We start from the raw sequence: 72,089 nt of genomic DNA, 5'->3' as shown, positions 1-72,089 counted from the left end.
AACATCTAAACCTCTGCTAATCTCAATAAGAACTTCTGTACACATATGACAAATACATCTGGTTAGTATAGTAATAAGTGAAGCTTGTAATGCTGTTTGTGGAGTTGTTTAATGAAGTTGGAGCCTGACATCAGATGTTTAGATGTCAACCCAAATTTAATTTTCAACCCAAATTTGAAGTCTGAGCGATGTTGGAGTCCATGTCCAATAACATTTCTAGCTGAGGTGACTCACATTTTGGCCATATTATGAGGACACCGTGAGTGCGCTGTGCGGTTACACTTTTAGCTCACAGTGGTCATATGGAGAGAAAAATGTCAGTTTTGTTGAGTATCCTCATAAGAGCAGTCTTAAACAACTAAGAGAATCACAACCTGGCCCTCTGTTCACGCAACCGTAATCGATAAACCATGCAAACGTTTATGATATGCTACGTTTTAACTTACAATTACTTTTAAAAAGTGTTCAGCTGTTGTTGTACAGGCATACTTACATACAAAACAGTTCTTCACGCAGCACACCCTATGAGCACACCTCGCTTCAGTCGCTTGCTGACCGCATGACGTGCACACAATGCACATTGGGCCTGCGTGGATTAAGTCATAATTACGAGAAAGTTTCTCATTATTACGAGAAGTTAAGTCATTATTACGAGAAAGTTTCTCATTATTACGAGATGTTAAGTCATTATTATGAGAAAGTTTCTCATTATTATGGAAGCCCATTCCTATGGAAGCCCATTCCCGCCACATAAAAAAAAATAATTGAGCATTCTTAAGTCATAATTATGACATAAAAAGTCGAATTTATGACTTACTAAATCGAAATTATGACTTTAAAAGTCATAATTATGAGATACAAAGTCGAAATTTTGACATACTAAATCGAAATTATGACATACTAAATCGAAATTATGATTTACTAAATCGAAATTATGACATACTAAATCGAAATTATGACATACTAAATCGAAATTATGACTTTAAAAGTCAAAATTATGAGATAACTAAATCGAAATTATGACTTTAAAAATCGAAATTATGACTTTCCGATGGGCACCCTCGTTGTTCTGACGCGACCCGACACATGATGAATTGTGAACAGATTAAGGAGTATTTCGATCGTGGTTTTACAAATGATGAAATTCTTGCCGTACTAGCGGAAACGGCATGGAATAGCTTTGAGCAAACGCACTCTTGAAAGGACTTTGAGCAAGAACAAACTTTGGCGCAGAAAGAACAAAACGGATGTGGCGGAGGTGGCAGCTTTCATAGAACAACAACTTCAAACATCTGGGCAATGCCATGGCTATAGATGGATGCACCACAAATGTTGGATGAATGGGATTGTAATTGATAGGGAAACAGTGAGAGTTCTGCTACGGCTTTTAGATGGTGAAGGGGTTGATTTGAGGTCACGAAATCGACTGAGGCGGCGTGTGTATCATGGCCGTGGTCCTAACTTTGTGTGGCATATAGATGGATAAACTGAAGCCCTTTGAAATTGGAATAAGTGGATGTATAGATGGATTTTCCAGGAGCATGATATGGCTTGAGGCATACAAGACCAATAATGATCCAAGACTTATTGCTGGATACTTCATGGATGCCGTAATTAAAGCTGGGGGTTGTCCTGATAGAGTGAGGCTAGATTTAGGATCAGAAAATGGTCATGTGGCTGAGATGCAAAGATTTTTGACTTTTTCTGAGGATCGACCTGAAACAGACCATGTTACTTTTGGCCCAAGCATTGGAAACCAGCGCATCGAAAGATGGTGGCTCACTTTGCGAAGTGAATGTGTACAATTTTGGATAGACCTCTTTGACAAGCTGAGAGAGGACGGACACTTCGCTAACACTTTTTTGGACAAATCCTTGGTGCAGTTCTGTTTACTTGACAAAATTCAGGTGAGTTTATCTCGTTTATCTCAATTGCCTTGAATGCCTAGCATTCATTAACATATTTTAATTCATAGAGGAGATTGTAGTCACTAATTTTAAATTCTCTGTGGAGTTCTGTAGGCTTAATACTACCTACAATTATGTCGTGATACTGTTTTCAAAATTATTTGGCTTATGCATTAAACGGTACAAAAGATTTCTTAATAGAAATGAAAAGGGAATACTGTGTGGTTTAAAAAAAGTAATAATTTAGAAGTTTTGTGCCATTAATTATGAAAAATAAAAACACAATAGATGACTGACATGAGAAAATTTGGCAACAAAAGAGTTTATCTAAAAACATTATTTAATTTCATCTGATTGGAGTAAGGCTCTGTGATTTTGTCCACAAGTGGCCTCACACAAAAAAAACTGAATATTTTAAATACATGTTATTACATTTATTTAACTTTAACTAACTATAGTTTTATTATATTATAGTGTATTCCGTCACTTCCCAAAGTGTCCATGAAAATGCGTCTCTATACACGCATTGTGTTTGTCGTGCAATTTATACGCCAAAATTAGTTTTTACGTGCATATATACGCAGTTTTCGCGTGCATTAATTTGTACGCATCCACATCACTAATCCTAACCAAACGTAGGCCTATAATAGGCTACATACCCCAACCTTCCCAAGCGTATCATGCAGGAAAAAAATAATTTTCGCGTATAAATTGCACGATAAACACAATACTATAGAAACGCACTTAGGGCCCTATCTTGCACCCAGCGCAATTGACTTTGTACACCGAAGCATGTATCATTCCTATTTTGCACCCGACGCGCAGCGGACTTTTCCCTACAGACGCACGTCGGTAAATTAGGGAATTAACTTGCGCTCCCGGTAGCGGTTCAGCGAAAAGAGTGTTCCAGCGCAAACGTTCCCTGGTGCTATTTTGCAGTTCCAGAAAACAATTCCGCCACTGACCACGAAAAACATAAAGTCAGTGGCGCGATACTCCGATGCTATTTTAAGGGCGCATGCAATGGTGATACTGATAGTCTACCCCGAAAACATGAAAATTCTGTCATAATTTACTCACTCTCGTGTTGTTCCAAACCTGAGTTTCTTTCTTCTGTTGAACACCAAATTAGATATTTTAAATAATGTCGGTAACCAAATAGTTGATGGTAGCCATTGAGTTCTATATTTTCTTTCCTACTATGGAAGTCACTGGTGTCCATCAACTATTTGGTTACAGACTTTCTTTAAAATATCTTCTTTAATGTTAATCTGAAGAAAGAAACTCGTGCAGGTTTGGAACAACATGAGGATGGATGAGTAAATTATGACATAATACATTTTTTTTGGGTGAACTAACCCTGTAACTTAAGTAAAAAATTGTAACTTGATTCAACTAATGTCCATTAACGTCCTCAATGTAGTGTATTTTTAATGTTATAAATCATATTGTAAAGCCTATATGGTGCACATTAAATTTACAATATTAATAATCTATTATGCAAACCAAAAATGTAAAATATCTTAAAAACCTCTTCATTGCACATTTTCTGTAATTTGAGTACCTGGTTCCATGACTCATGCTCTGTGTGATTCTCCTGCTACACACACAGCTTGCCAGACAGGTAACACTATTTCAAAACATGTTTCCTTACAGGAAGAGCTTGATGAGATTGTCTTCGCTTGGAACAACCACAGAATACGGCCAGTACACAACTCACGGTCACCACATGGCCGACCATGTATGCAGTGTCTCATCTGTATGGAGCCACAGACCATCTGCATCCAGTGTGTCTGGAGAAGGTTCAAGTCTGTTTAGAAGAGTGTGTTTTCAAGGACTTTCCATGCGATGAAGACACTTTTAACGTATGTGTTGATCTCATGACAGAGCATGATTTGAACCATACAAATGATGTGTTTGCAGCAGTGGACTTGTATATAACTCTTAGAGAACTAATTAAAAGTGAGTTGGAGCCTCATAACTAAAATTTTTTTAGTTTTGTATTATAAGATTTGTATTATAAGAGTCAATAGGGAGGACAAACAGGTTATGTTTTAACCAGGGAATGGTTTAATGGACTCAAAATGAAACATTCCAAAATTGCAGAACAAAAAAAAACTGTACATTAAACTGCACTTGTGTTATAGGCATGCTAGAACAAGGATGCTAGAAATTAATAGAAAACTTTATTGTATAATAAAGTTAATTCAAATAAAAACATTATTTTGATCAATTAACATTGCAAAAGAAATGATGGTTGTACCTTTGTAACTGACCCTTTCAAACCTTGTGCCTCGGAGAGAATACTAACAGGAACTTTGGAAAAGTGTACATGTAAAACACATCTTGAAAAAAAAACATCCAGAAATAAAGCCTGTTGTGACCTCAATTATGTTGTTTGAGCTTAACTTCAATTGAAGCTTAAAGGGATAGTTCACCCCGAAATTAAAATTCTGTCAGTAATTACTCTCCCTCATGTTGTTCCAACCCGTAAGACTTTCGTTCATTTTCGGAACACGAATTAAGATATTTGTGATTAAATCTGAGAGCTGGATCACTCCTCTATAGGCTTCTAAGGGATTGAAACTTGCCGGCCTCGAAAAGTTATTAAAGAAATCGTTAAAATAGTCCAAGTGACTACAGTGGCTCAATCTTAAGTTTATCAAGCGACGAGAATACTTTTTGTGCGCAAAAAACAAACAAAAATAACGACTTTATTAAAGTATTGATTTCCTCCTCTCTTGCCTCGAGATTGTTCACGTAGTGTAATTGCGCAGCGCTTCTGTGTTGTACGTCACACGTAGGCTCACTATTGGCCGTCGCTGGTCATGTCTGTGATGCGTGTGACGTTCAACCAGAAGCTTTACGCAATTACACTACGTGAAAAATCTCGAGGCAAGAGAGGAGGAAATGAATACTTTAATAAAGTCGTTATTTTTGTTTGTTTTTGCGCACAAAAAGTATTCTCGTCGCTTGATAAACTTAAGATTGAGCCACTGTAGTCAGTTGGACAATTTTAACGATTTCTTTAATAACTTTTCGGGGCTGTCAAGTTTCAGTCCCTTAGAAGCCTATGGAGGAGTGATCCAGCTCTCAGATTTAATCACAAATATCTTAATTTGTGTTCCGAAGATGAACGAAGGTCTCACGGGTTGGAACAACATGAGGGAGAGTTGACAGAATTTTCATTTTGTGGTGAACTATCCCTGTAATCTTCCTAATAGTAAGTCTGTACTAAGTGTACTAGACTATATCCATGACCCATATGTTGCTCTCTAACACTTTGTTCATTTCATGGCGAAACTCAGGGTAGTTATCATAATTCACAGGCAGCTCCAGGTAACAGCCACATGTGTGTGCAATGGGTCGTCTCTGAAAGCCTTCCAACTGTGTGAAGCTAACGTTGATGTTCTTTCCCAGGAACAAATCTGGCCCGGTACAAAACCGAAGGAAGAGGGACAGGTGTTGTTTATCTGATTCTCTAAGAAATGTACTTAGATACCGAACAGTGTGTTTTTGTTGTAAATTCATTGTAGCAGGGTAGGCTATTGATTTCATGACCTTTCTTGATGTCGGTTGTAGTTCATCATAGACAGCTGCGATGTCCTAGAGCTCAATTCTCAGAGGTGCAAGCACATAATGCCACTGCTCTATCACAAACGCAGGTTCTTGAATCAACTTCTGATGTGCCATCTCCTCCAATAGCTGCTCGATATTATCTGCTGTTGGGACTCTTCGAGAGTTATGATAATCCATGACCTCAAAGAGCTCTTCTTTGTCCACATCTTCAAAATGTGAACGGCATGATTCTAGGATCATTCTGTCTGATTCTGTGACATATCTGAGAAAGCAGTCCACAAGACTTGTTGTGACACATCCATGGGCCGCCTGTTCCAGCATTACAGGTGCTATTTTTACAGGCAGGTACTTCTCTCTTTGCCAACCAAATGCAACGATTCGGCCGATGCTTTCCCATTGTTGTTGACCAAAGTCGTGTCGTAGATAAGGGACCTTAAAGCTATTTCCCAAAGTGCATTGCTCATAAAAGTCATGCCAAAACTCTGAAAGGACATCCCTCAAAACCCCCCCTTCATCAACAGCATTTTCCAGCCGTCCATCGGGAAGAATGACTTTCATAGATATGTCATCCGTCAAGACACTTTCGTCTCAAAAATGTTCAATAAGCTGTCGAAACGCCTGACCACGATGAATAACAAGAATTTTCTTCACCCTTTCACTCTGAACAAAGGGCTCTAGTGAGTTATCAATTGGAGAAGGTAAAGAATACGCTTCCTCTAAAATAGGTAATGTGTCATCAAGCGCAGTGTCGTCCAGCCCAGAGATAAGTCCTGTTGAGATTGTTACAGTGCCACTATCCTCCAAATTGTCCACCTCTGGCTGCCTGGCTGCATCAATCTCAAACACACTTGATGCATCAGTCATGCTAATTATGGAGTCTGACAATAAAACATCATCACTGCCTGTTTCAATTAAAGTGCTACTCCCTACATAAATTACTTCTGACTCTACACTCTCAGTCAACAGAGGGGATTGGCTGGTACGTGTGGGAGATCTGGAATCTTGCCTATTTCCCCCTCCCTGCGCAATAGTTTTGTCGTTGAAGTTCAAATGTGTGTCTAACTGTGTGTCACTAGCGATGGCTTTCTTCTTGGTTGTCAAGTAAAAACGCAAGACTGGTAATTTGGTCAGCTCATAAAGTTCTCCAACTGTTATCTGGTCATCTATTGTTTGCTCTTGAAAGTCTGTTACATCGACCACAAAATCTGTGAAGCTTCCCACAGAAGATTTTTCACCAGGAAAAAACAACTCGGCAGCCTTTTCAAGTAGATCCTTTTTTGTACAGTCCTTTGACACGTAGATTTTACGTGTACCCCCACCTTTTTTTGTTCTGACCTGCATAAACTTCCCTTCTCTAAAATGCATCCATCCCATTTCAATATTTCGCATACTTTTTTGAGCATTTTTTGACCTTTTTTTTCCGGATACATTGTCAGATTCACCTCTGCTTCTTGCTAGCCTGGTTCTCAGCCGATCAAAAAGTTTTGATTTTCGGCCTCTGGGATCTTGTTCTTTTCGCCTGCAGTATCCATGAATAGCCAGTCGGTCACCATAGGCAGGCAGATATTCCTTCAGCTGGTCATCTGTCATAAGCTGTATGACACTACAATCAATCTGCAAAAAGAATACAATTTAAAACACAAACACTTTAGATATAAGTTATCTGTAAGGTATAATTCAGAAATATTATATATTTGACTGAACTGTAACTTATTGTATGAGATCTGAACTGAGCTGGACGATGACATTACAGTTTTATGCAGAGCTGCTTGCTAGCTGAATTGAACTAATTTCATAATTGATCTTACAGAGTTATTGAACAGAACTTAACTGACTTAAGCTGAACAATGCTTTTTTTTTACAACCATTATTTTGTCGTTTCTTACTGTAAAGTTGCTTTGAAACAATCATGGTTTCACTGACAAATTAAGACCCAGACTAAAATGCATTATTGAGCTGTTTTAACTGAAAGCAACTTGCACTGATGTATCTTAAAATACGCCATATGTTAAAATTAATCTATTAATGTATTGTATTTAGCACAATATAAATAAAGGTGACTTATTGTCCGTGTATCTTCAGATAATTTGTTTTCTCGTTTTGTCTCCTAAATGGAAAAATGAAGAAAACTCACTTATCACATATTCAACCCTTCTCATTAACATACTGTAACAAATCTCGAGATGTGTTTGTCATATTTTTATTTTTGGACTGCAATTGTGATGCATATTTATCCGTTTCATGATTACCTTATCCTGTTGCATTTGCTGTATGATGTCATCAGAGACGTTTCTTGACTTCAAAAAGTCCCAAAGGTCATCCATCCTAGAAGAACAGACATATATAAAAAATACACTAACATAAACTCTGTCTGGAGTTAGCTGAAATAAGATCGGTCCATTCGTGTTGCCATCTAGTGGAAGGTACGGCACAAATTTGAACGAACAATAGAAATCACACTGAAAAAGTCCGTCCTATTATTTGGTTAAATCCAAGTCTTTTTCAATACACAAAACTGAATTAATAGTTTCTAAATATATAGTCAAAATTCTGACTTTTTAAAAATTAAAAACTACATAGGCCTATATGCACATCACAACACAACATGGATAATAGGCAACCCTATTACCATTAAACATATGATAAACACATATTATAAAACTACAATTTTATAACGGAAGCCACATGTTTAAGCAGTAAAATTGACCCAATATATTATGGCATTACAGTACTCAAGACTGGCCCAAGCCTTTATGGGTCCCTAAGCAGAATTTTATTTGGAGGCCCCTCGGTGCCAATATGATTGACTATTGTCGATCCTTGATTATTCTCAGACTATAAATCTAACACACCCATTATACATGTTTTTAGTTGTAGCTGTTGCTTACAACAATGTCTGCCTGGCCTTTTTTCCCCTTCTACGGTTTTTAATCATAACAGCTAACCCACAAGAGGTGTTAATTTGCACTTTAATATTCAAAGTTTTTTAATGTGCACTGAATGTAGTTAAATAAACCAGCAGACAACTTACTGTAAACAAGTTAAGCGCTTTAATTGCTTTTGGTTAAAAAAAAGTGTAAAAGTGCTGAACAACTAGGCCTACTACAAAAATAACTTTAGATAAACAGTACATAACAAATAAATGTAATTGTACAAAACGGACAATATTAAATTAAATACTTAAATAAGACATGTAAAAAGATAACAATAATACATTTAATGCTGTCCTCATTTACTCTTTCTCAAGTTGGTTGAAACGTGAATGAGTTTCTTTCTTCTTATTATTTTAGATTTTAGTTATTTTGAAGAATGTGGGTAACCAAACAGTTCCATGCCACCAGTGACTTCCATGTTGTTCCTGTATACTGTTTATAGTATACCCATATTCTTCGAAATATCTTATTTTGTGTTCAGCAGAAGAAAGAAATTGATACAGTTTTGGAATAACATGAGAGTGAGTGAGTAAATGACAGAATTTTCATTTTTTTATGAACTATCCCTTTAAGAACAAGCGGCAGGATGTTTACTACCCTGCATTCCCTTTAAGACCTGGCATGCTTCTAACACACAGACGCAACTGCTTTCACTTTAAACATAACCAACTGTGTTTATGTAAACATTGTGTGTATTTAACAGTATTAGCACAACCAGATGTAAAAGATAAAGTCCAATAATCTGGCGCTGTTTGACAGGCTTTTAGTGTGCGCGCGCTCCGGGTGTAGCCTCGTTCAGGAAAAAAAAGCATTTAAAGCAAATGCAAATAATTAACTTTTGTTATTGCGAATAAGTGTAGTGTCTCGTCAGTGTAACTCTACTGCTGCGTTAACATGTGATGCAAATGTACATCCAGTTGTACGGTCGGGGTCTATATGGTCGGACCCATGCTCTGTTCGGACCATAGTTTTGGGGCCCCCTAGTGTAGAGCTTAGATCGGGCCCAAAATATCAAGTAGCCTATCAATATCCGAGCCGAGCCCGTGCACGTTGTGTCCAATTATGAGCCCGAGCCCGATTTAAACCCGACCATTTTGTAATACGTGGGTCGTTATAACTGACGTACTTTGAACTATGTTACTTTCTCCCGCCCACAACAATTATGTTTTGTCCCGCTCCCGCCCGCAAAAATACTTTTTTCTAGGCTACCTCCAAATACTTTCAAGTGAGCCTATGTGTCGCCAACATACATAATGCATAATGCAACATAATGCTCCTGATAAATTATTTTTTATTAAAGCATTAACACACAAACCACTGTTATAACATAAAAGCAAGCAGGCTACTGCGTGCATGCAAAGTGTGCTCACATAATAATTCCTAAAAAGCTGACATCAGTTCATCGCGATCTCACACATCTCTGTTATTATCAATGAAGCTGACTGCACAATGCATCTTTCATAATATATAGCCTACACCTGTTATAATTAGAGGATTTGCCAGCATACAGAATTCAGCACTGAACAAAAAGTCCATTTGAGCGGTGAGGGAGTCTATTTTAAATGCTTCTGATTGGCCATTGCGTTCAAGAAATAAACACATATGTCTGTGATTGGATACATCGCTCAACGCTGCAAAAATGTTATGAATAGAAACACTGGCCTGTAAATCGTTTCTATTTTATTTTAGTTGTTCTTGTTGTTTTTCTGCGCCAGATTATTAAAAATGTATTCGTTTTTATATGTTTTATTCATAGATATTTCTAGTTTGTGAAAGTCCCGCGAATTGTTTTATTCTCCCGCAACCCGCACACACAGAGTGAGTGCATTACCGCCCGCGCTCGCACTCGGCCATCAAATCTAGTCCCGCGCCGCACTCTTTTGCGTCGGGAGTGCCCGTCTCTAGATCAAGGCCCGGACTGGTCCGATGATAGTGGCGGGAAATATCGGGTCAAGTTCGGTCTTGGGCTCGGGCAGAGAATCTGCTCTTGAGGCGGCGGGTCCATAAGCAGCCGCTTCGTTCATATAGGGAGTATAGTCGCCTATATAAAGTTAAATGGTATATTGGGTCCCCCATAAAATGGCATGCCATCATTTATTAGGCCTATAGGCCTACATCTGAAACATGAGTTCTAATTTTCCTGTAGCCTATATTCTTAGAGTGTTTTAGGCGCCCAAGCCATGTTCTAAATGTGATGTAATTAGCTACAAATATGACGCGGGATCATTCATAAGAACATAGGCTATGCGAATTATAATATTCATTTTGTGATTCATAACTTGTGCAATAGCCCTGTGTAGCCTACTTTTATGACTTACCTGGGTAATGCAATTCTTTGCTTAAATCCTTTCAGAAGTGAGTTTGCTCGATCCGTTCAAGTAAAGGCAAGAATTCCATCCAACTGGATTCAAATAGCCTTAATGTGTTCACAATTCAATGGACGGGTACATGTTATCCTGTGTCATGTTGTGTGATCCTGTCCAGTGAAGCCTGTAGATCAATCGACAAGTCATAATTTCGATTTAGTTATCTCATAATTTTGACTTTTAAAGTGATAATTTCGATTTAGTATGTCATAATTTCGATTTAGTAAGTCATAATTTCGACTTAGTATGTCATAATTTAGATTTAGTAAGTCATAATTTCGACTTAGTATGTCAAAATTTCGACTTTGTATCTCATAATTATGACTTTTAAAGTCATAATTTCAATTTAGTAAGTCATAAATTCGACTTTTTATGTCATAATTATGACTTAAGAATGCTCAATTATTTTTTTTATGTGGCGGGAATGGGCTTCCATATGAAGCAACTTCTTTTTTGATTGAATGATAAAGACACAAATGTCCTACCTATTATATGGTCCAATCAAAAAACAATGTTACTTCAATTAAAAAGGTTGCTTTAAACAAAACAAAACTGACTTCTATCAAAGAAAATATTTTCAATCAAAGAAATTTTTTTGAGTCTCAAATATATTTTTGGATTCAAATACTTTTTTTCTTTGATTGAAAAGTTTTTCTTTTATTGAAGTGAAGGTTTTTTTAATTGAAAATATATTTTTTGATTGAATAATAAAGAAACAAAACTACCTTCATACATTTATAGATAGGGCCTATTCAAAAGCCGTTGCAATGAGAGTTAAAAGACGCGCCAGATGATAGACTCTTTATTCCTAAACTATCAGTATCTATCTGCCTATCTATCTATCTATCTATATATAGGCCTATCTTTCTTTCTTTTTTCTTTCTTTTTATGTAATATTTCTTTCTTTTTTTCTTTCTTTTTATGTAATATTTCTTTCTTTCATTCATTCTTTCTAACATATCTATCTATCTATCTATCTATCTCTGTTTCTTTTTATCTAATCTTTATTTCTTTCTTTCTATCTAATATTTCTTTCTTTCTATCTAATATTTCTTTCTATCTTTCTATCTATCAATCTATCTATATCTCTGCGAGAGACGATATAAGATGCCATACTTCGAGAGTTTTTGTAGGGGAGAGCGGGGGCGAAAGTACCATTTTTCAGAAAAACATCTTTTTAAAATATATTGTTTTAGACAGAGCTATATTTTTGCTGTGGTCAATAACTCACAAGTATGGTCTATCAATACCAGGTGGTATTTTGTACAAATGTCGACTGACTTAAGTATAATTTCACTTAGAACATAAGTTGCATATTGTTACTTTCGACCCCGTAAGTAGGGACGAAAGTAACACACAGGTGGGTCAAAAGTAACAGAACAATACAAGCTAGATTTTTTTGTGTTACTCTTGTTTTCATCAAATATACCTGACTTTGTTAATATGTAACTGCAAACATATTTTGTCCTTTAGCTTTGCAAAAAAAAAAATTAAATTACATTTTCATTTTAAATTTCAGTTTCATCAAATGTTTAAAAAATAAGACAGTACACACTTGATTTGATTAGAATATCTTTTTATTGGCAATTTCAAACCATTTTATAAAACATTCAACCGTATGAACAATATGAAAATTTAACGAAATTAGCATAAAATAATCAAAATTCAAACTGTGCATAAAAACATATGGATGGAAACACTGCATTTCATTGGTGGAGGTGGAAAAGATTTGGTCTGTATGTAAGGTATGTATGGCTAACCTAAATGTGAGAGATAAAATGTGAGGGTGACATACCGAAATCAGCTGTTCCTCAACGTTCCTCTAGTGAAACCTAGAAACAAAACCAGCAAAGAAATAACACCATAACTAACCAAGCAAAAAAGAACATAAAAAAGGCATTAGCCTTAGTTGTGACAGATATAATGTTCTGCACCCTCAGTGCATGCTTCATGTGACCAGAGCTGAATTAGACCTCTGTCTGTCTTTCTGACCCTCACTCATGGCATATTCTGTTGGTATAATATGACATAAACATTTTTTAATACACTCTGCAACACAGAGAAAATCACCTCATTAGCATACTTTCGTCCCGACTGGAACTCCTGACATTTAAACCCGAATTACTTGTATACTGAAAAACTCTGACAAGGCAAACTTGTCTGTGTGTGTTGCAGCACTAAATAACCCGTGGATTGATCATTAATGCGACACATGAAAAGAGAAAAACAACTTGTAAATAGAAAAGAAGGACCGCTTCAGTACTTACCGTACTCGAAAACAGCTTTCCGGACCTATCGGTGGGAAACAATGATGAAATGAAATCACGTGATATTTGGCGGCTTCGTCACTGGCTGCGTGCTGAATCTGCTGTCATAGCTTGAAACGCAAATGTAGTCAGGGCTCAGAGAAAATCGCTTTGTTACTTTCGTCCCGTGTTACTTTCGCCCCGGTTCTCCCCTACTTTACTCTGTTATCCTTTTAATTTACTCGTTGTCTTTGCAAGTTGTGTATTTCTTTGACTAATGTTTTTTTTTCTCTTTATAGGTCACATCTCAATCATTTTTATGTAGAGGTTTACAGCATAATTATTTGCAAAAAGCAGTAAAATAAAGTATACACTCTTTCTAAATACCTCTTTTGTTTTTTTTCATATATTTTTTTTACAATATTAAAAGTTTCTAGAATTCAATGTCCCAAACAGTAAGCACACCTCATTTGAAACCCTTTTACTGCAGCTTTTTGGAGATACATCACTTTAGTCGACTTCAGAGGCCTATAAAGACCACATTTCTTATAAGTAGAAAAAACTAATGGCCATTTCTTATAGGGGACGTCCCACAGTATAATCAGCTCATATCAAACCATTTTACTGCAGCTTTTTGGAGATATGTCACATTATTCCGATTTGTACACCCATAAAGACCTCATTTCTAATAAGTAGAAAAAACTAAGTCAGTTTCAATACGGGACGTCCCATACAGTAGCACAACTCATATCAAACCATTTTATGGGACATCCCCTATAAAAACTGACCATTAGTTTTTTCTACTTACTTTTTCTAACATTGTATCTGTTCACATTTGAAAGTATAATCAGAAGTAATGATGTATCCTTTTCTTTTCTTTCTTTTTCTTTTTCTCTTTAAGGTTATCAACCTTACCCAGATAGTAAAATTTGTCTGGCCCACCTCTGGGTCTCATCCTTGCTTCAATTTTGGCCCAGTTCTGGCTGGGTCCCCGGCCCAAAACTGTTCCAACACACTGACAACGGACTCAAACAACTTCCTCTGGCCCAGATGTGGATGGTAAATATACACACAGCTACACCGATGGACCTGACACCAGTACAACTGCTTTCAGCCGATACTGGCCCATACAGAAAAAGCCGTCAGTCAGCCAGATGTGTTATGCACAGTCGGCAAGGATCTGGCCCATTAACTGTTCACCGATGCCGACAGTGAGCCAACACTGATGCATTTCAGCCGGAATCGGCCCAACTGTGCTTGCTATCTGGGTAATGAATCCATTTGAGGCAAACTGTGCGATTACTGTCTAACCTGCCAGAATTTACAAATGCAAGAGCTGGAAGAGATTTGAGTTGTTTATTTATTTGTTTATTTGAAAAGGTACAATGTACAGTGATCAACATTCAGAACAAATGTAAGCGTACCCGAGTTAGCCACAGGCTAGTTTTCATCGGCAGTCCCCTTGCCAGATGTTATTCGGCATCCTAAAACTGTTATAGTACAATACAATTATTTATACAATAAATACAAAGTAAAAATTTAGACTGTGTTAAAATCACAAATAATCGAGTAAACAAGATGAGCAGATAAAAGATAAAATAAATAAATAAATAAATAGAAAAAATCATTTGATAATAGATGATACAGTTATTGTTGATAGATGGGACCAGCGTCAGTGATAACAGTGTTGATTTTCAATAAGCCATTTCTTAACATTAATCTTAAAAGAGTAATAAGATGGGGACTCTCTAATTAATGGAGGTACTGAGTTCCATTGATGTGATGCTGTAAATGAAAAGACGGCCTGACTGTATGTGGGTTTTTTTGAGCGGAATTGTGCAGTCCCTCCTAGTTGCACCTCTTGTAACTCTGTTTGCATTCGATTTAAAATTAATAAGGCCAAACAAAGGAGGAGGAGCTAAACTGTGCATGATCTTATAAACTAAGCAGACATTTCTGTATTTTATGAGGTTTTCCCAACTAAGCAGATTATACTTTTTTAGGATATGGCAATGATGGTAACGAAATGGCATTTTATCTAGAATTTTAAGTGCTTGTTTGTATAAGGATTTCAGTGGTGTTAAGGCTGTAGAGTGTGCGTTGGACCAACTTATCAAACAGTAGGTGATGTGGGAAAGAACCAATGAGTGGAAATATACCTTAGCTGCCTCAGTTGATAGGAGGTTTCTGATATACCTGAAATTAGCCAAACTAAACTTTACTTTATTACAGACCCTCTTTATTTAGGGTTTTAGACACAGATTAGAGTCTAAGTGCAGTCCTAAATACTTGTATTCTGAGACAATTTTTAATCTGTGTCCTGAAATGGAAATGTCTTGTTCTGCGTCTATGTGGGAGCCTTTGGAAAGAAACATACAAACTGTTTTTGAAACATTCAGTTGCAAACAACATTGATTAAGCCAAGATGTGACCTTCACTAAAACTTCTGTTAGTTTGATAGCAACATCTGCAGCAGTCTTACCATGAGTAAAAATAACTGTATCATCGGCATACATTATAATATCACAATTTTCACATACAACGGGTAGATCATTGATGTATATGCTAAAGAGGGTTGGACCAAGTATGGAGCCCTGTGGGACCCCGGTTGAAAGACATAGGGGGTTCGATTTATAGTTACCAATTTTAACATATTGAGAGCGGAGTGAGAGATAGGATTTGATAAGATTGAAAATTTAATTTCAGTAATTTATACAATAGGATGCTATGATTAACCGTGTCAAATGCTTTCTTTAAGTCAAGGAACACTGCCCCTACAACCCCGCCTTTATCCAGTGATGCCTTAACTTTTTCTATGAAGTAACGTGTAGCTGTTTCTGTCGAGTAATTAGCCCTGAATCCAAATTGCATTGGATGCAGTGGAAAGGAACTATTGTTGAGATAGTCAATGATTTGTTTGTTAATCAGTTTTTCAGATATTTTCAATACTATAGGTACAACACTGATGGGCCTGTAGTTGGAAGTCAGTAGAGGGTCACCGCCTTTGAATATAGGGGTCAAGACAGCAGGCTTCCATGAAACCTTCCTTGAGCCAGTGAAATATTGATTATATGTGTTAGTGGGGTAACTATTGAAGAATTAATCTCTTTCAGCAGAAGTGTATCCATACCATAGACATCCTTAGCCCTTGAGGATTTGAGAGATGTGACTACTTTTACAACCTCATCCTCTGGTCTTAGTGTTAATGCTGGCTCCCTAATATTCGCTGGAAGTGCATTATTTTGTTGTACTGCAAAACATTGGGCAATACTATCTACTGACTCAACAAAGTATTGATTAAAGGCCTGTGCCACATCAGTCGGACTCTTCAAGATTGTGTCATTTTCTTTTAGTACAAGTGGCTTAGTTATACTAATGTTTTGACCGGTTAATATTTTAATCTGACTCCATATGGCTTTTGAGTTACCATATGAATTTTCAGCAATTATAATGAAAAAGTCCGCCTTTGCTTTTCTCAGTTCTCTAGTTACTGTGTTTCTTAGGCTAACGAAGTTATACCTATCAATGGACATCTTTGATTTTATGGATATTTTTAAAGCATTGTCCCGCTCCTTCATTAATTTTAGAACTTTCTCATTCATCCATGGAAGACCCTTTTTCTTGTTTTTACATTTAATTCTAATTGAAAATTCGTGGATTGTAGATTGCAATTTTTCTGTAAAGATTTGACTGGTCATTTCTAAATCATTTTCAGGAAGTAACTCCTCCCATTTTATATTTTTTATGGCTGCCTTGAAGTCATCTTGTTTGTTTTTCGGTATGCCAAAAAATTCCTTATTGCCAGCGTCCGTAACCCGCCTGCAAGTGAGTTTTCTTGATATAAGCACCATATTATGATCTGATAGCCCAGTTATCATATTAAATAATTTTGTGATCCTTTCCGGTCTATTACTGAATATAAGGTCAATTTGAGTACTGGTGCTGTTTGTTATTCTTGTTGGACCTTTAACCAGTTGAACCACATTAAAACCATCAGAAATTTGCTTCATTCTTGAGGACTTATCTTCCCAGTTTAAGTTGAAGTCACCCATTATGATTATTTCTTTCTTAAAATCAAATTGACATAATAAAGTCTTAAGGTTTTTATAAAAGCTAATGTTTGAGGAAGGTGGTCGATAAATTATCACAATGGTGTAGGACATCTGAGGCGAGATAATCATATTCATGGCTACACATTCTAGACCACTTGGATTTTGCAATTGAATCTCATTGCAATGGATGGTATTTCTTACATATATCATAACTCCACCCCCTTTTGCAACAGTTCGGTCCCTCCGGTAAATATCATAACCCGGAACTATTAGAACAGCGGACGGAGAGTTATCGTGAAGCCAAGTTTCCGTTAAACAGAGGAAGTCTAAATTAGACTCTAGTAATATATGATTTATTTGATCACTTTTGGATTTTAAGCTCCGTATGTTTTGGTGGCCGCCTAATATGCCCTTTGGCTTAGCTTTCGGATCTCAGATAATCCTTGAGTTGTTTACAGGTGAAAAAACTTTCCACTTCCGGTTCTTACGGATGGCTCTGTTTACTTCCCCACGCTTGTTTTTCTTGTACACATGTTTGTCTGATGAATTCCTGCGGTGCTTGTCACTCGGTTGGACATTGAATGTACTCACGAGCGTATAGTCACCGCCGGTGTTGCTCCTGGGGAGAGCTGGAGATGTACTCAGTACAGCAAGTCTCCCCGGTGATGATGGCTTTACCGCTGGTGAGTTAAATGGTGCACGATCCTCCATCAGGAACCGGATGGCTGTCATGTCCTCAGGTGTGTTCAGAGGGCCAGGATTGGAATACTGGAAGAGGGTAGCGCTGAGTTCACCGTCGACTACAGCAGAAGAGGCCTCTTGTGGTGTGGGTGGCTTTCCCCGGGCTTTCCCCGTGGTCAACTGCAGACGCCCGCCAGGACCGGTCTCCCCAGGGTGCGTCAAGCTGTTAATAGGACGCCGCTGAAAACCCTCAGGATCCTCCATGGAGCTCGGGGAGAGTGCACATCGGAAAAGGTAAGTTTGCTGTGTGAATTTGGGGCATGAGTAGTCTCTGACAATACTACATACCTGAGCTGAGGTAGAGTTGCGTGTAGAAACGTCAGAGATACTTGCTCCATTTGTGGTTGGACCAGGACACTGATGAATGTCCCCCGACAAAAGCAAACATATGGCTATTATCACACCATGACTGGTTTTTCGTTTACATGTTGTTTTTATTCTTTTCACCCTGCGGTTGTATCGATTTGGGGTTATAAAAAGGATGGCCAAGGTGTACTCCCCGTACCCGAAGGCGCCGTGGATCTTGTTTGTTTGTTTATCCCGATAAATCCTGTGAGCAATTAATTCGTCATTGATGTGAAAAATATTCGCATATTTGTTGTTGAGAGATTGTTTAGGTGGATTGATATTTGTCGGTAGGTATAAACTTCAGAAGTAGTGTGTAAAGTAACAGAGCGACTACCGCACCAGACCAACCTCCCGCCATAACTCGTTCCCCGTGTCCTCTGTGGTTGGCTGATGCTCTTTTCCAGTTAAAAGCAGAAACTGATGCACAAAATCCCCAGATAACTCGACACTTAGTGCAGCGGCCGTACGGGAGAAGGAGAGGAGACACTCCTGTGCAGCGGCCGTACGGGAGAGCGAGAGGAGACGCTCCTGTGCAGCGGCCGTACGGGAGAGCGAGAGGAGACGCTCCTGTACAGCGGCCGTACGGGAGAGCGAGAGGAGACGCTCCTGTGCAGCGGCCGTATGGGAGAGTGAGACGAGACGCTCCTGTGCAGCGGCCGTACGGGAGACCGAGAGGAGACGCTCCTGTGCAGCGGCCGTACTGGAGGCCGAGAGGAGACGCTCCTGTGAAGCGGCCGTACGGGAGACCGAGAGGAGACGCTCCTGTGCAGCGGCCGTACGGGAGAGCGAGAGGAGACGCTCCTGTGCAGCGGCCGTATAGGAGAGCGAGAGGAGAGGCTCCTGTGCAGCGGCCGTACGGGAGAGCGAGAGGAGACACTCCTGTGCAGCGGCCGTACTGGAGACCTAGAGGAGACGCTCCTGTGCAGCGGCCGTACGGGAGAGCGAGAGGAGACGCTCCTGTGCAGCGGCCGTACGGGAGACCAAGAGGAGACGCTCCTGTACAGCGGCCGTACGGGAGAGCGAGAGGAGACGCTCCTGTGCAGCGGCCGTATGGGAGAGTGAGACGAGACGCTCCTGTGCAGCGGCCGTACGGGAGACCGAGAGGAGACGCTCCTGTGCAGCGGCCGTACTGGAGGCCGAGAGGAGACGCTCCTGTGAAGCGGCCGTACGGGAGACCGAGAGGAGACGCTCCTGTGCAGCGGCCGTACGGGAGAGCGAGAGGAGACGCTCCTGTGCAGCGGCCGTATGGGAGAGCGAGAGGAGAGGCTCCTGTGCAGCGGCCGTACGGGAGAGCGAGAGGAGACACTCCTGTGCAGCGGCCGTACGGGAGACCAAGAGGAGACGCTCCTGTGCAGCGGCCGTACGGGAGAGCGAGAGGAGACGCTCCTGTGCAGCGGCCGTACGGGAGAACGAGAGGAGACGCTCCTGTGCAGCGGCCGTACGGGAGAGCGAGAGGAGACGCTCCTGTGCAACGGCCGTACAGGAGACCGAGAGGAGACGCTCCTGTACAGTGGCCGTACAGGAGACCGAGAGGAGACGCTCCTGTGCAGCGGCCGTACGGAAGAGCGAGAGGAGACGCTCCTGTGCAGCGGCCGTACAGGAGACTGAGAGGAGACGCTCCTGTGCAGCGGCCGTACAGGAGACTGAGAGGAGACGCTCCTGTGCAGCGGCCGTACAGGAGACTGAGAGGAGACGCTCCTGTGCAGCGGCCGTACGGGAGAACGAGAGGAGATGCTCCTGTAAAGCGGCCGTACAGGAGACTGAGAGGAGACGCTCCTGTGCAGCGGCCGTACAGGAGACTGAGAGGAGACGCTCCTGTGCAGTGGCCGTACGGGAGAGCGAGAGGAGACGCTCCTGTGCAGCGGCCGTACGGGAGAGCGAGAGGAGACGCTCCTGTGAAGCGGCCGTACGGGAGACCGAGAGGAGACACTCCTGTGCAGCGGCCTTACGGGAGAGCGAGAGGAGACGCTTCTGTGCAGCGGCCGTACGGGAGAGCGAGAGGAGACGCTCCTGTGCAGCGGCCGTACGGGAGAGCGAGAGGAGACGCTCCTGTGCAGCGGCCGTACGGGAGACTGAGAGGAGACGCTCCTGTGCAGCGGCCGTACGGGAGAGCGAGAGGAGACGCTCCTGTGCAGTGGCCGTACGGGAGAGCGAGAGGAGACGCTCCTGTGCAGCGGCCGAACGGGAGACTGAGAGGAGACGCTCCTGTGCAGCGGCCGTACGGGAGAGCGAGAGGAGACGCTCCTGTGCAGCGGCCGTACGGGAGACTGAGAGGAGACGCTCCTGTGCAGCGGCCGTACGGGAGCGAGAGGAGACGCTCCTGTGCAGTGGCCGTACGGGAGAGCGAGAGGAGACGCTCCTGTGCAGCGGCCGTACGGGAGACTGAGAGGAGACGCTCCTGTGCAGCGGCCGTACGGGAGAGCGAGAGGAGACGCTCCTGTGCAGTGGCCGTACGGGAGAGCGAGACGAGACGCTCCTGTGCAGCGGCCGTACGGGAGACCGAGAGGAGACACTCCTGTGCAGCGGCCTTACGGGAGAGCGAGAGGAGACGCTTCTGTGCAGCGGCCGTACGGGAGAGCGAGAGGAGACGCTCCTGTGCAGCGGCCGTACGGGAGAGCGAGAGGAGACGCTCCTGTGCAGCGGCCGTACGGGAGACTGAGAGGAGACGCTCCTGTGCAGCGGCCGTACGGGAGAGCGAGAGGAGACGCTCCTGTGCAGTGGCCGTACGGGAGAGCGAGAGGAGACGCTCCTGTGCAGCGGCCGAACGGGAGACTGAGAGGAGACGCTCCTGTGCAGCGGCCGTACGGGAGAGCGAGAGGAGACGCTCCTGTGCAGCGGCCGTACGGGAGACTGAGAGGAGACGCTCCTGTGCAGCGGCCGTACGGGAGAGCGAGAGGAGACGCTCCTGTGCAGTGGCCGTACGGGAGAGCGAGAGGAGACGCTCCTGTGCAGCGGCCGTACGGGAGACTGAGAGGAGACGCTCCTGTGCAGCGGCCGTACGGGAGACCGAGAGGAGACGCTCCTGTGCAGCGGCCGTATGGGAGAGCGAGAGGAGAGGCTCCTGTGCAGCGGCCGTACGGGAGAGCGAGAGGAGACGCTTCTGTGCAGCGGCCGTACGGGAGAGCGAGAGGAGACGCTCCTGTGCAGCGGCCGTACGGGAGACCAAGAGGAGACGCTCCTGTACAGCGGCCGTACGGGAGAGCGAGAGGAGACGCTCCTGTGCAGCGGCCGTATGGGAGAGTGAGACGAGACGCTCCTGTGCAGCGGCCGTACGGGAGACCGAGAGGAGACGCTCCTGTGCAGCGGCCGTACTGGAGGCAGAGAGGAGACGCTCCTGTGAAGCGGCCGTACGGGAGACCGAGAGGAGACGCTCCTGTGCAGCGGCCGTACTGGAGGCCGAGAGGAGACGCTCCTGTGAAGCGGCCGTACGGGAGACCGAGAGGAGACGCTCCTGTGCAGCGGCCGTACGGGAGAGCGAGAGGAGACGCTCCTGTGCAGCGGCCGTATGGAAGAGCGAGAGGAGACGCTCCTGTGCAGCGGCCGTACAGGAGAACTAGAGGAGACGCTCCTGTGCTGCTCCGGCTGTGGGATGCGTTACCTCATCGCATCCGCCAGTGTTCCTCTCAGAGAGTTTAAACCACATTTAAAATCCTATTTTTATTCTACCGTTACATCATACATGAGTCTTGTGTTAGTGGTGTACAGGTTTTTATTTAATCCTCGTTGATTTTCTGTTTTTTATCTGTGACTGTGTTGTAATGATATAGAATTTGAATGTGATTCTATGATTATTTTGCTCTGTCCCGTACAGCACTGTGGTCAACTGTGGTTGTATTAATATGTGCTTTATAAATAAACTGAACATTGAACAAGAGTATCTTTCACTCTGTCCCCAGCATTTCAGCCAAGCAAAAGGTTCAAGATAACGTGTTCCTTTAAAGCTGAGAATCTGGGCTTGGCCAAACATTCACATCCAGTTCCCCTTCTGCAAAGGAAACACCAGCATCTCAAAGCACTGCGTCTTCATGCCTTTCCCAGGTTCAGCCGCTGTTGCTTATAGTTCTGATCATCTCCACTCGATCATCCGCACGGACCAGTGTGCTTCGCCCAACAGGACCAGATTAGGCTGGACACTGCAAGGGTCAGCTAATGTCCTCCAGCACCAAATCCCAGAGCAACAATGCTTTCCACATCTGTGACTTCCACCTCGTGTGGTTTCTCTCTTTTATGAAATCACTTCTCTGAGATCTTTGATGCAAGAAATATTAGACTTTATTTTACAACCAAGCCGAGCACCTTCTGCAGCTCACACTCATATATACCATACATCCTTTCCCAAAGATGGTAACACACCCTATAGATATTTTCGGGTTATGGTTTTGTACCTTGTGACACTAGAATATAATTCTCTGCTGCAACATTTCAGGCCTTTCTTCAGGCTTCAGAAAGTCAAACCAAAGTCAGAGGAAATAATAGTGTACAGATATATAGCTGAATTACTTATTTTCTAAATAATGAAATCTTCTACATTCCTCATTTAAGCCCCACTTTCACTTTCCTTTTCCAGAGCAAAATCCAGCTGCTCAGTTCTGCTGCCAGTGACTAAACTGAGTCGCCCGTTCTCCTTCAATGACTAGATTATGCCACACACTCCGGAGGAGCACAAGAACTCAACCTCTCTCTCCATACATCTGACTTTCTTTTAGTTGTTTTTTCCTTTTCTTTCAATGGACAGAGTAAAAGATTCTTCACTCCCTAATCAAAACTTAAACATTGTTATAAGTGTGTGTGTGTACACTTGGTTCAGCATTGCCTGTTATTATCACAGTTATGTAGAGTATGTCAAACATACAAATCCATTATACTAATAAAAGTTGTTCTTGTGGTGTAGAGATCTTCTTCGACCCAGACACTGAGCGTCACCCTTGGGGAGCGGTTAGGCACACACACACACACACACACACACACACACACACACACACACACACACACACACACACACACACACACACACCGGGTCTGGCTCATCAATCATCTTCTTCGTCCTCATTACAGGTACTGGAATCAACATCCGATGTTTGTAAATATCAATTTAGTTTATAAGCCCAATCTTAATAATATATGATTTGGTTGCCTTCTAAAATTAGTTCCCTTTCAAGGGAACTTCGAGCTGCGTCAAACGCTGCGGGAACGCCCCTGCGTTGTGCGTCATGAAGCACGTATGGAATCAGCCCAATGGAGAGATGAAACGTCATAGGCGGGTGACGTCATCGACCAGGAAACTATAAAGCACCCCAAAAACACAAGCGCATTAGCTTCTGTGCTTTCAGTCGCGCTACATGTGAATCTGTCCCTGTGTGATATTGTCTGTCTTACATACCCTGCACCACACAAACAATTTATCCCTATATATATATATATATTGAGAGATTATGGCGGACGAACAGCAGTTTAGAAAGTGTGTTCCTCCCTGCTCGCGTTATTTAACGAGCGGGGATACACATGATCTTTGTGTTGTTTGTTTGGGAGTTCAGCATGCCCAGTTTGCTCTCGAGGGAGCAGACTGTGAGCATTGCGAGCGTTTGCCGTTAAGGACGCTCCGCTCCCGCCGATCGCTCTTTGAGGAGAGCGGTTCGGTGCGCGCTCCCCGCGGTTCGGGTCCCGCTTCTGCCGAGGCAGAGCGGCGGCACTTATCGTGGGGATCGCAGATGGATCTCACAGCGGGGTTTGAGACGGGCTCTGCCTTATCTCTCCCTTCACCTGTGAGATCCAGTGCCTCAGTCCCGGGTTCGGAAGCACGCGCTGCGGTTTCTTCCGCTCGGGCTGAGGCACCAATGCTGCAGCTATCCAGTTCTGAGGAACTTGATGTTGTTAGTGTTGAGGGAGATGTGGAGGATTCGCCACCCCACACTCCTGAGAGTGATGAGCTTATGGAGGTGTTAACAAGAGCTGTTGAAAAACTTAATATTGAATGGCCAGTGACTAGACAGGAGTCTGTTTCTAAATCAAAGTTGGATGAGAGATTTTTGCCGTCACGTGTGCAGCCTCCACGCCGGTGCCTGCCGTTTTTCCATGATCTCCACACCGAGGTGTCGAAATCATGGAGAAAACCGGTGTCATATAGAGTGTTTAGTCCCCAGACTTCAACATACGCTAATATTATGGGAGCCAAGGCTCATGGTTATGGTGCTTTGCCTCGTGTGGAAGAGACGCTTGCGAGCCATCTCTCCCCCGAAGCAGCATCATCTTTTAAGGCACCGGCATTACCCACCAAGCCTTTAAGAAACACTTCGGCTTTGGTGGGTAAAGCATATTCGGCAGCAGGTCAGGCTGCGTCATGTCTGCATACTATGTCAATCTTGCAGGCATACCAGGCTGATCTGCTAAGGGACATGAGTGAGAGTGAGGAGGTCAGTACTGACGTAGTTCGCGAACTGCGTCAGGCTGCTGATTTATCCCTGCGTGCCACCAGAGAATCGGCCAAATTAATGGGTCGTTCTATGGCAGCTCTGGTGGCCGCAGAAAGACATTTGTGGTTAAATCAGACTAATATTAAAGAGAGAGAAAAAGCTTTTCTTTTAGATGCTCCTCTTTCTCCCATGGGGTTGTTTGGTGATGCTGTGAATTCAGTTATCGATAAATTCCAAGAAGAAAAGAAACAAACTGCAGCTTTTAAAAAGTTTCTTCCCCTTAAAGTTCATGTCCCTGGGGCTGCTGGGCGGGAGCAGCCCCGGCCGTCTTCGAGCTCATCACATAGAGCGCAGCAGAGGCAGAGTGTCGCGTCTCGTGCTCCCCCTGCTGGACAGTGGGCTCAGCCGCGACACTCTCAGCCGAAGCCTTCTCCCAGTAGAACTGATCTGAGGACAGTTATATTGGCTAAGAAGGCTTCGGCTAAGAAGAAGTCCTGACGCCAAGCCGTTCAGGATGCTGAGGGTGGTCCCCACCGAGGCGGAAAGGTGTTCACCTCTTTTTACGGTGCCCATTCCTCCTCGGTGCCCTCAGGGGCTCGTTCTGCCAACCCCGCCTTTATGCCGGGGCACAGACGATCCCAGCGAGCGCTTTCCCGAGGGACGCTCGCTCCCTCTGAGGAGGGTCTCAGAGCGGTCAGACCAGTTGTTCCCTGCCGGTGCGCCGTTACAGGGCGCTGCGTCTGCTGCTCAAGTTACACCAGAGGCCAGTCTCGAGAGGCTGGTACCCTTAGTAGAATTTCTGGCAGAGTGGAAAAGCCTTCCAAAAATATCTCATTGGGTCCTGCAGACAGTAGAAAAGGGTTATGCTATCCAGTTCAGGTGTCGTCCACCAAAATTCAGAGGGGTTCTGCACACAGTGGTGGGCCCCGAGCAGGCTCTGGTATTGGAACAAGAGGTGAAAACGCTCCTTCAAAAAGAGGCTATAGAACGGGTTCCTCCTCCCAGTTTGGAGTCAGGTTATTACAGCCGATATTTCATCGTTCCAAAGAAGGATGGGGGGTTGCGTCCAATTTTAGACCTGCGCATATTGAATCGCTCGGTAGGGAAGCTAAAATTCAAGATGCTCACTATCAAGCAGATCGTGTCTCAAATCAGGTCCGAGGACTGGTTTGTCACGATAGATCTGAAGGACGCATACTTCCATGTGTCCATCCTTCCACAACACAGGAAGTTCCTGAGGTTCGCCTTCGGGGGCGAGGCGTACCAGTACAGGGTTCTTCCGTTTGGCCTAGCTTTATCTCCCCGCACTTTCACGAAATGCATGGATGCAGCACTAGTGCCTCTGAGGCTTCAGGGCATTCGGATTCTCAATTACATCGACGATTGGTTGATTTTAGCTCAGACCGAGCAGATGGCGGTTCGGCATCGAGATGTCGTCCTCGCTCATATCAGAAAGTTGGGGTTGAGGCTGAACGCAAAGAAAAGTGTATTATCTCCTTCCCAGAAGACCACTTTTCTGGGTGTCGTTTGGGATTCGGTATCGATGCGGGCGCGACTCTCTCCGACCCGCATCGCTTCGATTCTCTCAGCTGTGAAACAAGTGAAGCTAGGCCAGCTACTCACTGTCAAGCAGTTTCAGAGACTGTTGGGTCTGATGGCAGCAGCGTCCAACGTTATACCTTGCGGCCTGTTGTACATGAGACCGCTACAGTGGTGGCTCAGGACCAAGGGATTCTCCCCGAGGGGAAATCCGCTCCGCACGTTCAAAGTCACGCGGCGCTGCCTTCGTGCTCTGGTCATGTGGAGAGAAACTTGGTTCCTATCCAAAGGTCCTGTGCTGGGGGCTCTTTGTCGTCGCATAACGCTAACGACGGATGCTTCCCTCACAGGGTGGCCCCCCACCCTGTGAGGGAAGCATGAGTGGGTCATGAGTGGTCGCCCAGCCCAAGGTCTGTGGCAGGATCATCATCTTTCGTGGCACATAAATTGTCTAGAGATGTTGGCTGTGTTTCAGGCTCTGAAACACTTCCTAACAGACCTGAGAGGCCATCATGTGTTAGTTCAATCAGACAACACGTCGGTGGTCTCTTATATAAATCATCAGGGGGGCCTGCGGTCTCGCCGGCTTTACAAGTTGGCCCGTCAGATCCTCCTGTGGTCCCAAGGGAAGCTACTATCTCTGAGAGCAATGTATCTCCCTGGGTATTTGAATGTGGTAGCAGACTCCCTGTCGAGGCAGGGGCCGAGGCCAGGGGAATGGAGACTCCACCCCGAGGTGGTGGAGCTCCTTTGGTTGAGTTTCGGTCGCGCCGAGGTGGACCTATTCGCTTCCAAGGAGACCACTCATTGTCATCGGTGGTTCTCCATCACTCTTCCAGCCCCCCTGGGGTTGGATGCTATGGTGCAGCCGTGGCCGAGGTCACGTCTGTACGCCTTTCCCCCGATTGCTCTGTTACCAGGAGTTCTGGAGAGGGTCCGCCGGGACGGGGTCAGTCTACTACTAGTAGCCCCGTTCTGGCCGGCCCGAGTATGGTTTGCGGACCTGATTTCTCTCCTGGACGGTTCTCCTTTGGAGCTCCCGGTCAGGAGGGATCTACTCTCCCAGGCGGGGGGCACGATACTTCACCCCCGCCCAGAATTGTGGAAACTGTGGGCTTGGCCTCTGAGGGGGCCCAGCTCATAGACTCCGGTCTCTCAACCGAGGTTGTTGAGACCATTCTTAACTCCAGAGCTCCATCCACGAGGAAGCTTTATGCCTTGAAGTGGAAGCTTTTCACTTCTTGGTGTGGAGAACACCTGCAGGACCCAGTTAACTGCCCAGTGGGTGCAGTGCTGGAATTCCTGCAGGAGCGCTTCTCCACAGGGTTATCCCCCTCCACACTAAAGGTGTATGTGGCGGCACTAGCTGCTTACCACGTCCCTTTCAGTGGAGTTTCTCTTGGGAGACACCCGCTTATAACTCGTTTCCTCCGTGGCACTTTGAGGCTGAGGCCAGCAGTTCGTACGAGGGTGCCGACTTGGGATCTGGCCATTGTATTAGAAGGTCTTTCCCTAGCTCCTTTTGAACCTATCGAAGAAGTTCCCGAGAAGTTTCTCACTTTTAAGACTATCTTTTGCTTGCTATCTCTTCACTAAAAAGAATCGGAGATTTGCAGGCTCTGTCGGTTTCACCCTCGTGCCTGGAATTTGCACCTGGCATGGTTAAAGCTTTTCTGCATCCTAGACCAGGTTACGTTCCTAAGGTTCCTACTAATATTGTTAGACCTACGGTTCTGCAGGCTTTCTGTCCTCCTCCATTTATGTCATCGGACCAGGAGAAACTTAATTCACTCTGCCCTGTTAGGGCATTAGACGCTTATGTCCACAGAGCTGCCCTGTGGAGGAAATCAGAACAACTTTTTGTATGTTTCGGGCCACCCAGGAAAGGGTGTCCGGCGTCTAAACAGAGAATGAGCAAGTGGGTGGTTGAGGCTATCTCACTTGCTTATGAGTCGGCTGGCCAGCCTTCACCTTTGGTTGTCCGAGCTCACTCTACCAGGAGTATGGCTGCTTCTAAAGCTCTTTTGTCGGGGGTTTCCCTGAGTGATGTTTGTGATGCGGCTGGATGGTCTTCACCGCATACTTTTATTAAGTTCTATGACCTAGACTTAAGCTCTACCCCTGGGGCACAGGTGCTCTCGTCCTCTGTGCGCTAGTCTCACATGACGGTCATTTGGTCCTATGGCGACGTGGGTATTCGCGTTCCCGCAGCGTTTGACGCAGCTCGAAGTTCCCTTGAAAGGGAACGTCTCGGTTACGTATGTAACCCTAGTTCCCTGATAGGGAACGAGACGCTGCGTCGCTCCGCCATACTCCCGGCACTCCCGTTAGCGCTTCCTTCAAGCCTATCAGAAGCTAATGCGCTTGTGTTTTTGGGGTGCTTTATAGTTTCCTGGTCGATGACGTCACCCGCCTATGACGTTTCATCTCTCCATTGGGCTGATTCCATACGTGCTTCATGACGCACAACGCAGGGGCGTTCCCGCAGCGTTTGACGCAGCGTCTCGTTCCCTATCAGGGAACTAGGGTTACATACGTAACCGAGACGTTTTCCTTATCTTGATATTTCAGCATTTCCATTTTTTTAACTGTGGTTTTGACAACTAGTGATGTTAATATGGGAAGTACACAACAGAATAATAACCCCCTTTCAATATTGCAACTCCAAAAAACATTCCTAATTTAGCAAACCATGATATGACTTAATTTTATTCATTTATTTATTTCGAACATGTAAAACAACAATAACAATAAAAACTAAATAACAAAAACAAACAAGTACTCTTCAAAACAGAAAGCAAAAAAAAAAAAAACCAGGAAAAAAAACAATATTAAAAAAATAAAACTATATTAACTTATAGCCTACATGTCCGAAAAGGAGTAGGAAGAAGCATTAGCTTATTAATTCCCTTCTCATGCTCATAATTCTCCAAACTATAAATCAGGTTTCCTTAACTTCTGCTCGTAAGCTTTTTTGACTCAATGGTATTCGCTAAATGTTCTTCCTTCGCAGTATTATTTGGTAAAACTGCAACACTGATCTCCACACATAAGTCATTCTACTTCAGATAAAGCGTCACAATAAATCTCTGCTGATTATACCAAATATAATTGATCTGCGTTTTTGTTTTGCGTGATCCATATGAATACTGATTCAAAATAGGGCTGGGTAAAAATTACTACTTCTCATTTTTATCCGCTTTTTTTTATTCTTAAATTCGAAGAATCAATCTTTTAGTCAGTCTTTTTTAGTTGTTGAACGAACAGAACATTGTAGTGCATCTTCTATCCAATAAATCACAATTTGCTTTTGTGCTTTGTTATAAAGTTTCAGATTTCAAATTATGTCAATATTATTATCAAATTTAAACAATAAATACCATTTTGACATTTAAATGTAGCTCCTCAGTTCCAGCGGTTCCTTACTGAATACCATTTCTTCCTTTTTACTCATTTCTAAATAAACTATCATGAATAAACTAATCTTGTCTCATGTAATCACTCAAACTAAGAAATCATGAGAGCAATGTTACATTTACCTCATAAAAGTCATTCAATTAACTCAGACAATTAGAAACAATAACTCTAGAAAATAACTTTTTGCACTATATTACATATTCATTGTATGTACATTTATTTTTCTGTATATCTGAATAAATCTAACAATCTAAAAGTTTTTGTATCAACCATTTAAAACAAAGTTAGCATTATAACTTAATTATTATTAACTGTGACAATATTAGTATTCATCTCTGAATCGAATTGACAGAAATGTCTGATACTTTTTTTAACGATTACATTTTTTAATGATTATTTTATTACTGATAATATAGCCACATCAAACTCAAACTCACTGATAAGGTGATTTGTGGTACCTTATTTCATGCTTTAACAATTGAACTTCCATTTTGTAGCTAAGCAGTAATTATATATTATTATATCACTTGTTAAATGGTTATTTAATAATTACAGTCAGTCCTACAGATTCGGTTTGTTTGCAGATTCGATGTGAGCTCACGCACGCGACTTCGGGTGATTCGAATTTGAGTTGCTATGGCGACGCGTGTTTTGAATTCTGACTGCAAATATCAACACTTTGATCGCTATCTGTTGGTTGAGAGACGAGGCGAATTCAAAAACTTTTGCTGAATATTTTCTTGTGTTGATCTTGATATTTTGAAGCTGTTCGGAGGATTTCAGAGAGGAGACTTTTATTCTAGAAGGAGATCGGATAATATATTCTAGCTAACGTTACATCGTTTTATTTTTAAAAAGTTCATATTATTTCTGAGGACTCTTTAATTTTATTTTAGAGGGAGTTCGGAGTTTTATTTTATTTATTTATTTGTTTTTTTGGGAGGGGTATTTCTGAGGAGCATTGTATTTTATTGTATTGTATTTTGTATTGTATTTGTATTGTTTTATTGCAGTTTGAAGGAGGATGCCAGGCCCGACCCAGCCACAGAGCCAGGAGCTTATTCCTGGATATTTAACACCTCTGTCTTGTGAGTTTGTTTCTGTGTCCACAGGTCCGGCTGACAGGGAGAGAGAGTGGCAGAGAGACAGCCAGCAGAGCCCAGATGATGGACGTCCGTCCACTTCCTCTAAACACTCTCGCAGAGGTCCGGCACTGAAGAGAAAGCGTCGTTCTAGCGCTCAGGTGTCCGACTCCCATCAAAGCGCATCCTCAATATCCAGCACCCATGCGGCTGAACACCATCAACCCGTTAGTGCTGGCGCTGAGGAAGATGAGATGCCAATGGGAAAGAGGAGGAGGATGGAGAGTTTTGTGAAGCTTCATTACTGTGACTGGAGCGGCATCATCTCAGACCAGAAAACTGCACCGATAACTGAGAGAAGAGCTGAGGGTAAATCAAATGACCATTGGAGAATATAATTAATTACCATATATGACCACGCCATATTATATCAAAATACAACTGACGTTTGATCAAGCCAATAATCAGATTTATTTTTTATTCCAAGACGTTTCATGACATATTTAAACAAGGATAGTTTAAAAAATAAAACATTTTAACAGAAGAATAGCCATAATATGAGTATCCAAAGTTTAATAATTATAATTATTTGTTTGAAACATGCTTTTGTTTGATATTCCCTGCTTTAGATCAGAATGGTGTCCAGTCCAGTGCCTGTGCTGCAGAGGATCATGGTCTTCAGGAAGCTGTATCCAGTGGTGTTGAAGATCAGCAGGTTCAAACCCCTCCAGCTCCAGTCCATCACAGTCCAGCACTTCTCCAGGAATGGTTTAAGGTATTGGCCCTATAAGCTACTAATGAATATATTAACATTTGGAAGATTTTGACACCTTTTTGTGCATTTGTTTTAAATGTTCTTTGTTTATTGTGATATGGGAATAAATCAAGGTCAAATCTCTTGTATGTGCTCTATGTATATCATCAGCCTGTTAGTGAGGAAAGTGCTAGTCAGGAGAGACAGAGGAAGAAGAGTAGTTGTGTAGATCTGCTCTCTCTTCACTGGAGTTCTGGAGAGCATCTCTCTCTTCACAGCAGTGGCTCAGGTCAGGCTCAGAAAGTGGAGGATCAGACCACTGCAACCATTAGTGAGAGACACGCTGAGGGTAAATCCAGTGACCAGTTGAGAATGTGGAAATGCTCTGTTTATTAGTGCTCTGTACATCATAAAGTCTACATCATTTTCAGCTAGATATGAGTATCCATTAATGGAAACGTGTCATTCATGGGAACTTAATTAATTAAGGGAATTGTTCTGTTTCCTTGGATGAAGTGCCATTAATTACCATACGTCACAAACTCACACCTATATCAAAATCCAAAAGTTTGATCAAAGTTATGATTTTTTCCAGGACTTGTCTTAAATATTTAAACAGAACTTTTATTTTTTAAATCAGAGGATCATGGTCTTCAGGAAGCTGTATCCAGTGGTGTTGAAGATCAGCAGGTTCAAACCCCTCCAGCTCCAGTCCATCACAGTCCAGTCCGTCCAGCGCCAGCTCACAACAACAGAGTGGACGTGACGACTGAGGGTGAGTTTACGGCCATGACCTCAAACATTAAACTCACTGCTGTCCATGACACTAAAATGAATCATCTTTTTGCAGACGACATTTTGAGCCGGTATGAAATGGGCAGAATGCTTGGTGAGGGATCATTCGGCTCTGTTTATGAAGGGAAACGCTTGGAGGACGGCCTTGAGGTATCGCCATTTTCTTATAATATTTAGCCAACAAATTATTTTGTCTCACTATATCCATTTCAAGTCTTTTTGTGGATATTTTCCCCCTATTTACTGCATTTGACATGTTAGAAATGTAACATTGTTTTTTTGTTGATCAGGTGGCAGTGAAAATTGCCAGAAAGCCGCAGAACATGAAATACATCTACATTGTAAGTAGGCTACACTCACTATGTTGTTTTCAAATTAAAATATGTAAACATAATGACAACACCTTCATATAACAATGATCTTTGTTCCAGCCTGGTCATCCCGCACGCTTCCCATTAGAGGTCGGCCTATTAACCCTTGCTAATAGCGGCCCCAAAGTCTCCGAGATCATTGAGCTGCTGGACTGGCAGGACCAGCCTGACCGATATATCATGGTCTTGGAGCGTCCCTCACCCTGTGAAGATCTGTGGGATTTCTGGAACGGTCACGAAGGCGTCCTAAATGAGGACACAGCACGGTTTATTATGGCGCAGGCAACAATGGCGGCTCAGATGTGCTGTCGTCGTGGAGTGTTTCACCGGGATATTAAGCTGGAGAACCTGCTGATCAACACAGAAACTCTTGAGGTCAAACTGATTGACTTCGGGTGCGGGGATCTCCTGCAGGAATCTGGCTATGAACGATTCTGTGGTATGAATTATGAATCAAACTTGTAGTTTGGGACTTAAGTTCTAGTGACTAGTTCAATCGGTGTCATATAAACCATATCTCACATTTGAGTCAGCATTTTTTTTAAATGAAAAACACCAGATGTTTTTACCACATGCTACGGTATTTCATGCTATGGTACTTACCCATCAGACAACTCTTTTTCCTGCAGGCACTCTAGACTACCGCCCGCCTGAGTCCTGCACAGAGGGCAAGTACCACGGGAAACCAGCGACTGTGTGGTCTCTGGGAGTGCTCTTATTCCTGCTGGTGTGTGGACGCTTTCCAGAAGCAAGAGACAGGCAAATGATGGATGAAGACATCTGGTCTGAGCCGGGCTTGTCCAACGGTAAGATGGCATTCATCACAACAAAGAAGAACAACTGTCATTTAAATCATACAAAACAAAGAAATTACGAAAAAGTAACACCAAAAGATAGATATTGGATAATACAAGCATTTTTTCTGATTTTCTGACCGTACTTTATAGAATAGTTGAATCTTACAGCTTAACACAAAGACAGCAGGTGTAAAGTTGAAGGTAATAATCTGACTCACTTCTGTCGTTCTGCACAGAATGCTGCCTCCTGATCCGATCCCTCCTGAAGGAAAGCCCAAGACAACGCATTTATTTGAGGAAAATCCTTCGACATGAATGGTTTAAGGTAATGAGCCTAAGATCAGCTACAAATGATTTTGAAGACTATATTCACTTTTCATTTTAAATATTTTAAAAATGTTTTGTTCTAATTGTAATCTATGACTGTAACCTTTTGTGTTTGCTTGTTTCAGGTCACAGAATAAGACATGAAGAGGAATGCCAGAAGTTCCTGTGAAAGCTGCTTCTGCCACGGCCTTCTCCAAAGATCCTGCACCGGATCCACAGAGTCTCCAGTCTTCGGCTGCTTCCTCCTCCTGCTGTGCATCTAACAGCTGATATGAGGCTCACACAATGCTTTAGATACTTTGTCCGGCTCCTTGTTTTGAGGAAGGAATATTTTAATCTAGAAGTATTTGGTGACCACACATGAAAACGCAATGTAGATAGTGTAAATGATATTACAAATCTGTTTGTTATTGAGGGCAAAGTTAACTTTATATTTTTATTAAACCTTTGTACTTTGACTGAATTGTTGGCTTGTCTGTTTGCTATTCTACAAACTTTGTATTCTTGTAAATGGCTGTTATTGTTCATTAACCATTATATTTCAATAAATAATATTTTATATAAACAATATTGGCGTACCTGATTTTGAGAAATGGTGTGTGTGTTCGACCGCTTAACATTGTGATTACTATCAGGATATGACGAGCTTTCAACCAGCATAATAAAATAGTATAGCAATTGTTGTAGACAATCACCTATTGCTCCTCAGCATTTTCCAAACACTTTTATCTTTATATGGAAAACCTTCTGTATTCTTCAGGAGGGGCAGGTCCTCTATCCACCTTATTTTTATGTACATAGCAAAAATGTAAAAGTTACATACAATTAAATTATAATAAAATCCATAATTGATACATATGGGCCTATACAGGTTTCTAGCCTATATATACATAGAAAAACAGAACAGAAAATGCTTCGTTTTTAAAAGATTTCATTATTTTTCATATATTTTACCTTTATTCTACACTGCTCTGTCCCTCCTTGTAAAAACGGTCTGATGGTTTCCTGGTTTTATGAAGCCAGTCCCTCAAAAATACGCAATGGGCTCAGGGTGGTTAGCTAGCCCAGTGTGTTGTGATTCGCTAACCGTCTAGTGCACGTTTTTCGGAAACGTCACACCCCTTACCTTTACCGGTAGGTGCTTTGGTTTATTATAAACAATGGCGTCAATAAAACCAATCGGAATGTGAAGATGATCGAGCAGAACCTGCTCAAGAACGGCTGTTAAACGACGTTTCAGAAAGGTTTGTTTTTTGTTGTTGTTGTCTCATTACTTTTTAGATACACTGTTATTTAATTGTACTAATTATTATAGTATTACAATAAATAAGCTTCATAAACAAAAATTTCATAGAATCGTTCGAACAAATTATACTACAGTCCTCAAAGGGATTTAGTAAAGACTGCGGATCTATAGTGATCGTTACTGACTGTATGGCACCGTTACTTTTGTATTTTTAGAACGATTGTAGCCAAATATCTGTCGCCAGAACTATTAACCCAAAATGAACACTAAACGTTGGCTTTACTACAGTAACGTTAGCCAAATCAAACACAGAACCATGTTTAGCATGCCTGTAGATAAACAAGCATGTAGATCAACAATACATAAAAGCTCTAATCAAAGAATAATTTACACTAATTCCAAGTTCGCTGTTGAGATTAAAAAAAGTTTGTTACATTAGGTGTTTGTCGGATAAAGTTAAGCATGAATGAGCATTTAACAAACTGGTTTGCAGAGCCAAACAGCGTTGTCATTTGTTTACCTCCTTGCTACAGTGTACAATTAACAATACGAACTATTACAAACACATAGACGAAAAATAAATCATAGCCTATACTTACAGGTTGTGGCCCGTAAACAACAGCTTCCGTTCTTAAAGTCTTAAACTGCTCCGTCTTTCAGGACAAGCCGTTGTGCGAATCCTGCATTGAACTCGCGAAGATTGTGGAAGCTTTCCTCCGTAAAATGTGCAGCACAGAGATCGAGATTTGGGTAATAATTATGAGGGACCGAGTTAAAAATAGATTTTAACCATTGATTACCGTTTCGACGGCATTGCGGCAACAACACTCCCCTACTATACCACAACAACTCTTCTCCGAAGCAATATAAAATGGCCTCGCCCCCCTTACTTAGTATTCTCGGAGGAGGGGTTTATGTAAATATTTGGGGTTGGTGATGTCAGCAACCCTGGAGGAATGCCGTGTCGTCCCATATACGCTTATTTCACGCAGCCGTTATTTTGAAATCGAAAGCGAGGCTCCGGTGGGAAGAACCCCGGAAGTACAGATAAACAACAATGCATTGGACAACCAACCTGCAGCTGCTGCCGCGATTTACACTATTGGATGTTAATATCCAATATAGGATATGTAGATATAGTTCGTTCCTGCTTCTTTTTTTAATTTATGACAAAAAAAAATTGATAAATGATTTTCACAGTATATAGTCTAAAGTATGAAAGAAATGTATGTATATTTTTAGAATAACTAATTTCTACATTAAACACAACAATACGCCATCGCATTCGCAACTCTCCTATGATTAAAGGCGACACTTCCGGTTTTCTTCCCACCGGAGCCTCGCTTTCAATTTCAAAATAACGGCTGCGTGAAATAAGCGTTTACCGGCCGTTTGCTGTAGTCCTCAGAAATTGAGGCAAATATAAAAGCAAATATCTCCGCTGTAACTTTGAACTTTGAGCGCTGTAACTTTGCAGATGTTGTTTATGCTCAAACAGCAACATTACACACTAGCTAAAGTTAGAAAAGTGTAATCGTGTTTTACCACCCCTTTAACAGATAAAATTGAGCAGAAATAATTGGGGGAAAACATTTAAAAACCAATATTTATGAGTAATATTAACTATTTTATAATAATTTAATAAATTAATTTAAACTTTTTTATTTCCTCTAAACCTTATGTAAAATATTCCATATAACCACCAGTATATATGACATTGGCCTTTATTGTCGGTGAGTACAGCAATACAGCATATTTTAAACTGTTTTAACGTCATGTATACAATATTGCCTGCATTTAAACTAATGTAACGAACATTTTAGAAGTAAAAAATTATACATTTAAACATTCAAGTGTAATCAACCGGTCTTTTATCCCATTTCCACGTATCAGTGCTGGTTCTCGTGCCGGAGATGCTCTGCGGGTGAAGGGTGTCTACAGATATGAAAAAGTTAAATTGAATTACCACTTTTTATACCATCTTTTTAATGTCACCTTATATGAAATTTAAGACCAAACCTGCAATGAAAATACACACGTAGGTCTACATATTTATAAATCATCATATCTCAAAATATCATTGCTGTCACAACTGCTATTTATTATTACAATGTACAGTGAGCTTTTCTTATCAGCAGCAGACAATATCCGAGAAATCAAAATTGACATCCGTCAAAGAGCTAGAGAAATACAGTTCTTTTGAAGGAGAAAATGAATAGAAATAAGCATTAAGGTAGGCTACGAGAGGTTGTGCTGTATCGTGAATAAAACACAGATACTGCAGGGTTTCTGCCGGTATCTTCAAATTAAATTGAATGCTTTTTAATATTTGGCTTTTTACAAAAATATTTTATGAATTAGTACATATTCGTCCGCAAGAATGGCAGCCTCAGCAGCCGTTGTCACCTTCATTTACTACATTCATCGCGACACGCTCTGGGACAAGGTTTTTAAACTGCTCCGATTGGAAAGCTCTTCAAATGTACTAACACACAATGATGTACACCAACGATTAAAAAGACTTGTCAATTCCCTTGCTACTTCAACGTGTGTTTTACGCTCGTCCTTTTTCCATCCCCTAAAACGTCGCCGATATGCTTCAGGGACAAGTTCATACGCCTTTAACACAGCCTCTTTTACTACCTTATAGTTCTTTCGGTTTTCAGAAGAAAGTGAGATGAAAGCTTCCTGAGCTTTACCTTCCAAAACACTTTCGAACAGAGAAAAAAACACATCTGGATCTCGGTCATTGAATTTAGGTAAGAGTTTAATCATCTGTACTAAACCAAAGTCCTTTTAGGCAAGTCCTGCCACTCGGCCGCCATCTTGGCAACACCTCCGGGCAGTTATTTCGGACTAACAAGACCAGGCTCCTTTCTAAATGAATGGGCAGAGAGTCAGAACTGCAGTTTCACTGGACATAAAAACTGCATGTATAGAAACAGCAGAAAAATATGATAAAAATCGCTGAAAAAGTTTGATGACTTTGCCCCAAAATAAGGTTTAATACGCCTTTTCCCCCACAGGTTATACATTTACTACGCATGTGCAAGGGTTCTCGTCTCCGCTGTCGCAAACATCAACTGTGCGCATGCGTCAGTGGAACCAGACGATAGGCTTAAATGTTTCCCGGCTTGACTGTTAAAAGCAGACGATTGGCTCTCCAGCGGGAGGGGCGGGACATGTGCATACAACCGCCATCTTTGGCGTTACGGGTTTTCCCGATATATTTGTATTGAGGATTTAGGAAGTGGCATGTCTCTACATAAATTGTCTCTGACTAAACCCATCATTCAATTTCCACTTGCCCCCACAGTTTCCTGCTCATTTAAGGAATCAACATTACCACCAGAAAGCTTTCCTTGTCCGATTAATCTTAACCGTTCTGCATCCTGTGCTGATTTCACTTCTTCCATTTTTTGTTGCATTCTAAATGTTTCAAATTTTCGTTCTTGTTCTCGCTCTTGGATTTTCAATTTCTGTTGTTCAAGTTGTCTATCTAATTCACGTTCTTAATTTTGTATACTAAGGATTTCCAACTGTAGCTCGAATGTTAACCCGATAGGCACTAACAACGCATGAGGTGTCGAAATACCTGCAGGTGTCAACTCTTCTTCAGAATGTGTCTCTGAAGATAAAATTAACATCTCTCCAATTTCTCCTCTATAGCCTCTCATAGAGGTTTTACCTTAGTACTTTTTGTTAAAGCTAATTCAAAATCAAAATGTTCAGCTACTTTAAATAATTGCTCTTTGGAAAGACATCCTTTAATTTTCCCATCGTAGGAGCAATTGAAAAATCCTGTAACAATTCCATTTTTGCCTTATTTTGTTGTTACTAAAAGAACATTTGAACAAACAAATAGATAATACACACCAGATCCAACAGATCACACTTCAACTGCAAGAAAAAAAAGCCACCCCGTATCTAATACATAAACATTATATACTCAACCCTAGTCTTCGGTACGCCCACATGCAGCTCAACTGCTAACCAGTCCGCGCCCAACACACCAAACACAAAATAAAATAAAATAAAAATAAAACGTTAAGCACTTGTAGGGCTGAGCAAATATGGGCAGAACTCTTTACTAGTACTTCAAAAAGTATGACATATTAAGTATCCTAATGTACTGTACAATCTAGGTATTGGTTGAACATGCATTGAGGAGAATATGTTAATGTTCTTCTCCCCCTCTTGATCACCCATTTGCCTCATCTTTTGGTTTCCTGTAGGTCAGTTTCGGTGTTGGTATTCCACTCATGTTTAACAATGTTTTGCTCAGGGTATAAGAAGGAAAGAGGAAAGAGGGTATATTTACGTGTGTATTTTCATTGCAGGTTTGGTCTTAAATTTCATATAAGGTGACATTAAAAAGCAATGAGACAATTTAACTTTTTCATATCTGTAGACACCCTTCACCCGCAGAGCATCTCCGGCACGAGAACCAGCACTGATACGTGGAAATGGGATAAAAGACCGGTTGATTACACTTGAATGTTTAAATGTATAATTTTTTACTTCTAAAATGTTTGTTACATTAGTTTAAATGCAGGCAATATTGTATACATGACGTTAAAACAGTTTAAAATATGCTGTATTGCTGTACTCACCGACAATAAAGGCCAATGTCATATATACTGGTGGTTGTATGGAATATTTTACATAAGGTTTAGAGACATACCTGTCAAGTTTTGGATTTGAAAATAAGGGAAATTTTCCGGCGCCCACCGCGAGCAGTCCCACCACCCCAACCAAGCTCCAGTAACGTTATCCCTTACATTTTCAGACAAGTGTTATAGCTTAAATGAAAACACAAAAGGGTATATATGAAGAGCATTTATTTTAAAGGCTTATTTGCATATTTTCTGTTCATTTAACATTGCTTTAACATAACTTTAACATAACTTTTCTTTTACAGTTTTTCTTTACATGTCACATAACTTTTCTTTACTCTTTTAGTGAGTTATTTTTCAAATTTGTTGCAGACTTTGCATTCTGTAACCTGTTAGGCTGCAACCCCACTTTAGAAAAATCCTCAGAAATGGCGTACACAAACTGAAACAGATAGCCTACAGTTCATAAACACTTTGAACTAAAATAAGTATGATCTCATTTGAAAGCTGACACCTGGCAGTTTATTTTAAATGTAGAATTAATTATTGTCATAATGAAAAAATACTTATTAATAGCTACAAAGTTTTGTAAAGTTATTAGAAATTTATTTTGTATGAAACATCTTCAAAGTTGCTGAGAATACAATAGTGGTCAAATACTGAAACTTGAGTGTTATATCTTTTTAATGATGTATAGTTTGTCAAGGTAATAACATTACATCTGATAGTAACTTTGAACTATTTAAACAAACAAAAAACGCTTCAGTGTGTCGGCGCACTGGCAACGGTTTAAACAGGTTTTAAGATGCTAAAGGGTTAAATAGGTTAAAGAAGGGTTAAATACGGGACTTTCCCGGCCAAAACGGGATACTTGACGGGTATGTTTAGAGGAAATAAAAAAGTTTAAATTAATTTATTAAATTATTATAAAACAGTTAATATTACTCATAAATATTGTTTTTTAAATGTTTTCCCCCAATTATTTCTGCTCAATTTTATCTGTTAAAGGGGTGGTAAAACACGATTTCACTTTTCTAACTTTAGCTAGTGTGTAATGTTGCTGTTTGAGCATAAACAACATCTGCAAAGTTACAGCGCTCAAAGTTCAAAGTTACAGCGGAGATATTTGCTTTTATATTTGCCTCAATTTCTGAGGACTACAGCAAACGGCCGGTAAACGCTTATTTCACGCAGCCGTTATTTTGAAATTGAAAGCGAGGCTCCGGTGGGAAGAAAACCGGAAGTGTCGCCTTTAATCATAGGAGAGTTGCGAATGCGATGGCGTATTGTTGTGTTTAATGTAGAAATTAGTTATTCTAAAAATATACATACATTTCTTTCATACTTTAGACTATATACAGTGAAAATCATTTATAAAATTTTTTTGTCATAAATTAAAAAAAGAAGCAGGAACGAACTATATCTACATATCCTATATTGGATATTAACATCCAATAGTGTAAATCGCGGCAGCAGCTGCAGGTTGGTTGTCCAATGCATTGTTGTTTATCTGTACTTCCGGGGTTCTTCCCACCGGAGCCTCGCTTTCGATTTCAAAATAACGGCTGCGTGAAATAAGCGTATATGGGACGACACGGCATTCCTCCAGGGTTGCTGACATCACCAACCCCAAATATTTACATAAACCCCTCCTCCGAGAATACTAAGTAAGGGGGGCGAGGCCATTTTATATTGCTTCGGAGAAGAGTTGTTGTGGTATAGTAGGGGAGTGTTGTTGCCGCAATGCCGTCGAAACGGTAATCAATGGTTAAAATCTATTTTTAACTCGGTCCCTCATAATTATTACCCAAATCTCGATCTCTGTGCTGCACATTTTACGGAGGAAAGCTTCCACAATCTTCGCGAGTTCAATGCAGGATTCGCACAACGGCTTGTCCTGAAAGACGGAGCAGTTTAAGACTTTAAGAACGGAAGCTGTTGTTTACGGGCCACAACCTGTAAGTATAGGCTATGATTTATTTTTCGTCGATGTGTTTTCCTGTAATAGTTCCTATCGTTAATTGTACGCTGTAGCAAGGAGGTAAACAAATGACAACGCTGTTTGGCTCTGCAAACCAGTTTGTTAAATGCTCATTCATGCTTAACGTTATCCGACAAACACCTAATGTAACAAACTTTTTTTAATCTCAACAGCGAACTTGGAATTAGTGTAAATTATTCTTTGATTAGAGCTTTTATGTATTGTTGATCTACATGCTTGTTTATCTACAGGCATGCTAAACATGGTTCTGTGTTTGATTTGGCTAACGTTACTGTAGTAAAGCCAACGTTTAGTGTTCATTTTGGGTTAATAGTTCTGGCGACAGATATTTGGCTACAATCGTTCTAAAAATACAAAAGTAACGGTGCCATACAGTCAGTAACGATCACTATAGATCCGCAGTCTTTACTAAATCCCTTTGAGGACTGTAGTATAATTTGTTCGAACGATTATATGAAATTCTTGTTTATGAAGCTTATTTATTGTAATACTATAATAATTAGTACAATTAAATAACAGTGTATCTAAAAAGTAATGAGATAACAACAACAAAAAACAAACCTTTCTGAAACGTCGTTTAACAGCCGTTCTTGAGCAGGTTCTGCTCGATCATCTTCACATTCCGATTGGTTTTATTGACGCCATTGTTTATAATACACCAAAGCACCTACCGGTAAAGGTAAGGGGTGTGACGTTTCCGAAAAACGTGCACTAGACGGTTAGCGAATCACAACACACTGGGCTAGCTAACCACCCTGAGCCCATTGCGTATTTTTGAGGGACTGGCTTCATAAAACCAGGAAACCATCAGACCGTTTTTACAAGGAGGGACAGAGCAGTGTAGAATAAAGGTAAAATATATGAAAAATAATGAATTTTTTTTTAAAACGAAGCATTTTCTGTTCTGTTTTTCTATGTATATATAGGCTAGAAACCTGTATAGGCCCATATGTATCAATTATGGATTTTATTAGGGCTGCAACTAACGATTATTTTGATAATCGATTAATCGGACGATTATTTTTTCGATTAATCGGATAGAAATTAAATTAGATTTTTTTTATTATAACTAAATAAAACCGTAAATCAGGGTATTTATGTGTAAAAGTGTACTTTAAAAAGTGCAAAAGCCACACATTGAGTTTTATTAATATCAATATTTGCATTGTTTTTAATGATAATTGCTGATGGCAAGTTGACAAACATGATTATTGTTAAAAAAATGATATCCAACATATTATGTTTTAACACAATTTTTGTTAAAACAAATTTACACAGACATGTTGTTCAGATGTGAATATCTGAACTAAAAACAAACTAAAAACATCTAAAATATATAATTCATTTAATTTTTATTTAAAATTAATTATATATAAGGAATATAAGGATAAAGAATATAATATATATTATATATAATATATAAAAGAATAATATAAGGATAAATTGATTAAATAAATATAGAAAGACTGAAAACAATTGTGTGAATGTAGAGCCGCAGTAGATCGCGTTTGAAAAACAATTAAAACTTAGTAGACAAATGCTATAAAAAGAGAACGGAATGGAGGTAACGTTACCCAGCAAGCTAACAGGCTTGAGTAAAGGACAGGAGAAATTATGCATTAGTGCACAAGCATTCGCTGAAAACCACTGAGTACAGTGACTAAAAAACAATATTTTACTGCTGCTGTTATTAACTGCCTTTATATTTAGTGCTTCGCTTTGTAAACACCGTTTTAATTTAACCTATTTCTGCGGTAGCGCTATTTTAATCCATCACTTACGTTGCGAGCGAACTGATTGCACAACCTGATGCTCGAGACAAAATACAGACATCCCGGAAGTCCCGGGAGTCTCCCGCATATTGATTGCGGCTCCCTGATGCCCGCGAATTAGTTCAAACTCCCGAAATCTAGAGCGCGCAAGCAAGAGTGCGCATGCGAGACAGAAGAGACTGCTCCAAACCGTGTAGTGCGCGCGCTCGGCAGAGCGCCTGAGGGAGAGAGACCTTGCGTGTGTGTGCGTACCAGTAAACGCTCCCCGTGACGTAAGCAGACCCAGATGATGTGAGTCCAGAGCCTGTGCAGCCCAGAGTCCAGTGCCTGTGCTGCAGAGGATCATGGTCTTCAGGAAGCTGTATCCAGTGGTGTTGAAGATCAGCAGGTTCAAACCCCTCCAGCTCCAGTCCATCACAGTCCAGCACTTCTCCAGGAATGGTTTAAGGTATTGGCCCTATAAGCTACTAATGAATATATTAACATTTGGAAGATTTTGACACCTTTTTGTGCATTTGTTTTAAATGTTCTTTGTTTATTGTGATATGGGAATAAATCAAGGTCAAATCTCTTGTATGTGCTCTATGTATATCATCAGCCTGTTAGTGAGGAAAGTGCTAGTCAGGAGAGACAGAGGAAGAAGAGTAGTTGTGTAGATCTGCTCTCTCTTCACTGGAGTTCTGGAGAGCATCTCTCTCTTCACAGCAGTGGCTCAGGTCAGGCTCAGAAAGTGGAGGATCAGACCACTGCAACCCTTAGTGAGAGACACGCTGAGGGTAAATCCAGTGACCAGTTGAGGATGTGGAAATGCTCTGTTTATTAGTGCTCTACATCATAAAGTCTATATCATTTTCAGCTAGATATGAGTATCCATTAATGGAAACGTGTCATTCATGGGAACTTAATTAATTAAGGGAATTGTTCTGTTTCCTTGGATGAAGTTCCATTAATTACCATACGTCACAAACTCACACCTATATCAAAATCCAAAAGTTTGATCAAAGTTATGATTTTTTCCAGGACTTGTCTTAAATATTTAAACAGAACTTTTATTTTTTAAATCAGAGGATCATGGTCTTCAGGAAGCTGTATCCAGTGGTGTTGAAGATCAGCAGGTTCAAACCCATCCAGCTCCAGTCCATCACAGTCCAGTCCGTCCAGCGCCAGCTCACAACAACAGAGTGGACGTGACAACTGAGCGTGAGTTTACGGCCATGACCTCAAACATTAAACTCACTGCTGTCCATGACACTAAAATTAATCATCTTTTTGCAGACGACATTTTGAGCCGGTATGAAATGGGCAGAATGCTTGGTGAGGGATCATTCGGCTCTGTTTATGAAGGGAAACGCTTGGAGGACGGCCTTGAGGTATCGCCATTTTCTTACAATATTTACCCAACAAATTATTTTGTCTCACTATATCCATTTCAAGTCTTTTTGTGGATATTTTTCCACTATTTACTGCATTGGACATATTAGAAATGTAACATTGTTTTTTTGTTGATCAGGTGGCAGTGAAAATTGCCAGAAAGCCGCAGAACATGAAATACATCTACATTGTAAGTCGGCTACACTCACTATGTGTTTTTCAAATTAAAATATGTAAACATAATGACAACACCTTCATATAACAATGATCTTTGTTCCAGCCTGGTCATCCCGCACGCTTCCCATTAGAGGTCGGCCTATTAACCCTTGCTAATAGAGGCCCCAAAGTCTCCGAGATCATTGAGCTGCTGGACTGGCAGGACCAGCCTGACCGATATATCATGGTCTTGGAGCGTCCCTCACCCTGTGAAGATCTGTGGGATTTCTGGAACGGTCACGAAGGCGTCCTAAATGAGGACACAGCACGGTTTATTATGGCACAGGCAACAATGGCGGCTCAGATGTGCTGTCGCCGTGGAGTGTTTCACCGGGATATTAAGCTGGAGAACCTGCTGATCAACACAGAAACTCTTGAGGTCAAACTGATTGACTTCGGGTGCGGGGATCTCCTGCAGGAATCTGGCTATGAACGATTCTGTGGTATGAATTATGAATCAAACCTGTAGTTTGGGACTTAAGTTCTAGTGACTAGTTCAATCGGTGTCATATAAACCATATCTCACATTTGAGGGCCGCATTTTTTTTAAATGAAAAACACCAGATGTTTTTACCACATGCTACGGTATTTCATGCTATGGTACTTACCCATCAGACAACTCTTTTTCCTGCAGGCACTCTAGACTACCGCCCGCCTGAGTCCTGCACAGAGGGCAAGTACCACGGGAAACCAGCGACTGTGTGGTCTCTGGGAGTGCTCTTATTCCTGCTGGTGTGTGGACGCTTTCCAGAAGCAAGAGACAGGCAAATGATGGATGAAGACATCTGGTCTGAGCCGGGCTTGTCCAACGGTAAGATGGCATTCATCACAACAAAGAAGAACAACTGTCATTTAAATCATACAAAACAAAGAAATTACGAAAAAGTAACACCAAAAGATAGATATTGGATAATACAAGCATTTTTTCTGATTTTCTGACCGTACTTTATAGAATAGTTGAATCTTACAGCTTAACACAAAGACAGCAGGTTAAAGTTGAAGGTAATAATCTGACTCACTTCTGTCGTTCTGCACAGAATGCTGCCTCCTGATCCGATCCCTCCTGAAGGAAAGCCCAAGACAACGCATTTATTTGAGGAAAATCCTTCGACATGAATGGTTTAAGGTAATGAGCCTAAGATCAGCTACAAATGATTTTGAAGACTATATTCACTTTTCATTTTAAATATTTTAAAAATGTTTTGTTCTAATTGTAATCTATGACTGTAACCTTTTGTGTTTGCTTGTTTCAGGTCACAGAATAAGACATGAAGAGGAATGCCAGAAGTTCCTGTGAAAGCTGCTTCTGCCACGGCCTTCTCCAAAGATCCTGCACCGGATCCACAGAGTCTCCAGTCTTCGGCTGCTTCCTCCTCCTGCTGTGCATCTAACAGCTGATATGAGGCTCACACAATGCTTTAGATACTTTGTCCGGCTCCTTGTTTTGAGGAAGGAATATTTTAATCTAGAAGTATTTGGTGACCACACATGAAAACGCAATGTAGATAGTGTAAATGATATTACAAATCTGTTTGTTATTGAGGGCAAAGTTAACTTTATATTTTTATTAAACCTTTGTACTTTGACTGAATTGTTGGCTTGTCTGTTTGCTATTCTACAAACTTTGTATTCTTGTAAATGGCTGTTATTGTTCATTAACCATTATATTTCAATAAATAATATTTTATATAAACAATATTGGCGTACCTGATTTTGAGAAATGGTGTGTGTGTTCGACCGCTTAACATTGTGATTACTATCAGGATATGACGAGCTTTCAACCAGCATAATAAAATAGTATAGCAATTGTTGTAGACAATCACCTATTGCTCCTCAGCATTTTCCAAACACTTTTATCTTTATATGGAAAACCTTCTGTATTCTTCAGGAGGGGCAGGTCCTCTATCCACCTTATTTTTATGTACATAGCAAAAATGTAAAAGTTACATACAATTAAATTATAATAAAATCCATAATTGATACATATGGGCCTATACAGGTTTCTAGCCTATATATACATAGAAAAACAGAACAGAAAATGCTTCGTTTTTAAAAGATTTCATTATTTTTCATATATTTTACCTTTATTCTACACTGCTCTGTCCCTCCTTGTAAAAACGGTCTGATGGTTTCCTGGTTTTATGAAGCCAGTCCCTCAAAAATACGCAATGGGCTCAGGGTGGTTAGCTAGCCCAGTGTGTTGTGATTCGCTAACCGTCTAGTGCACGTTTTTCGGAAACGTCACACCCCTTACCTTTACCAGTAGGTGCTTTGGTGTATTATAAACAATGGCGTCAATAAAACCAATCGGAATGTGAAGATGATCGAGCAGAACCTGCTCAAGAACGGCTGTTAAACGACGTTTCAGAAAGGTTTGTTTTTTGTTGTTGTTGTCTCATTACTTTTTAGATACACTGTTATTTAATTGTACTAATTATTATAGTATTACAATAAATAAGCTTCATAAACAAAAATTTCATAGAATCGTTCGAACAAATTATACTACAGTCCTCAAAGGGATTTAGTAAAGACTGCGGATCTATAGTGATCGTTACTGACTGTATGGCACCGTTACTTTTGTATTTTTAGAACGATTGTAGCCAAATATCTGTCGCCAGAACTATTAACCCAAAATGAACACTAAACGTTGGCTTTACTACAGTAACGTTAGCCAAATCAAACACAGAACCATGTTTAGCATGCCTGTAGATAAACAAGCATGTAGATCAACAATACATAAAAGCTCTAATCAAAGAATAATTTACACTAATTCCAAGTTCGCTGTTGAGATTAAAAAAAGTTTGTTACATTAGGTGTTTGTCGGATAAAGTTAAGCATGAATGAGCATTTAACAAACTGGTTTGCAGAGCCAAACAGCGTTGTCATTTGTTTACCTCCTTGCTACAGTGTACAATTAACAATACGAACTATTACAAACACATAGACGAAAAATAAATCATAGCCTATACTTACAGGTTGTGGCCCGTAAACAACAGCTTCCGTTCTTAAAGTCTTAAACTGCTCCGTCTTTCAGGACAAGCCGTTGTGCGAATCCTGCATTGAACTCGCGAAGATTGTGGAAGCTTTCCTCCGTAAAATGTGCAGCACAGAGATCGAGATTTGGGTAATAATTATGAGGGACCGAGTTAAAAATAGATTTTAACCATTGATTACCGTTTCGACGGCATTGCGGCAACAACACTCCCCTACTATACCACAACAACTCTTCTCCGAAGCAATATAAAATGGCCTCGCCCCCCTTACTTAGTATTCTCGGAGGAGGGGTTTATGTAAATATTTGGGGTTGGTGATGTCAGCAACCCTGGAGGAATGCCGTGTCGTCCCATATACGCTTATTTCACGCAGCCGTTATTTTGAAATCGAAAGCGAGGCTCCGGTGGGAAGAACCCCGGAAGTACAGATAAACAACAATGCATTGGACAACCAACCTGCAGCTGCTGCCGCGATTTACACTATTGGATTTTAATATCCAATATAGGATATGTAGATATAGTTCGTTCCTGCTTCTTTTTTTAATTTATGACAAAAAAAAATTGATAAATGATTTTCACAGTATATAGTCTAAAGTATGAAAGAAATGTATGTATATTTTTAGAATAACTAATTTCTACATTAAACACAACAATACGCCATCGCATTCGCAACTCTCCTATGATTAAAGGCGACACTTCCGGTTTTCTTCCCACCGGAGCCTCGCTTTCAATTTCAAAATAACGGCTGCGTGAAATAAGCGTTTACCGGCCGTTTGCTGTAGTCCTCAGAAATTGAGGCAAATATAAAAGCAAATATCTCCCTTTGCTGTGAACTTTGAGCGCTGTAACTTTGCAGATGTTGTTTATGCTCAAACAGCAACATTACACACTAGCTAAAGTTAGAAAAGTGTAATCGTGTTTTACCACCCCTTTAACAGATAAAATTGAGCAGAAATAATTGGGGGAAAACATTTAAAAACCAATATTTATGAGTAATATTAACTATTTTATAATAATTTAATAAATTAATTTAAACTTTTTTATTTCCTCTAAACCTTATGTAAAATATTCCATATAACCACCAGTATATATGACATTGGCCTTTATTGTCGGTGAGTACAGCAATACAGCATATTTTAAACTGTTTTAACGTCATGTATACAATATTGCCTGCATTTAAACTAATGTAACGAACATTTTAGAAGTAAAAAATTATACATTTAAACATTCAAGTGTAATCAACCGGTCTTTTATCCCATTTCCACGTATCAGTGCTGGTTCTCGTGCCGGAGATGCTCTGCGGGTGAAGAGTGTCTACAGAAATGAAAAAGTTAAATTGAATTACCACTTTTTATACCATCTTTTTAATGTCACCTTATATGAAATTTAAGACCAAACCTGCAATGAAAATACACACGTAGGTCTACATATTTATAAATCATCATATCTCAAAATATCATTGCTGTCACAAATGCTATTTATTATTACAATATACAGTGAGCTTTTCTTATCAGCAGCAGACAATATCCGAGAAATCAAAATTGACATCAGCCAAAGAGCTAGAGAAATACAGTTCTTTTGAAGGAGAAAATGAATAGAAATAAGCATTAAGGTAGGCTACGAGAGGTTGTGCTGTATCATGAATAAAACACAGATACTGCAGGGTTTCTGCCGGTATCTTCAAATTAAATTGAATGCTTTTTAATATTTGGCTTTTTACAAAAATATTTTATGAATTAGTACATATTCGTCCGCAAGAATGGCAGCCTCAGCAGCCGTTGTCACCTTCATTTACTACATTCATCGCGACACGCTCTGGGACAAGGTTTTTAAACTGCTCCGATTAGAAAGCTCTTCAAATGTACTAACACACAATGATGTACACCAACGATTAAAAAGACTTGTCAATTCCCTTGCTACTTCAACGTGTGTTTTACGCTCGTCCTTTTTCCATCCCCTAAAACGTCGCCGATATGCTTCAGGGACAAGTTCATATGCCTTTAACACAGCCTCTTTTACTACCTTATAGTTCTTTCGGTTTTCAGAAGAAAGTGAGATGAAAGCTTCCTGAGCTTTACCTTCCAAAACACTTTGTAGTAAGAGTGTACGTTCAGCATCGTTCCAAGCCCTATACTCAGCCAAGCTTTCGAACAGAGAAAAAACACATCTGGATCTCGGTCATTGAATTTAGGTAAGAGTTTAATCATCTGTACTAAACCAAAGTCCTTTTAGGCAAGTCCTGCCACTCGGCCGCCATCTTGGCAACACCTCCGGGCAGTTATTTCGGACTAACAAGACCAGGCTCCTTTCTAAATGAATGGGCAGAGAGTCAGAACTGCAGTTTCACTGGACATAAAAACTGCATGTATAGAAACAGCAGAAAAATATGATAAAAATCGCTGAAAAAGTTTGATGACTTTGCCCCAAAATAAGGCTTAATACGCCTTTTCCCCCACAGGTTATACATTTACTACGCATGTGCAAGGGTTCTCGTCTCCGCTGTCGCAGACATCAACTGTGCGCATGCGTCAGTGGAACCAGACGATAGGCTTAAATGTTTCCCGGCTTGACTGTTAAAAGCAGACGATTGGCTCTCCAGCGGGAGGGGCGGGACATGTGCATACAACCGCCATCTTTGGCGTTACGGGTTTTCCCTATATAGTTGTATTGAGGATTTAGGAAGTGGCATGTCTCTACATAAATTGTCTCTGACTAAACCCATCATTCAATTTCCTCTCGTCCCCACAGTTTCCTGCTCATTTAAGGAATCAACATTACCACCAGAAAGCTTTCCTTGTCCGATTAATCTTAACCGTTCTGCATCCTGTGCTGATTTCACTTCTTCCATTTTTTGTTGCATTCTAAATGTTTCAAATTTTCGTTCTTGTTCTCGCTCTTGGATTTTCAATTTCTGTTGTTCAAGTTGTCTATCCAATTCACGTTCTTAATTTTGTATACTTAGGATTTCCAACTGTTGCTCGAATGTTAACCCGATAGGCACTAACAACGCATGAGGTGTCGAAATACCTGCAGGTGTCAACTCTTCTTCAGAATGTGTCTCTGAAGATAAAATTAACATCTCTCCAATTTCTCCTCTATAGCCTCTCATAGAGGTTTTACCTTAGTACTTTTTGTTAAAGCTAATTCAAAATCAAAATGTTCAGCTACTTTAAATAATTGCTCTTTGGAAAGACATCCTTTAATTTTCCCATCGTAGGAGCAATTAAAAAATCCTGTAACAATTCCATTTTTGCCTTATTTTGTTGTTACTATAAGAACATTTGAACAAACAAATAGATAATACACACCAGATCCAACAGATCACACTTCAACTGCAAGAAAAAAAAGCCACCCCGTATCTAATACATAAACATTATATACTCAACCCTAGTCTTCGGTACGCCCACATGCAGCTCAACTGCTAACCAGTCCGCGCCCGACACACCAAACACAACAAAATAAAATAAAAATAAAACGTTAAGCACTTGTAGGGCTGAGCAAATATGGGCAGAACTCTTTACTAGTACTTCAAAAAGTATGACATATTAAGTATCTTAATGTACTGTACAATCTAGGTATTGGTTGAACATGCATTGAGGAGAATATGTTAATGTTCTTCTCCCCCTCTTGATCACCCATTTGCCTCATCTTTTGGTTTCCTGTAGGTCAGTTTCGGTGTTGGTATTCCACTCATGTTTAACAATGTTTTGCTCAGAGTATAAGAAGGAAAGGAAACTGTTGATCTGGGAGAAAGGCTTTAACCCCTCCACTCCCGCACACCGGTGCGTAACCTCATACTCTCAGAAAGGCTTTTACGGCCACGTTTGCAAAACCTTACATTATTTGTTACAACTAAGTTTTCTATAGCCTACACTGCAGTATGTTGTTCCATTCTACTGTCTGTATATTTAAACATGTAACTTAATAAATAACTTTGTCTGCTTTAAAGGCTTTGAGAATCTTTCCTTTTATCACTGATGATGTTAAAAGCTAAAGTGATTATAACTTTTGTTATCCAAACGTTCAGGTTAAATCCTACGTTTTTCTAATCAGTTGAAAGACCTTTACCTTTAAAGAATAAGAGGTAAAGAATAACAACTTTAATGGAGTCAGATTAATTATATTGGAGTATTTGAATTATACACGTCATCCTTCATCAACATGCCTTTTGTTCCGATTATTGGTTCAAAATAGCAAAATAAGCTTCCAGCATTACAACTTACCCACAACTTATATGATAGTTACTTTTAAGTAGGATAGCTATATATGGGTATTTCCCAGAATTCTGGCCTATTTCTGTCCAGAGGGCGTAATTCTATTAAAAACTAATTCAATCTAATACATTTTAGCACCACTAATTAGTATAAACAAAAACAAGCCTAGACTTATTTTATGGCTGCTCTTACTTAATGATTTTAACACATTTTATTGGTGTTTTGTGGTACAATATCTGTGTTTTGGTGTTGTCCGCCACCAGAGTTTTCACTTGTCATAACAAATCTCAAACATTATTTATCACAAATTAATTTAAAAAAAAAAGGCAAATGAATTAAATGTTACCTGAACTAATAAACTACATGCACAGATTAAGCATTTATATGCATTTTGTACTTTATTTTGCTTAATTTCTACCTGTCCCATGGTTTAGCTGTCATTACCAACAGGCTCTGCATAAAGGCACTTTTTAACAGTTTTTTCATCAAAGGTTTATTTGGTAGCCATGGTAACCTAATAGCATAGTGGATCACATGGATTTCAAGCTGCAAGACTGATGCCTTGATGTCCAGAAAAGTAATAAATCTAATCTTTATTCTTTGTGTTGGGCATGTACACTTATTATGCGTCATTACCATATGTGTTGTATTTCTGTATTTTTAAACATTTTTGGATTATTTTGTATCACTTTATTAGTTAAAAAAGTGTACATTACATGTAGAAGGCTAGCTACACTTGCTTAGTCATCATCTTTGCTAGCAAGGCTAGTTTTTTGACTAAATTGTCATTCCCAGCACAGTCATTACCAGCACATTACAGCTTGTGCTGGTAATGACAGGTTGTGGTGGTGATGACGGCAGATACACACAGTTCCTGTTTGGTCTTCCATAATCAGATTAAACTATGTTTTGATGTTTAAACCAATTAATAGCTGGTGGGTTTTTTTTGGTCTGAAGTCACTTAGGCTCTTAAATTACAATAGGTTATGATCAGTGATTTGTCATCACCGCAACAAACTGTCATTACCAGAACTGCAATGTCATCACCATCACCATACATATTTTTGCCAATAAATGATGTATAAATTACAAAAACATCCTACAATTATATATTTCTGACAGAGTTGGACAGTCTAAATTATCACTGTATTAAAAAAGTTTTGATGGCATTCACTTAAAATAAGCTTATAATCCAAGCCAGGGTAGATTGATGAATCAGAAATGTAGATACTTAAGTGACTATAATTCATCTTGCAAGTAAAAATCAACAATCCCATTAAGTTCAAGATAAAATAGATTCCATGTGAAACCACAAAATGTTTTAAAAGCACTGATTTATCATTTAAGTTTTATTTTTTTTACATACATTCGATGATGTGATGGTAATGACACATTTACTTGACATAGTTTAAAAAATGGCAAAAAATCATAAATTCCCTTATCTTATGGTCTCAACCAAGCTCATAACATTGTACCTGACTTAAGGACTGATAATTTGATGTAAACCAATTAGTCAAATTTGGGATTTTAATTTTCAAAATTGCAGCAACCCAATTTGGACCTTAATCTGAGAAATGCCCATATACTATATATAATACACAATTCTGGATCATTTTCTTGATATTTTATAGACAACTAAACAAGATATTGTAAGTTACCATTGTTTCTGACAAAATGATTGCTGCAGTCTAAAACATTTTTTTTATTTGAATTAATTATTTAAAAAAAAAGGTTTAAGTGAATGATTAAGCGATTCACTTATAAACTTAAATTGTTTCATTACTTGACGAATGAGCGTTTTTGTATGAATCTCTTAAATTAAAGATTAAATTAAAATAAAATTGTTATCAGTCATCATAATAAAATAAATAACCAACCACCCCTTTAAAGCTATTTGAAGTGTCAAGTAGTTCAAAAGATTTTACATTAAATGATTTAGGCCTACTCTATTTTGACCGCAACCATAGACATTCGTTTATATCTGAAATATAAACTTTTTTCCAAGTATTCTATAGGCTGTCCAATAAAATAATGTGAATGTTTGTTAAACAGAAATAATGTTGAAAAGATTTTTGTTTAATATAAATAGCTTAATAATGGCTTATAAAAAACTAGAATACTGGTAGAATATTTAACTGCAATATTTAATTAGACATGATGAACTAAATAGTCCTGAAATGCTATTTGGGACAAGAATAGTTAAATCTGTTCAAAAAAAAAAGTGCTGCAAGACGGTGCCTTTTAGGAATGAAGAGCGCGGTAAAAAAAACACACTTTAACTTTCTCGACGGTCCCTTACTTGCCACTTCTTCGACGAGAGGAGCCCAATATTATCTGGAGCACGTCTTTTAACTCACATGTACTATTTTGGAGAGATGATCCTTTGCCGTTCGGCTCTATGAGGAATAACGAAAACATAACTAACCCGGCATAACTAGACTAGCATTCTGTGTTGTCTTATAAAAATGAAGGAAGTTCAGGAGAGGCGTGTCCACAAACTACTTTCGATCTCTAGTGTAGAAATGAATGTTACAAATAAATATTCGTGACTATAAGCCTTGATATCTTCACCGTGAATACTATGTCGACTTCACTGAAGGTAAGAACAAGACTGGACCGTAACTTGTTGACTTTTCTGCAGAGGTGGAAAGAGTAATAAAATATTCTACTCAAGTAAAAGTACTAATACTTCAATGAAATTTTACTTAAGTACAAGTAAAAGTACCGGTCTAAAAATCTACTCAAGTAAAAGTAAAAAGTAGCTTATTTAAAATTGACTCAGAGTAAAAGTTACTGAGTTACTTTTTTAACAGCGGGGGTGGGGTGGGGGACCCTCCCGTGTAGGGTTGTAATGGTATAAGATTTTCACAGTATGGTAACGTCTCAGAAAATATCACGGTTTACAGTATTAATCAATTGTTAAATAAATAAACTGTATTATTAAATTATGGGTATTATTATTATTATCATCAGTTAAAATGACAGTTAAATTAATGAAAACAGGATTTTTTTTTTTGGTTGAACAAATGCTTTTATTATAACAAACTTGAAATAATTTGTTTGTTTATTAAAATTTCAATTAAACATGTCTAATCAATTAAATTTGTTAATTAATAATGAATTAGATTAACAACTTATTTTTAACATTAATAATTTATTAAAATGTTTAAGAATAATATTGTCCTATGAAATGTATTTTATTCAGAAAATTAATGTTTCTTTTTATTAATGTTTCTTCTACCGAACACGCCCCGCCCTGCAAGCTACCCCGGCCCCCGCCCAGCCCGGCTCATTGATTGGACCTGGAATCAGTGTTGCCAAGTCCGCTAATTATAAGCGACTTTGGGCTTGTTTTTCTGTAAAGTCGCTTACAAATATTGGTGGTCGCGGGTCGCGTTTTTTTTGGGCTTGTTTCTAAAGTGTAGTTGCTTATTTGGGCTTGTTCTCAGCTCGTTGTCAAGCAGATATTTTCTATATGTTATTTAAACGTAGGAGTTTGTCTTGCCTGTTCCCTCTGTCTCTCCCCTTTCCCTATACACAGAGTTTTTTCCCACCCACATCCTGCTTCTAATTGGCTCTGACCCAGATGGCAATGAGTACTAGCCAATCAGAGGCAGAGCAGGGCAATCGGTTTTTTTTCTGGTTAGGAAAACGTCAGTGAGTGACGTTTAAATGAAAATACGTGCGAGTCGCGACCGTCGCGAGTGATGGTGACTGGACTGTAGGAGAGTTTTTATATATAAATTATATTTTAGATATTATAGATATAGATATTATAGTTTAATATTGTTTAACCCTTTAACTGTCACTCCCCCTTTTTTCGCATAGACATGAAAATCACTATTCAAACTTAAATGGTTGTAATTCAAGAATGCTTTGGAATATAGACCTATGGTTGGTCTTGTTTTAAAGAAGACATTTGCCAGATTAATGTTGAAGTGAAGTATTATGAAGTTATGAAAGTGAAACAGAAAAAAAGTTATACAAGTTTGAGTTTATGAAAATGAACAATGTAAAAATATAATTATTTATATTTTATATAAAATATATATATTACAAAATATATTTTACTCTAAAATTGCCAGAAAATGTAAGCCAAAAATCTGAAGAAGTTGTGTTCCAAATTTTAGGTTGATATCTCAAAAAATGAGCTTTCAGTAAGATTTTATTTGGCCGCAGTACCAACATTTTTCACTAGATGGACAGCCAAGCTTCATTAGAGAAGAAAAATAAACTACCGTGTGCACAGTTTTACAAAACTAGGCACAGTTTACCAATCTGTCCACATGGATGTAAATTGACAAACTGTACCCACAGTTTAAAACTATCTGTCACCACGGATTGTAACAGTAGCGGCAGCGCGGAGTAAACGCGAGTAAACGCGATCATCTCTTCCTCAGTTACAGAATAAACATGAATGGACACCTGAAGGTATGTTGAAAAATACAGTATACTTACTGAAAGGCATCATAACTCGTGTAATCGCTCAATCAGTGTTTCATCAGCGCATAGACGTCAATAAAACTGCATAGCTTGTCACTAGCATTATATTTACCTCAGCAGGCTAGTGATTCAGTGTCCACAACTTGTTGGTTCCTAGAGAAATTAACTCTTGCACTAAATAAATGCACAATATTATCCTATATATTATATTTTACTTAACCTGTTAATTATATCTTTATTATTTAAAGTACGTTTAAAATATCTTTAATGAAAATGACAGCAACTGTGTAAATTATTTAATTTCAATAACAAATTAGAGTAAAGTTAATGCAAAAACTGCCTTATGTTCAGTTTACATGTTTTCATACAATGTGTTGGGTGTTGATTATTATATCTAAAAAATAAATAGCATCTACATTTAGGCTCTGTTGTTAACCTTTAATGTTATAGTAATGTGCGGCTCCCTATACAGCATTAGCAGATTTTTAATCCTTGCAAAACGTACAATTGTAATTGAATTAATTTAAAGACAAAGACACCATTTTTTCATTAAACCACTGTTTACATATTTTCTTTAGCTTTCTAAACCGAACCGAACCGAGACGTCAAAACCGTGGGAAAACCGAACCGTCAGTTTTGTGTATCGTTACACCCCTACTTTTTATGATTTAATCCAAATATATTATCAAAAACGGTGGTAATCAAATGTAAATTTAAACTTGTGTCCTTTTATTTTTTGGGAAGCGCTGCAAAAACAGATTTACTAAATTAAACCATGGACAAAAAAAAATATTCCTTTAAATAATGTTCAAATAAAATGTATTGTTGTTATTATTATTATTTTGAGAAGTAGGCTACGTTCTATTGTATGCCTACAATAGTAATATATTTCTGTCATAATTTCTCCTAGTAAAACCGAACTTTTATTTTGACGGGTTGTAGTGAAGACCTGTTTCAAAGTGTATTTGACAATGGTTTTTCTCAAATAAAATGATGAAAATGCTCATTAGGCGTTCTCTCAGAGCAGCTCTGGAAATCTTCATGTATTCATATCCTCAAATTGTTTGTGAGACGCTGAAAACACCATGAACGTCACGAGTACTTGAATATGTAGTAGACAAACGCAGCTCAGCAGAACAAATAGGATTATATATTTACATGCAGTATTTTTGTCATGTCGCGATTGGATTTATTGCACAGTTCTACTTTCCATGTATTCATCCATCCATTATTTTGCATGTTTTACGTGACATCTGCATTAAGTGAATTCCATTTTCATGACTGGATTCCGGGATTCCCTTTGCATCACGTAAATCGGGACATACCTTTATCTGCAGGAGGGATGGTGTCCTATATCCTCTTTTTGCAGCCACTTTGCATCCACATTTTTTGCAAATTGGATATCTATCCTCGAGGACAACCACGCTTTTTTTCTACTTTTCATACTGGCCATAATTCGCTTGGCGCTTAGCTTTCAGCTTCAGCTGGGTCTGCGTCACCTTTTTTGCGCGTTTGTTCTCCCGCCCTTCAATCAATGCAGTAGTTTCCGGAGTGTGTGATTTTTTTTTTCCCCCTTGTATTATAATTTTTTACTCAGTAACCGATATGATTTCAAATGTAGCGAAGTACAATACTTCAAAGAAAACGTACTTAAGTAAAAGTAAAAGTACAGAATTTAAAAACTACTTTAAAAAGTAGAAGTACACAAAAAAACTACTCAATTACGTAACGCGAGTAAATGTAATTCGTTACTTTCCACCTCTGCCAGCAGCCTGGGCTGAATCACGTCATCATTAATTCCGCACACGAGGCGATCACGCAGCATGTCCTCCAGTACAGTACCAAACTCACAATGTTCCGACAGCTGACACAGCTCAGCCACAAACTTTGAAATAGATTCTCCCGTCTTACGAAAATGGCTGTGGAACTGAAAATGGCTAGGGCTGTGGTGGTTCTGGACCCGGTCAATTAAATCTTTGTAAGCCAACTCTCCTGGCTTTCGCGGTGTTGCCAAGTTTCTCATGAGCTTATACGTCTTTGCTCCGCACACACTTAACAAGATGGAGCGTTTCTTGGAGTGTTCTCGTTCGCGGCAAAGAAATGCTCCATACGCTCTGTATACTCGAGCCAGTCACCATTTTCTTCGACAAATTCCCGAACACTGTCCCGAACATCGCCATTTTGTCAATATAATCCGTTCAAGCAGGCTTCCTCACTCATGCCAACCCCTACGAATCATTAACAGAAGTGCTTCGTTTATCTTCGTCGCCAAATATGTAATAAATGGAGGCCAGACGGGCTTAACAGAACTGTATAACTTTACTCTGTCATTCTCGTAGGCAAAACCACACTCGATAGCATACAGTCACTTCTCACTTCCCGCAATACATACACAAAGACTCCCTTAAAGTGACAGCATAACATATACTAGAACCTTCCTTATAGGTACCATAACCCATTATCATAACATCCCTTCTCATTCTTTAATGTGAAATGCTGTTTGAATTTCCAAGATAGAACGCATTCTTGCCCTGGCTCTGTTGTTCCGGCTCAATCTCTTCCCTCTAGCTCCCGCTGCTCCTCTTTGTGACTGATCACGCAAACCGTGCATTTTTTCGTTTTCATATTGGGGCTTCTGGGAAATGCATGGAGTTGCCTTAATTTATTTAGTGAGTGAATAAACTCATGAAACAGAGAAGTATCATCATGTAATCCATTGATTTCAACAATGTAACTGTATTCTAAATACCAACTATTTAAATTGTAACTGTAACGGAATACAGTTACTCATAATTTGTATTCTGAATACGTAACGCCGGTACATTAATTCCGTTACTTCCCAACACTGCCTATGAAGCCTACTCTTAGTCCGCTGATCCATTACATTCCAACAAAAATGGTTTGGTTACACTGTAAAGGGTCCATAGAATCCAATTCAATTAAGTATTTAGTCCATAACACATTTATATATCAATAAGCATCCACGGAATGTAGTAGTAGCATTTCAAGTTAGCCGCCAGAGCTATCACATCTTCGACGCATTCTATGTTCTAGCTTCATTTGAGAAGTAAACATAGACAGTAAAAGAAATGGACACAGGGAACCCATTGATTTCAACGGAGAAGACTGAAGCCCGATTATTGCACTTCCTGTCTGATGGCTGAGCGACTGCGCAGGCTCAAACTGAGCTTGACGACAGTCTGACAGTTGTAAATCTTCTAGTAGCTATGCCAAGACAAATCTGAATCACCTAATTCCTCAAACACGTTGTTGAAATATTTTGTCCTGTTGCTTTTATGGACTCTCTATCGATGGGTTTCTCCCTTGACTTTATGCTTCTATGTCCCCCCCGATTGCCTCATAGACAGTAAAAGATTGCCTGCGAGCTTCTCCTTCTGTCTATACGGTAATGTCTCTATTTTGCGACTAAGTCGCGTGGTTATGACGCAATCGTTAGCCTGTTTTTAACAAAAACGACTTCTACGGGGCCATAACGTAAGATACAAAGTAATGGAGACTTTTATACATTGTCGTGTTTCTTTAGAAATAAATAATGGACAAATTAAGTCTTTGGAAAAGTGACGCCAAAATAAATGGGAGTCAATGGAATGCTAACAGCAGGTGAAGTTCTGCTACAATGGTGGCTCCTGCGAGGCTTCAGTTTCCGGCTGATGGATTACCCCCTTGGAAGTAAACAGAAAGAAAAAAGGATGTCAAAATGGCCGCTGACCCCTGAACTTTTGACGGACAGGTCATTTTAGCCAATCGATTCATGTTAGAGGTGTCACCTGGTAGCAATAGCCAGAGGTGCGCCCAGAGCGGCTCTGCGTGCGCCAATGATGAAAGATGGCACCTCCCTCTCTTTAAGTGACAGTAAATCAAACCAGTTGTAATAGAGTATGGAAATGACTGTATTTTCTGATAGCCAATGAATTTCTGTAAACATTGATATGCGCTTTAGTGGGACGATTCATCTGGTCATCCGTGAAGTTCGTGCGTAAAGCAGCATAGTGATTCATGCGCCCGTGTGCAGAGGATATGTTTTTGGTGGACACGTCACTCTCAGACTCGACAAGTAAGTTTTATTTTATTATACAACTGTTACGTCTCCGAATGGTTACAGGTATAAGGAAGACGTACGTAATAAAATTTAAACACTTTCCTACAGTTTTCATCTCTGGGGAGTATTGTGGGCAAATGAATCAATGACCGCAAGTTACTGCAAACAGGTGGTTTGCTTTATTTTCAATACACACAATGAATAAATGGAAACAAACAAATTAACTTATTTACAGCTATATACAACTTAAGAAAAATAATTTTAAAAAAAATTATATTAAGAATAAGCCACAGAGAGAACGAAAACGAGCGTTGCTAAACAAATAAAATAACAAAACTAAAACACTAAATTACTTATCCCCACTCTAAACTCACTGAAAACAAAACAGAAAATAAAGAATTCTTCAGCGCCAAAACGCCATAACTAAAACTTCACTAACTAACCAAACAAAAGTTCCATATAGTTGCACACGCTCCTTCCCTAGTGTGTCTAACAATGGTACTTCTACATGTATGTACAATGTAGGTCACGTGACGTACTTCCCTTTTCTCTTCTCTCCGGGCTGGTGCCAGTTTGAGAGCAGGTAAGACAAACCTCAGTGAGCAAACACACTCCTATTAGGAAAACAAACAAGCGAACCACCACAAAGTCAGTACTTCTCAGCAACAACAATAGCACAAGCCAACAAACACTCCAAGCTCCTCCTGGGGCCTGTTTCAGAAAGGAGGTTAACTGAAAACTCTGAGTATGTTAACCCTGAAATAAGGGAAACTCTGGGTTTTCTGTTTAAGAATGGGAGGTAAGTCAAACCTGAGAAAGCAGGGTAAGTCAAGCCCGTTTCTGAAAGAGAGGTAACATATACTCAGAGTCAGTTACCATGGTAACTTACTCTGTGAACCTAACCTGGTCGGGAGCAGGTTTACTTCCGTAAACCCAGAGTTTATTTTGGTCTCCTCCCCTTTATTAAAGAGGAAGCGGTGTTTAAACACCTCATTCATTCTATTGGTACATTTATTTATTGCTGTTTTTTTCCCCAAGTTTTTTAATAAGATGAAGTCTATATAACTTCTTAACTGGCAACTGAAAATACAGTAGATTAGAGTTATATCATGTAGTTCTAAACAAATTCTACAGAATTAAACTGTGGCATTCACTGAAAATCACTGAACTGTGTTCATCTGTGCACCAGAAGTTGATGGACCTTCCTCCTGCTGTTCTTCCACACTCTGGGGACGGGGGAGAGATACGAATATCCGTTTGTACTTAGATATAAACTTAGTTTCTATAGGCTACTCCACATAAATAATGTGAAGAAATGTGAATGTGTAGATTGTTTGATGTGTATACACATAATATTAACATTTCCTCTGTAGGCCTCTCTGTGGCAGCAGAAACTGTTTCTTCATCCCCATCGTCCAGTGAAGATGAGCATTTGGTTGAGCACATTTTATAATAATATTTGTCATAATTTCTGGTGTATTGAATAGGCTACTTACAACTGTCTGGAGTTCTGTTGGGACAGGAGGCTCCAAAAGACAGATATTACCATCAGAATCTGTTGGGAGCAACAAAAAAACCAACCCAAAGTAAAATATATGGAAATATCAAAAACAGCCTATATAAAAAATAACACATATGTAGACATCTTACATTTTATGAAGGCACTTGAATCTTCGGGAGTGACTGGCTCTGATGAAGTCCCTAAAGGAATTCCCTCAGCCACTGGCCTTCCAGCATTCAGGCTCAGGGCCATCTCCATCTCCTCTGCATCTCCATCGCCTCTGCACCTCCATCGCCTCTGCACCTCCATCTCCATCGCCTCTGCATCTCCATCTCCTCTGCACCTCCATCTCCTCTGCACCTCCATCGCCTCTGCACCTCCATCTCCATCGCCTCTGCATCTCCATCTCCTCTGCATCTCCATCTCCTCTGCATCTCCATCTCCTCTGCACCTCCATCGCCTCTGCACCTCCATCTCCATCGCCTCTGCATCTCCATCTCCATCGCCTCTGCACCTCCATCTTCATCTCCATCTCCTCTGCATCTCCTCAACATCTCCATCTTCATCTCCTCTGCACCTCCATCTCCTCTGCATCTCCATCTCCTCTGCATCTCCATCTCCATCGCCTCTGCATCTCCTCTTTCTGTTGGCTGAGTAGAAGTCAAATGAGAATGAACATTTAATTGTGTTAATTAGACCTATGTCAAAAATGCTGCTGTGCTGCAAGACACTGGATGCTATTTAGTTATTTAATATTTCAAATGTTTGTAAAGTCAGGTAGCCTACATCCATGATATGCTCAATCCTTACCTGATTGAATTATGTTTTTATATTTCATTTTCAGCTGCTGCCATGTTCTTTTAATGCCTGCAGGATTGCACCTACATGGAAATTAAAATTAGGTTGAATAACATACTGTTCTTCCAGTTTCTCCTCTGATATTATAACAGTTGGGTAAGTTACTCTAAAATAGTTATTAATTACTAAGTACAAATGACATCTTCAACAGTGTAATTAGATTAATGTAAAAATTACGATCTCTAGAAAGTATTGGTCTACTTATTACTAATTACTTCATAAATCCCATATCAACCTCAACCACTTGAACAATACAAAAAGAGACAGTAAACTGCACTTTTAATGCTTTCAAATTAACAATATACAATTACATAAATTATTCTTGAATTGACCAAAGTGTGTAGAGAGAGAAGGTTACATTAAAAATATACCTTTTAAAAATGTTAAATCCACTATTGTTTTATACAGAATTGTTCTATAATCTATGCAGTATTTAATGCAGTGACATCATATTTTACTTTATATTACAGAAGAATTAAGAGTAATCCCTTTAATTTACAGTATTTAGATTACTTGGTAATTACACCCAACACTGTATAACAATAATTAAAATGTAAACTTACGCATTGACTCGAGCAACTATTTTCTCCCAAACTAACTCTCTCGATCGCCCCTGTTGCTTAAAAAAAAAAAATTTGTGTTCTGCTGGTGAGAAATATGCAGACCTCTTTTTGTCTGGCGCTGTTACCATGGTGGTGACTCATAATATCTGCGCTCCATTGATAATGGCTTTTTATAGTTGTGGTGCACGTGCTTAACTCAGAGTCAGTCAACTTAGAGTTGAAACCGAAAACTCAGAGTTTCCCATCCCAGGGTAAGTCAACTCAGAGTTCAAGTTTTAACTCAGAGTTGGTTGAACCTCCTTATTGAAACAGGCCCCTGGTCAATTCTCCCGAGTGCCTTATATCAGAACCACAGCTGATGATTGGTTGTCTCCGACCAATAGCAGCACCTAAAACTCAAGGATAGCAGAGAGGGGGAAAACAGGAAGAAATCAACAACAGAGGGAAGAAACGCAGCAACCAATAAACAAAAAGGGGAGGGAAGAAAACGCTTGCACGTAACAACAACATATTTGACTATATACTGAGGTATGTGTTTGTTTTGAGGTGTACTTGTCACCTTATGTCGAGTGTATGTGTTTGTTTTGAATGTGTAGCCTACCTGCTAACTTCCGTCGTGTGCGCTCGTGCAGGAATGTTTGTTTATGTTTGTGTTTCTGTTTATATGCTTGTGAATACAGAAACAATGTTAATGTTTTGTAAAATACTTATTTCTTTGTTTTTTTATATCACAGACCATCATCTGAAAATTTAGTTTTTATGTCCAAACAGGTACATGGGTGGAGTGAACCTATCTCATGCCCTAATAAGTTACTACAAAGTCATCCACAAGACCCAGTAGTGGTATAAGACATTTTTTTTAATCTTTTTATTTTTTTATATTTATTATTTTCTTGGATTCTGAAAAATATAATTTGTAAAAAGTCTGAAATACATATACATACATGTGTACATATATATATATATATATATATATATATATATATATATATATATAGGCTATGTTTATATGTTTGTTTTTAATTTATTTTGTAATATATATATATATATGTGTGTGTGTGTGTGTGTGTGTGTGTGTGTGTGTGTGTGAGATCTAATATTAAAGTGTTTTAGTACCATTGCACTTGTTTTGTATCTTTATTTGTAGAAAGTTTGGTTTCAAGAATTGAAAAAAAAGAACCATTATAATGTGTTTATGCTTCAGTTACTATGTGTCAGCAATTACTGACAGTGAATCTGGATGAGGAATATAATAGCTCTAAGTGTAACCTTTCATTAGAGCCCAAAATTGTGACTGTAGAGTAAAGCATTCATGAATAGCAGGATTGGTAACACTTTAGAATACGGTTCCTTCGTTAATGAATAACTACACAAGAACCAATGAGTAACACAATATTAACAATCTAGTAACTATTATTAACTAACAAGAAACTCTGATTAACGAACTACTAAGTAATAGCGCACAGATGAAAGTGGTAGTTCACTATTAACTAATCAATAACTACTATTTTTTTTATGCTTCCCAGAGAACTACTGAAAAAGTTTATTAACAATCTAGTAATTACTATTAACTAAAAAGAAACTCTGATTAACAAATTAGGAGTTATTGATTAGTTAATAGTGAACTACCACTTTCATCTGTGCGCTATTACTTACTAGTTCGTTAATCAGAGTTTCTTGTTAGTTAATAATAGTTACTAGATTGTTAATATTGTGTTACTCATTGGTTCTTGTGTAGTTAATCATTAACGAAGGAACCGTATTCTAAAGTGTTACAGCAGCATTTTATGTGTCTATGGTTACAAAGGGTCATTTGGAGTCTCCAAGTGGCCTTTTTTAGGAAGCGCCTAGACATAAACTTAGATAAACATGTGTAAAACACTAATTTTCTAAGGTATTGATATCAAAATTTAAACTGGGTTTAGCAAGTCTTCATGCTGTGATCCCATTGTGTTTTCCAGCTAATAGCTCCCAGCTGTAGTTATCTGCAGGCATCTGTTTACAACAAAATAAAAACATGTAGGCAGATTTTTTTGGTCCTTTTTCAGTGTGTTCAAAGTTATATTACTCAATACCTGTAAGACTTACAGTGATTCTGACTGTTTAGAAACAAACCTCTGAGTGTCACCTTTCAAAAGAGACCAAAAAGCATGCATATACTCCAAACGGTTCAAGAACAGCATGCAATTTAATTTGGGTAGGCCTTTTTTAGGCGTTTTAGGCTAATATTGCAGAATTTATAAAAGGTTAAATGTATTGTTTAATATTGTAGAAATCTATCCGATCAAAATCCATTTCAAATCAAATCAAATCAAATTTTATTTATAAAGCACATTTAAAATCAATCTTAGTTGGCCAAAGCTGTACATCAAAGAAAAACAGGAATAAAAAATAAATAAAACTTTGATAGAAAAATTTAGATAAAGATTAAGACAAAAGCACAATAGAGCTACAAAGAGTTGAAAGCACAAGAAAAAATATGAGTTTTAAGCCTGGATTTGAATTCAGTTAATGTGGAAGCGGTTCTAACATTTGAAAATAGTTTGTATTTAATAAAAGAACATTACATTTATGGGTAGCGCAACTCTATTAACAGTGTAAGCTTCACTCCTCACTTCCGTCCTGTGGCTGCTGGTCTGAAACTGTTGGCAGTGCAGATCTGCAGCTGTATACTATTGCCTTTGATCATACAGCTAATTATGAAAACAGTAAGATCTCTGAATCCCAAATACTCAGCATTAGCAAAGCTTATTGAGGAAGAGACTGAATCAGGAACAATTCAAACTTGAAATGACTTTGAGCAAGATGTATTTTTTTATTGCTCTAACAAAATACAAAATAAACAGTATGCAAACAAACCATATACCCTGATAATGTTCCTTAGAAGAAAGTCATATATGGAGTGACATGAGGGTGAGAGTTCTATAAGATTCACCTAAGAGGGACCATCGTGATCAAAGGTCGATTTGATTTGGATTTGAAATTTTATTTTCTTGAAATAAAGTGTTAGTTATTTTGTAATGTTTAAACAATAAAGCCCCGACAAGAAGCAAACTCAGGACTAGATTTGGTTTGGTTTATGCTATAACAGATTAAACCGATGCATTATCAGTAAAGAAAAAAAAGAAAATAAATGGAAAACCTAACAACAATTACGAATTATTTGTAAAAATGTCTACAAGAGAAGATGCTGGCTGAAATATTCTAAGAGTTAAGATGTGTTTAACTGATATTTTAAACCAGCGGTAAAATAAAGCATAGATAAGAGGATTCAATCCTGAGTTAGCATACAAAGTCCATAATAGAAATGTCATTGTGGCAGAGGAGATTATTGTAGTCTTTGTTAAAGACAAGACATAGTATGGAATCCAAAAAATAAGATAAACCGTCACAATGATTCCTAATGTCAGAGCAGCTTTACTCTCAGATTTCCTTCTCACTGAACCTTCACATTTACCACCCTTCATCAGAGAGTTTATAACTTTCACTTGCTGATGAACAACATAAAATATCCTCAAATATAAAGTTATGATCATGGTGCAAGGAAAAATGAAAGAAATTAACAGATCAGTGACCCTCCACGACAAATTAATTATAAAATAGCATTCTCCAAAGCACAATTTTGCTCTTTGTGAAGTGTCAAAATATCTGCTACTAATTACAAAGGCCATATTGATACTCAAGCAGAAAATCCAGCTCAGACAGATGCTCAATAAAGTTTTAATTGTGGTTATTTTCTGTGGGTACTGTAAAGGGTGACACACAGCCACATAACGATCAACAGCAATTAATACTAAATTACTAAGAGATGCTGAGATAATTAGACCGAGGGTTAAAGTGAACAGTCCACAAAAAATGTCTCCAAAGTACCAACACGTCTCAATCAGCTTGATGGCATCCACAGGCATAACAATAAGTCCGACAAGCAGGTCAGTCACAGCCAGAGAGAGAATAATCAGGTTGGTTGGAGTGTGAAGCTGCTTGAAGTGAGAGATGGAGATGATCACCAGCAGGTTCAGAAACACAGTCCATGCTGACAGCAATGCAAAAAACACATACATGATATTGTATTCATGTCTGGACCGTTTTCCCTTGATACATGAGGAGTTGATAGCAGGAAAGCAGTATTGAGTCACATGATCTTCTGTCTCATAGGCCATGAGTGAATCTCTTCCTGCTGCTCTCTCTACTGCCCTTTCCTTTATATAGTGTCTGGATCAGACCGACTAACCCTCTACCGCCCACTCTGATGCTGCGCAATGACGTAATTATTTTATTTTAATAATCTCAACTTTGGCAGTAAAATTGCTGTTCATTAGAGACAAATGAGACATTAAAATTGTTTTTACACAATGCTATAACCATACCAATAGGTGTCAGTATAAATTAAACTAATACTGACTTTGTCACATCTGCTGTAAGTGAATCAGAAGTCACAAAAAAAATATGTCACGGTATACGAATTCATTGGTTCCTTCTCGTCTAGTGTTTATGTTGTTGTATGAGTGCACGTGTGTAGTGGACGTGATTGAGTGTCATTACCTGATCCGCTCCAGCTGATCATCATCTCATTCACCAGCTGTAGTCCATCTCACCACTCTACATATACTCACCGTTGTCTCATCCCTTTTGTCAGATCGTTGTTTCATGTCTCCCCTGTCGGTGTTCCAGTCCTGTCTTCCTGCATTCCTGTTTCCTGTGGTTTTCGTCTTCGTGCTGGATTATCGTTACCATTATTTATCTCACCACTTTTCCCGGATTCTGGGTCTGACCATCGAAGTCCCTGTGCCATATTTCCTTGCCCGTTGTCGAGTCTACTGTGTCTGTCTGACCAATAAAGAGTGTTCACTTGCATTTGCTTCCTGTAATCCATTCCGAGATCATGACAAAATACACATACTGCAGCCGACTTGTGATGCTTGTCTAACCACCCTCTACACCAGGGATGTCCAAACTCAGTCCTGGAGGGCCACTGTCCTGCAGAGTTGACCTCCAACCCCAATTAAACACACCTGGACCACCAGCTAATCAAGGTCTTATAGGCTAGAAACTTCCAGGCAGGTGTGTTGAGTCTGGCTAGAGCTAAACTCTGCAGGACAGTGGCCCTCCAGGACTGAGTTTGGACACCCATGCTCTACACACACCTTGCGAATAGAATCCCCATTGGCTAAAATGTTTTGTTAGTTTACTCGCCAGACTGATATACTATTTAAATATATATGTGCGTATGTGTGTGTGTGTGTATATGAGCAATATCGCACGGCTACAAGTGTGATATTTGCGTTTATACAACAGTTTGATGAATCAAGGGAATAAATACGAAACAACAACAGTGTCTTTAAAACAACTCTTTTGTGCAGAACTATTTCCTTCTGTCAAGGATTTAAATCTCACATTTACAGTTTGACAGTTGAGCCCAAGCCTCAGTTACTAATTCTAAAACGTCACTTTAGAACTAGTAATGAAGGAATGTTGAGTCGCCTCATTGAAGCTAATTGTATTATGTAGAGTAGTATTATTGTATTATGAGAGAGAGATCGACTAAACGAGTGCATTACAGGTCTGCATCTTTTATAGCATTCATTCTTAAGGTCGATGTCCATAATATTATATCCATACAATCAGTTTGATTTTCTGCTGAGGAAAGCGTTATGTTCATCTTTGTCCTTCCCATGACAGCACTAAAACAACTTCCTTGTTCTTCTCACTCGTAAAGACTGTTTGATATACCCAAAATTAATTATATCTCATGTTTAACCACTATCTATATAAGAGCCAGCGGCAAATTCCCAAAGGGCTGGCTGAGATGACGCTGTTCTCTGCTTGTACATGAGCGCTGAACGGGCGCTGACGGCCTGGAGCTCGCATCTGCGAAAGCGTAGAAAAGATTGTAAAATAGGCCCTATCGCCTAAAAAACTCTTATAACTACATTTCGTGACACAACAACAGAAGCAATTTTTTTAAATTATGGTGGATTTGCTCGACCGCCATGACAGATGCCGCAAGCGGAGTCATACCAAAGAATATATAAGTACCAAGAGGCGAAACTCCGTTGCAGTTTTGACAACAAATGGAAATATTGCTGTTTGAACATAAAAAAGATCTGCAAGGTTACAAAGCTCAAACTCCACTCCAAAGGGAGATTTTTTTTTTAATAGTATCCACTTTCCAAGAACTACAACAAATGACTTGTTTGGACTACAACCAGTGGTGGCTTGTCAATAGAGGGCGCTGGGGGCGCCTCCCCCATCAAAATTCGAGAAATATACCTACAAAAATGATATAAAAATGTAATAAAAATATAAAATAAAATAGTTTACTCATACAATGTGCAGGCTGGTAGTGTTACGATATGGCAGGAATGAAGCAGAGAGTGAATCCAATCGCAAGCACTTTAATAATCCAACAAGCGGGTGATCCAAGGAAAACTCAGAATACGGTACTCAGTACACAGAACAAGGAAACTAGGAACACACAACAGCAAACATTACAACATTAAGAACTCACACGGACTGAACTAAAACACAGGGTTTAAATACAGGGGAACGGATGAGTGAAACAAGACACAGCTGGGTAAATTAACTAACACAGGTGGTAAACATGAACAAAAACGAGGAGCGGGAAAACTAGACGGGACTAAACCAAATACACAATAATGGGGGGAACACAAGACAGACAGGAACAAGACATGAACCCACACCGTGACATAGCCCCCCCCCCCCAATGGGCGGCTCCCGACGCCCCTTAAAACAAAAATACAAAAGTTCAGGAGGGTGGTGAAGCGGAGGTGGTCTTGGGGGAGGGAAGGAGGGCCAAGTCTGTGCAGGGGAATGTGACTGCAGGCGACCAGGGCGGAGCAGGACGCGCGGGCGGCCAGGGCGGCGACGACCCCTCGGGCGGCCAGGGCGGCGACGACCCCTCGGGCGGCCAGGGCGGCGACGACCCCTCGGGCGGCCAGGGCGGCGACGACCCCTCGGGCGGCCAGGGCGGCGACGACCCCTCGGGCGGCCAGGGCGGCGACGACCCCTCGGGCGGCCAGGGCGGTGACTCAGGCGCAGGAACAGCAGACACCGGCTCAGGAACAGGAACAGACCACACACACTGGCTCGGGCTCAGAAACAAACAACACACACACTGGCTCGGGCTCAGAAACAGACAACACACACACTGGCTCGGGCTCAGAAACAGACAACACACACACTGGCTCGGGCTCAGAAACAGACAACACACACACTGGCTCAGGAACAGGAACAGACAACACACACACTGGCTCAGGAACAGGAACAGACAACACACACACTGGCTCAGGAACAGGAACAGACAACACACACACTGGCACGGGCTCAGAAACAGACAACACACACACTGGCTCGGGCTCAGAAACAGACAACACACACACTGGCTCGGGCTCAGAAACAGACAACACACACACTGGCTCGGGCTCAGAAACAGACAACACACACACTGGCTCGGGCTCAGGAACATCAGACACACACTGGCTCGGGCTCAGGAACGGACAACACACACACTGGCTCGGGCTCAGAAACGGACAACACACACACTGGCTCGGGCTCAGAAACGGACAACACACACACTGGCTCGGGCTCAGAAACGGACAACACACACACTGGCTCAGGAACAGAAACGGACAACACACACACTGGCTCGGGAACAGGAACAGACAACACACACTGGCTCGGGAACAGGAACAGACTCTGGCTCGGAGGTGGCCATCTTGTCCGTAGACACTGGTTCGGAAGCGGCCATCTTGTCCGTAGACACTGGCTCGGAGGTAGTGATGTGAACAGTCTCTGGATCAGCAGAAGTGATGTGAACAGTCTCTGGTTCGGCCATCTTGTCCGTAGACACTGACTCGGAGGAAGTGACGTGAACAGTCTCTGGATCGGCAGACGTGACGTGAACAGTCTCTGGATCGGCAGACGTGACGTGAACAGTCTCTGGATCGGCAGACGTGACGTGAACAGTCTCTGGATCGGCAGACGTGACGTGAACAGTCTCTGGATCGGCAGACGTGACGTGAACAGTCTCTGGATCGGCAGACGTGACCTGAACAGTCTCTGGATCGGCAGACGTGACCTGAACAGTCTCTGGATCGGCAGACGTGACCTGAACAGTCTCTGGATCGGCAGACGTGACCTGAACAGTCTCTGGATCGGCAGACGTGAACTGAACAGTCTCTGGATCGGCAGACGTGACCTGAACAGTCTCTGGATCGGCAGACGTGACCTGAACAGTCTCTGGATCGGCAGACGTGACCTGAACAGTCTCTGGATCGGCAGACGTGACTTGAACAGTCTCTGGACGGGACGGGACCAGCGGCGAGGACTTTGGGCTGTAAGGAAGTACAGGGAGGATTTCCAGGCATTGCGGGACGCGGGAAGTCCTCTTCCTCCTCCGTCTCCGAGAGCGAGAGGGCGCTGTGCTGGACGGAACCAGGGGTGAGGGCGCTCTGCTGGACGGGACCAGCGGTGAGGGCGCTCTGCTGGACGGGACCAGCGGTGAGGGCGCTGTGCTGGACGGGACCAGCGGTGAGGGCTCTGCTGGACGG

General features: G+C 40.2%; 4 protein-coding genes across 4 annotated transcripts; 3 read left to right on the top strand and 1 right to left on the bottom strand.

Moving 5' to 3' along the window:
• Positions 1-22,197: 22,197 nt before the first annotated feature.
• LOC143755271 (uncharacterized) lies at positions 22,198-32,167 on the top strand. The gene is made up of 6 exons (XM_077247100.1): positions 22,198-22,210; positions 30,651-30,989; positions 31,250-31,395; positions 31,546-31,723; positions 32,015-32,111; positions 32,155-32,167. The coding sequence occupies exons 1-6, from the start codon at positions 22,198-22,200 to the stop codon at positions 32,165-32,167; spliced, it is 786 nt and encodes a 261-aa protein (XP_077103215.1).
• A 1-nt stretch (position 32,168) lies between these two features.
• Positions 32,169-34,128, top strand: LOC143755867 (serine/threonine-protein kinase pim-3-like). Its single transcript, XM_077247145.1, has 6 exons — positions 32,169-32,319; positions 32,460-32,510; positions 32,601-32,979; positions 33,170-33,346; positions 33,574-33,662; positions 33,790-34,128. Exons 1-6 carry the CDS (start codon positions 32,206-32,208, stop codon positions 33,799-33,801), a joined length of 822 nt encoding a protein of 273 aa, XP_077103260.1. The 5' UTR covers positions 32,169-32,205; the 3' UTR covers positions 33,802-34,128.
• A 10,344-nt stretch (positions 34,129-44,472) lies between these two features.
• On the top strand, positions 44,473-46,479 carry LOC143755883 (serine/threonine-protein kinase pim-3-like). The gene is made up of 7 exons (XM_077247146.1): positions 44,473-44,500; positions 44,576-44,670; positions 44,811-44,861; positions 44,952-45,330; positions 45,522-45,698; positions 45,925-46,013; positions 46,141-46,479. The coding sequence occupies exons 2-7, from the start codon at positions 44,599-44,601 to the stop codon at positions 46,150-46,152; spliced, it is 780 nt and encodes a 259-aa protein (XP_077103261.1). The 5' UTR covers positions 44,473-44,500; positions 44,576-44,598; the 3' UTR covers positions 46,153-46,479.
• Positions 46,480-66,630: 20,151 nt separating this feature from the next.
• Positions 66,631-67,688, bottom strand: LOC143755974 (trace amine-associated receptor 13c-like). Its single transcript, XM_077247153.1, has one exon. The coding sequence runs from the start codon at positions 67,677-67,679 to the stop codon at positions 66,672-66,674; it is 1,008 nt and encodes a 335-aa protein (XP_077103268.1). The 5' UTR covers positions 67,680-67,688; the 3' UTR covers positions 66,631-66,671.
• Between the last annotated feature and the right edge of the window lie 4,401 nt (positions 67,689-72,089).

This window comes from Siphateles boraxobius, unplaced genomic scaffold, assembly GCF_051911475.1.
Source record: "Siphateles boraxobius isolate OS27281-9 unplaced genomic scaffold, OSU_SipBor_1 106, whole genome shotgun sequence".
NCBI lineage: Eukaryota > Metazoa > Chordata > Actinopteri > Cypriniformes > Leuciscidae > Siphateles > Siphateles boraxobius.
The sequence above is the reverse complement of the archived record's forward strand: the minus strand, read 5'-3'. Positions and strand labels throughout refer to the sequence as shown.

Excerpts from the sequence above, each read along its gene's own strand:
- LOC143755974 (XM_077247153.1), bottom strand. The coding sequence starts at position 67,679 with ATGGCCTATGAGACAGAAGATCATGTGACTCAATACTGCTTTCCTGCT.
- LOC143755271 (XM_077247100.1), top strand. Across the intron at positions 30,990-31,249 it reads AACTGAGAGAAGAGCTGAGG|ATCAGAATGGTGTCCAGTCC; the intron begins GTAAATCAAATG and ends TCCCTGCTTTAG. Across the intron at positions 31,396-31,545 it reads TTCTCCAGGAATGGTTTAAG|CCTGTTAGTGAGGAAAGTGC; the intron begins GTATTGGCCCTA and ends GTATATCATCAG.
- LOC143755883 (XM_077247146.1), top strand. The coding sequence starts at position 44,599 with ATGGGCAGAATGCTTGGTGAGGGATCATTCGGCTCTGTTTATGAAGGG. Across the intron at positions 44,862-44,951 it reads ACATGAAATACATCTACATT|CCTGGTCATCCCGCACGCTT; the intron begins GTAAGTCGGCTA and ends TCTTTGTTCCAG. Across the intron at positions 45,699-45,924 it reads TGAGCCGGGCTTGTCCAACG|AATGCTGCCTCCTGATCCGA; the intron begins GTAAGATGGCAT and ends CGTTCTGCACAG.
- LOC143755867 (XM_077247145.1), top strand. The coding sequence starts at position 32,206 with ATGAATCATCTTTTTGCAGACGACATTTTGAGCCGGTATGAAATGGGC. Across the intron at positions 32,320-32,459 it reads GCTTGGAGGACGGCCTTGAG|GTGGCAGTGAAAATTGCCAG; the intron begins GTATCGCCATTT and ends TTTGTTGATCAG. Across the intron at positions 32,511-32,600 it reads ACATGAAATACATCTACATT|CCTGGTCATCCCGCACGCTT; the intron begins GTAAGTAGGCTA and ends TCTTTGTTCCAG.